General features: G+C 34.5%; 5 protein-coding genes and 1 pseudogene across 8 annotated transcripts; 3 read left to right on the top strand and 3 right to left on the bottom strand.

The window, feature by feature from the left end:
- Window positions 1–1674: 1674 nt before the first annotated feature.
- On the bottom strand, window positions 1675–5776 carry LOC25482895 (MDIS1-interacting receptor like kinase 2). The gene is made up of 2 exons (XM_013611505.3): window positions 2337–5776; window positions 1675–2164 (listed from the first exon to the last, which is right to left on the bottom strand). Exons 1-2 carry the CDS (start codon window positions 5542–5544, stop codon window positions 1848–1850), a joined length of 3525 nt encoding a protein of 1174 aa, XP_013466959.2. The 5' UTR covers window positions 5545–5776; the 3' UTR covers window positions 1675–1847.
- Window positions 5777–7309: 1533 nt separating this feature from the next.
- On the top strand, window positions 7310–9824 carry LOC25482894 (pentatricopeptide repeat-containing protein At5g16860-like; annotated as a pseudogene).
- A 668-nt stretch (window positions 9825–10492) lies between these two features.
- Window positions 10493–13735, bottom strand: LOC25482893 (MDIS1-interacting receptor like kinase 2). Of its 2 annotated transcripts, none has more exons than XM_039834447.1 (3): window positions 13302–13735; window positions 11144–12508; window positions 10493–10967 (listed from the first exon to the last, which is right to left on the bottom strand). In XM_039834447.1, the coding sequence occupies exons 1-3, from the start codon at window positions 13576–13578 to the stop codon at window positions 10651–10653; spliced, it is 1959 nt and encodes a 652-aa protein (XP_039690381.1). In that variant the 5' UTR covers window positions 13579–13735; the 3' UTR covers window positions 10493–10650. The 2 variants fall into 2 exon arrangements, with proteins under 2 accessions (XP_039690381.1, XP_039690382.1); XM_039834448.1 differs by having other exon boundaries at window positions 11144–12731; window positions 13302–13729.
- A 9339-nt stretch (window positions 13736–23074) lies between these two features.
- On the top strand, window positions 23075–26843 carry LOC25482892 (magnesium transporter MRS2-I). The gene is made up of 10 exons (XM_024775777.1): window positions 23075–23182; window positions 23649–23787; window positions 24787–24908; window positions 25206–25280; window positions 25577–25783; window positions 25884–25928; window positions 26285–26329; window positions 26406–26435; window positions 26545–26664; window positions 26757–26843. Exons 1-10 carry the CDS (start codon window positions 23075–23077, stop codon window positions 26841–26843), a joined length of 978 nt encoding a protein of 325 aa, XP_024631545.1.
- Window positions 26844–29416: 2573 nt separating this feature from the next.
- Window positions 29417–47438, top strand: LOC25482891 (magnesium transporter MRS2-I). 2 transcript variants are annotated; one of them, XM_024786546.2, is made up of 11 exons: window positions 29419–29725; window positions 29802–29831; window positions 29948–30071; window positions 31359–31480; window positions 31648–31722; window positions 36275–36475; window positions 36740–36784; window positions 46631–46675; window positions 46761–46790; window positions 46903–47022; window positions 47111–47438. In XM_024786546.2, exons 1-11 carry the CDS (start codon window positions 29501–29503, stop codon window positions 47195–47197), a joined length of 1104 nt encoding a protein of 367 aa, XP_024642314.1. In that variant the 5' UTR covers window positions 29419–29500; the 3' UTR covers window positions 47198–47438. The 2 variants fall into 2 exon arrangements, with proteins under 2 accessions (XP_024642376.1, XP_024642314.1); XM_024786608.2 differs by lacking the exon at window positions 36275–36475 and having other exon boundaries at window positions 29417–29725.
- Window positions 47439–50686: 3248 nt separating this feature from the next.
- LOC25482889 (transcription factor bHLH92) lies at window positions 50687–52171 on the bottom strand. 2 transcript variants are annotated; one of them, XM_013611499.3, is made up of 3 exons: window positions 51758–52170; window positions 51217–51498; window positions 50687–51096 (listed from the first exon to the last, which is right to left on the bottom strand). In XM_013611499.3, exons 1-3 carry the CDS (start codon window positions 52124–52126, stop codon window positions 50974–50976), a joined length of 774 nt encoding a protein of 257 aa, XP_013466953.1. In that variant the 5' UTR covers window positions 52127–52170; the 3' UTR covers window positions 50687–50973. The 2 variants fall into 2 exon arrangements, with proteins under 2 accessions (XP_013466953.1, XP_024642442.1); XM_024786674.2 differs by having other exon boundaries at window positions 50768–51089; window positions 51758–52171.
- Window positions 52172–61187: the final 9016 nt, after the last annotated feature.

Here is a 61187-nt window from a genome sequence, read left to right as displayed (position 1 = left end):
AATTGAGCTGAAAATTAGCCTCATCCAGTCCATTAAAAATTGGTATAAATTCCAATATATTTATAGGTAAAAAATTTAAATTCTTTGACTTTTGAGTTATGTGGTTCAAGTGGCTTTACTCGTTTTCATACCTAAAGTTATGTGCTTTGAACAAACGAATTGAATATAATGAGCCGAACCAAATTGTTCGTGAACTTTAAACGAGCCGAACTCGAGTTGAAAAAAAAAACTCGTGTCAAACTCGAACCGAGCCAATTCTTAATGAATCGAGTCGAGCTCAGACAAGTTTGATTCGACTCGACTCATTTCCAGCTCCATCCGTCATTATAAAAGGATCGGAACCTTGGAAATCCAACCCTTTATTTTAATTTGACATGTCTTTTATAGGCATCTTTCAGGCCGCAGAATAGTGCCACACTTTGTACCTAGAAATTGCAGCAAAATCTATACCCGCGACTATCCGTTTAAAATTGACGTTGATATAGGCATGTATCCCGATAACTATTGGTTGCTTGTTGTTGCCTAATATATACTCCCTCCGTTGTTAATTATAAACAAATTTAACTTTTTAGGTACATTCAATTAACGATGGATGTGGTCCATAATATGAACCAAATACATTATTAATTGAATGAATCTAAAAAGTCAAATTTACTTATAATTGAAAACGGAGAGAGTAATATATAATAATTGTTGAAATTTGGGGCCTAACTCATTTTTACAAAACCGGCTTGTAAGGTGAGAAGTGTCTTCTCTTTATAAACTGTTCTCAAGAGTCATATCTATCTAATATGAGACTAAATTCACCCCCTCAAAGCCAACACAATGAAGGTGTTGGAGGTTGCAATGAAGGTTAATCAAAGGTCGCAATTTAGGCGACTAGGGGCGGACCGCAACTAAGGCAGAATTTCCAACAATAATAATACTACAAAGACGTCTAAAATAATTTTTATAAACCAAAAGAGAAAAATTGATTAATTGTGTATCTTAGCTTAATCAAAATTTTCTAGTTATTTTTTCATTTATTCTATTTAAAGATACTTGCCATTTTGTTAAGTAGCCATGAGAATTGCTTATATTATAGTGTCACTTGTGAAAAAGGAGGTGGTTTGCTATTTTAGAGGCTTCTGAAGAGATGTGTCTGAATGAGTTCCCCTGCTTAAGCAACACTATTGTAATTCCTTTGATCTGGCAATAACAAAATTTGATAATATGATCAAAAGTCGTTTGTATTTTGGGTTAAATTTGTTGCCTATTCTTGCATATTGCTTGTCCAATTTAATATATCTTACTCATTGGCATTTCATTTAACATTATAAGGATTCATTAATGCACAATAGCATTCCTTGTCAATATGTTACAAGAGAAGATATAATTATACTTAATGAACTACTTCTGCTTCGGGTTTCTGTGTTGGTAACAGAAATTGTGTGATCTTTATTGACGAAGCCTTTAATTCTTTTCAGAAAATGCAGTCGGGGAATTGTGTTTTTTATTTCTATCGAGGTAGGCTTTCACCTTTGTCTGATAAACTTATATATGATAAATTGTTTATGAAGAACATTACCATGTAGTATCAATAGGTTCACTTTTATACGCATATAAATGTTTCATAAAAAGTTAAAACAAAATTTAAAATTATAGTAATATTTAAAGTGTACTTTAAACTATGAATTTATAATCACATGTTTGACTGAACGTAAAATTTGATAATACCACCCAGTTCAAATGATTTACAATACAAACAAAAAGTTTTACAAATATGAAACAATGAAGTAGTAGAGAAGCATATTTGGTGAAAACAACATTTAGGCTATATATATGAGACAATATATATTTGAAGATGATTATGACATTACAAACTGCCTGCAGACCTGCTCCATGGTAGGGCGAGAAAGCGGGCTTTCTGTTAAGCAAGCAACTGCAATCCTTATCATCGATGCCACCTCTTGAACAATGGTTTTTGTGGGATGAGGGAGACGCTGGTCCAACTTATCTATCAATGGCATCGTATCAAGTCTCAGGTCCGTAACACTTTGTGAAGGTTGTTGCCACAAATAAGTTACAATATCTCCAGGGTGCTTTCCAAAAAGTATTTCCAAGGTTAATATCCCAAAACTATATACATCGCATTTCTTATTTACTTCCATTGTGTATGCAAGTTCTGTAAACATTCAAAGAAGAGTTATCGTGTGTAAAATATAATTCCATAAACAAAACATGAAATGTAGATTAGACAATTGTGTTATAACTCTATTTTACATGTAACTACTAAAGATAAACTACAAATATTATAACCTTAATTAATATAAAAAAAAGAATGAAAAGGAATTGACCTGGAGCGGCATATCCAAAGGTGCCTGCAAAAGAAGTCATATTGGATGAATTGGGATTTAGAAACTTAGATGTTCCAAAGTCTGAGACATGAGCTACATATTCCAAATCCAAAATAACATTCTTGCTGGATATATCTCGATGAACAATAGGAGGCGAGCAGTCATGATGCAGATAGAATAAGGCATTAGCTATATCTTTAATAATATTCACCCTCTTATTCCAATCAAATTCACCAGCTTGTTCATTGTCCTTCAAAATGTTGTCCAAGCTACCCTTCTCCAAGAATTCATAAACCAAAAATGAGTGTAGTCGATGTGAACAAAAGCCGTATAACTTCACAATGTTGCGATGTCGAATTTCTGTCAAAGCATGGATCTCATTTGTGAAAGCTTTCCGATTTGGCATTTCTTCATTTTGTAATGAGTGAAGTTTCTTCACAGCTACAACTTGACCTGTAGGCAGTTCTGCTTTGTAAACATTTCCATGTCCTCCAACCCCAATGAGATGCTTGTTGTCAAAATCTTCTGTGGCTTCGATTATGTTCTCATACACCATTTTGCCATCAAAGCTCCATATTTCAAATAGATTTTCAATTTGAAATTCTTGTACAGGCTTGTATTCTTTTGTGCTTGAAGTTCGACACAAAAGGTATGAGATCCCATAAACAATTAATGCTAACAGTAGAGGGCCTAGAGTGAGGGATAGAACTAGCACCAAAATTTTGTTAGTCTTATGATAATGAAATTTGCCACCAGATGTTGAGCAAGGCTCTAGGCCAGAGACATTACCACATAAGCCTTTGTTATTTGTCAATGCTTCAATTGGAGCTCTTTTGAAAGCTGTAACATTTGGAATCGGACCCTCCAATTGGTTGTAAGATATATCAACAGTTGTCAAGCTTAACATATCAACAAAGCTTGAGGGAATGGTACCAGAGAGATTGTTATGTGAGAGATTCAATGTTTCTAAGTGATTTAACTGGCCAAGCATTGCTGGTATGGTTCCATTCATAGAATTCCCACTAAGATCAAGATTTTCAATAACATTCAATTGGCCAAACTCAACAGGAATGTTCCCCTCAAACTTATTTTGGCTCAAATTTAACTGCAATAACATAGACAACATACCAAGTTTTTTAGGGATGAAGCCACTCAAATTATTTATTGCAAGCTCCAATGCAGTTAGTTGATGCAATGATGCAATTTGTACAGGAACTTCTCCAGAAAGATGATTGTTACTTAAGGAGAGTTTGAACAACAAAGATAAGTATTCTAACTCCTTTGGAATTTTTCCCATTAGATGGTTTGAAGACAAGTTAAGCTCCTGTAAATTTGTTGCACTTCCTAGTTCTGGTGGTATTCTTCCTGTTAAATTATTACCAGAGATTTTTAGGCTTGTGAGAATCTTGCACTTTCCCCAATTTGGAGAAAGATGACCATAAAAATTATTATCACTCAATTCCATGTAGTCCAAGTTTGGATACACACCAAAACTCTCTGTTATATTTCCAGTAAGTTGGTTTTGATCAAGCCTCAGTCTCGTAAGGCTTGAGCAATTCTTCAAACTCTCTGGAACTAGGCCTGTGAACTGGTTAAGTGCAGCAGTGAATGTTTTTAACTTCCCACCAACACAAATATTGTGAGGTAAATGACCAACAAAAATATTATCAGATAAATGGAGTACTTCCAAATCGATAAGCCTATTCATTTCTGTTGGAATATTCTCAGTGAGAGAATTAAATGAAAGATGTATTTCACTGAGTTTTGTCAAATTTCCAATAGTGGAAGGAATTGGTCCAGAGAGATTATTTTGTGAAAGGGAAAAGTAATCCAAATTAGTCAAATTACCTATGGAAGGTGGAATTGGTCCAGAGAGATGATTTCTTGAAAGGGAAATATTATCCAAATTGATCAAGTTACCTACGGAAGGTGGAATTTGTCCAGTGAGAGCATTTAAATAAAGAGATAATGTACTGAGTTTTGTCAAATTTCCAATAGTGGAAGGAATTGGTCCAGAGAGATTATTTTGTGAAAGGGAAAAGTAATCCAAATTAATCAAATTACCTATGGAAGGTGGAATTGGTCCAGAGAGATGATTTCTTGAAAGGTAAATATTATCCAAATTGATCAAGTTACCTATGGAAGGTGGAATTTGTCCAGTGAGAGCATTTAAATAAAGAGATAATGTACCGAGTTTTGTCAAATTTCCAATAGTGGAAGGAATTGGTCCAGAGAGATGATTTCTTGAAAGGTAAATATTATCCAAATTGATCAAGTTACCTATGGAAGGTGGAATTTGTCCAGTGAGAGCATTTAAATAAAGAGATAATGTACTGAGTTTTGTCAAATTTGTGATAGTCGAAGGAAATGGTCCAGAGAGTTCATTATCATTAAGGTAAATAATATCCAAATTGATCAAGTTACCTATGGAAGGTGGAATTTGTCCAGTGAGAGCATTTAAATAAAGAGATAATGTACTGAGTTTTGTCAAATTTCCAATAGTGAAAGGAATTGGTCCAGAGAGATTATTTTGTGAAAGGGAAAAGTAATCCAAATTAATCAAATTACCTATGGAAGGTGGAATTGGTCCAGAGAGATGATTTCTTGAAAGGTCAATAATATCCAAATTGATCAAGTTACCTATGGAAGGTGGAATTTGTCCAGTGAGAGCATTTGAATAAAAATACAATTCACTTAGCTTCGTTAAATTTCCGATAGTGAAAGGAATTGGTCCAGAGAGAGTATTTTGTGAAAGGTCAATAGTATCTAAATTAATCAAATTACCTATGGATGGTGGGATTGACCCAAAGAGATTGTTAATCGACAAATTAAGAGTTTTGAGACTAGACATCTCTCCAATTTGGTGTGGAACAACTCCGTACAAGAAGTTGTTTGTTAAAACTAAAGTGTGGATTTTTGGAAGTGATGAGAAGTTGAGACTCTGAAGTGTACCTTTTAGTCCAATATTGGTGAGATTTACCTTGTTGATGGACTTCGATTCATAATCACACGTGATTCCTTCCCAACCACAAGGATTATTACCAATCCATGAAGAGAGAAATGCCCTGCTATGGTTGTCAAGGCTTGATTTCCACTTCAATAGAGCATCAGCCTCGCTACCTTGGATTTTTGTTGCAGCATGAGGTGATGTTGCAATTACAAACACATAGAAGAACAAAATAAGACATGGCATTGGTAAGAGCTTCATTCTTTGAAGTATTTTGGAAATTTCAACAGAATGAAATTATTGGCAAGCACTGAGATATATATAATTGAACTAGACACTTGTATTATGATGGGAGATTTAGGTGATATTTATAATGCATTGTAATTGATATTCCCACTTGTAATAGTGAAGACTTTTGTCTTTAAGGTGAAGACTTAGACTTATTGTGGTTTTGATCAGAAACATGAGGTTGGAGTAATAGCGGCCACAAAAAAAGATAAAAAAAAAACTAATTCATTGAAAGACTTATCTTATCTTTCATTACTCTATTAAAACCATTCATTATATAATCCACAACTCATAATTCAATTGGAAAAAATGTCGAAATTGCTAGGCCGAACACGGTAAGTGCAATTTAAACCTCACAGACAATTTGTACTGCATTTTTTATTTAACATTTTTCAAGGTAAACTTCACAGACAATTTGTACTGCATTTTTTATTTCTCTTAGAGTATGAATTAAATATAGATTTTTGTACTACATTTTTCTGCTGTTGTTCACGGGTTGTTGCCGACTTGTTGCATTGTGTCCAACCTTATAATGTAGATTTTCCATTTAGTTAACATTATGTTTGGTATTCGTTTCATGCATCAAGTTGTAATCTTTTACGGATTTTCTGTTACGGGTGTAAGGTCTCTTTCAATTATTATGTTGGGTATTTCCACTAACCACTGCACCAACAAAACAGTGTTCCTTAACTTAATAACCCATTTTGTGAATACTTTTGTATAGTATATGTTTAGAGACGAAGTTCTAATTACACTCATGAAAATATGTTGGAAAATGAGGTAGAATTTGGTCTGACTGATTAATATAGGCAGTACACTAGAGAGGATGCTGTCCAATGTAGAGAGTTTGGAGGAGTTGAAATTCACAAATTGCGAGAAACTGATAGATATTCTAGGTCTCGAATGCTTGAAATCCTTGAGAAAATGTACCTGAGTGGTTGCAATGCATGCTCCTCCAAAGTATGCAAAAGACTTTCAAAGGTTCTTATCTTCTTTTTGCCCATAAATCCTGATACAGTGAATAATAAAGATTAAGAAAATTAAATGTACAAGTATGATAATGAAACAAATAAAAGAAAATTAAATAGTAGGTGGATTGAACTTTATTTTCCTTGCAACTTACTTCCAGTTCCTATTCATTATAGAGACTGCAGATTGCTAACAATATATTTACGGAACGCTCGTTATTTCACATTCTATTTTGAGTAATTGCGTTTACTTTTAGTGGCAAAACATTTTAATGTAGGACATGATAATTGCATTACATACACCATATAAATATTAAAATGCTCTGCACCTAAAAGATTACACTTGCTTCTTCAAACATTGTCTAATAATATTAGTAATATCAGGGGCCATAATGTCTGGAATGTCCAGACGGCCATCCTCCTCACCAACATGATAAATAACTCGATATAGATACACTTCTTTCCAGGGTTCCTGCTTGGTAAAGAGCTCCCATAAGATGACCCCATAACTAAAAACATCACACCTACAAAATGAATCGACAATGTGTTGATCACTCATTCATTTTGAACAAGTTTGTAGCACCAAATTTAACTATTTGTCTATTTCATTAAATACGCCATGTAGTACATGCTAGCAAATAGAAACTTCAAGAATCTGCAAATGAAGGATTGCAAATTACCTTTTAAAGAAATTCGGTGATAATTGAAACATTTGGAGTTTTGGTTACAACATTAGTGCTTTTCAACTGTATACACATCAACCAATGAATTGAATGGTTGTACAGAAAGTTGAAGGAGAGAATGGGAAGCTTGCTTCACAAGTCTTCAATAGTAGCAGCTTACTTGCAAGGCTTGTACTTAGTTTTGTCCATAATGAAAAAAGTGATAAATGAATTCAAGTAACAACAGCATTGAAAAAACTTTATGATCTGCCTTTTTATGAAAAAGCTAGCATGCTCTCACGTTTCCCTCCGTTCAACTCAAAACCACCACTACTTATCAATACACATAATCTCCTCTTATATCATTCTTCTTCGTAAATTTCAAAACAGCAATGCGAATCTATAATCCAAGCAAAACTACTTCATCAACAATACATTATACACGGTCTCCTCTTATTTCGGTGTCGTGGAATTCGATTGTTTCTGTTTATTCGCATTGTTTTGTTCCGAATGATGCTGTTTTTCTTTTTAGGGAAATGACGGTTGGGTATGGGATTTTGCCGGATACTGTTGGTGTTGTTAATATACTTCCTGTTAGTGGTTTTCTTGGTTTGGGGTTATGTGGGAAACAAGTTCATGGTTTATGTGTTATAACTGGTTTGGTTGAGGATTTTTTGTTGGGAATGCTTTGGTTGATATGTATGCAAAATGTGGGAAAATGGAAGACGCTAGTAAGGTTTTTGAGAGGATGAGGTTTAAGGATGTTGTTACTTGGAATGCTATGGTTACCGGGTATTCTCAAAATGGTAGATTTGAGGATGCTCTTTCTTTGTTTGGGAAAATGAGGGAAGAGAAAATTGAGTTGGATGTTGTTACTTGGAGTTCTGTTATTTCTGGGTATGCTCAGAGAGGATTTGGTTGTGAAGCAATGGATGTGTTTCGGAAAATGTGTGGATGTCGTTGTCGTCCTAATGTGGTTAAGCTCATGTCTTTGCTTTCTGCTTGTGCGTCTGTTGGAGCTTTGCTTCATGGAAAAGAAACTCATTGTTATTCAGTTAAATTTATTCTCAAGGGGGAGCATAATGATGATAATGATGATTTGGCGGTGATTAATGCTCTAATTGATATGTATGCTAAATGCAAGAGTTTAGAAGTGGCTCGTGCTATGTTTGATGAAATATGTCCTAAAGATAGGGATGTGGTGACTTGGACTGTGATGATTGGAGGTTATGCTCAGCATGGTGATGCAAATCATGCCCTGCAACTTTTCTCTGAAATGTTTAAAATTGATAACTGCATAGTTCCTAATGATTTTACTATATCTTGTGTGCTCATGTCCTGTGCTCGTTTGTCAGCATTGAAATTTGGTAAGCAAATTCATGCTCATGTATTGCGAAGAAGTCATAGCAATTCAGATGTTTTGTTTGTGGCTAATTGTCTCATAGACATGTATTCCAAATCCGGAGATGTAGATACTGCCCAAGTAGTTTTCGACAGCATGTCAAAAAGAAATGCCGTCTCGTGGACCTCGCTACTCACCGGGTATGGCATGCATGGGCGCAGCGAAGATGCTTTTCGTGTTTTTGATGAGATGAGGAAAGAGGCTCTAGTGCTTGATGGCATAACCTTTCTTGTTGTGCTTTATGCTTGTAGTCATTCGGGAATGGTGGATCGTGGAATCGATTTGTTTTTATAGAATGAGCAAGGATTTTGGGGTTGATCCTGGAGTAGAGCATTATGCTTGTATGGTTGATCTTTTGGGTCGAGCTGGTCGTCTAGGTGAAGCTATGAGACTCATTAATGATATGCCGATAGAACCAACACCAGTAGTGTGGATTGCCTTGCTTAGTGCTTGTAGGATACACTCAAACGAGGAACTTGCAGAATTTGCGGCGAAAAAACTGTTAGAATTGAAGGCCGACAATGATGGGACATATACATTGCTTTCAAACATCTATGCTAATGCCAGACGCTGGAAAGATGTGGCGAGGATTGGATATTTGATGAAACGTACTGGAATCAAGAAAATACCTGGTTGGAGCTGGGTCAAAGGAAGGAAAGGTATGGAAACGTTTTACGTGGGAGACAGAACTCACTTACAATCTCAGAAGATATATGAAACACTGGCAGATTTGATTAAGCGCATTAAGGCAAACTTTTCTCTTCATGATGTGGATGATGAAGAAAAGGGTGACCAGCTTTCAGAACACAGTGAGAAGTTGGCTCTTGCCTATGCCATCCTAACACTACCCCCAGGTGCACCTATTCGAATCACTAAGAATTTACGCATCTGTGGAGATTTTCATAGTGCCATAACCTATATATCCATGATTGTTGAACATGAGATCATACTCAGAGATTCAAGTCGCTTTCATCAATTCAAAAATGGATCTTGCTCGTGCAAAGGGTACTGGTGAAAATGGATCAGATCATTTGATTTACTATACATCATTTTTGCTATGGGAGAGGTAATTATCTTCTTTTACTACACAGCTACGTTATGATTGGATTGAGAACATTTGGTTGAATTTTGATTATTTATTTATATTTTAAAAGAAGTTTATCACAGTGGAGTGTCATCAACGAAATAATTTGCATTCTGTTATGGTCCCTTTTTTTGAACTCACAGTGTAGTTATATATATTCACCTCTTATCTTGTTCTACAACATGTACTTGTCAATAAGGGGATCTGTCATCATTAGTTTTCTTTATATTTTGTATAATTTAGTAAGTTACTAATTGTATGTGATTAGGATTAGAATTCAAATCATAATACTTTTGTATTGGTAATAGTGATTAAGTCATTAATTGTAGCTACTGAGTTTGTACTATTCATGAAGGAATATATAATGAGAGAAGACATCAAGCCAAAATTCATCACAACCATGTTTATAAATATTTTACAGTACATTCTGGTTGTATCTAATTTGACATGAATAGCAGCATGGATCTCAATTCTTTCTGTTTGATTGTTGAACTGCAACATGAATCTCAATTTATTATTACAGATTATGATTTTTTAGGGGTTGAACACTTGAGCGCAGTGTAGCCGGTCACTGTTGTCATTTTGATTGATGACTTGAATCGTGAATTATTTTGAAGTTTGGATACGATTAATCAACTTATGTTTTTGTGGATGGTATATCACATGTTTAAGCTTAATGTCATATTTTCATTAATTGTGTAACATACAATTCATAGTTAGATTCCATTTATGATTTGGAAATAGGTTTTTTGTGCGTACTAGATTCCATTTATGTGCTTTAAACTATAAATTTATAATCCCATGCTGACTGAGCATAAAATTTGATAATGCAACCCAAGTTCAAATGATTTACAATACAAACTAAGAGTTTTACAAATAGGATACAATGAAGTAGTATCGAAGCATATTTGGTGAAAACAACATTCAGGCTATATGTATGAGACACTATATATTTGAAGATGATTATGACATTAAAAACTGCCTGCAGACCTGCTCCATAGTAGGGCGAGAATGTGGGCTTTCAGTTAAGCAAGCAACTGCAATCCTTATCATCGATGCCACCTCTTGAACAATGGTTTTTGTGGGATGAGGGAGACGCTGGTCCAACTTATCTATCAATGGCATTGTATCAAGTCTCAGGTCCGTAACACTTTGCGAAGGTTGTTGCCACAAATAAGTTACAATATCTCCAGGGTGCTTTCCAAAAAGCATTTCCAAGGTTAATATCCCAAAACTAAACACATCACATTTCTCATTTACTTCCATTGTGTATGCAAGTTCTGTAAACATTCAAAGAAGAGTTATCGTGTGTAAAATATAATTCCATAAACAAAACATGAAATGTAGAGTAGACAATTGTGTTATAACTCTATTTTACATGTAACTACTAAAGATAAACTACAAATATTATAACCTTAATTAATATAAAAAAAAAAAAGAATGAAAAGGAATTGACCTGGAGCAGCATATCCAAAGGTGCCTGCAAAAGAAGTCATATTGGACGAATTGGGATTTAGAAACTTAGATGTTCCAAAATCTGAGACATGAGCTACATATTCCAAATCCAAAATAACATTCTTGCTGGATATATCTCGATGAACAATAGGAGGGGAACAATCATGATGCAGATAGCATAAAGCATTAGCTACATCTTTAATGATATTCACCCTCTTATTCCAATCAAATTCGCCAGCTTGTTCATTGTCCTTCAAAATGTTGTCCATGCTACCCTTCGCCAAGAATTCATAAACCAAAAATGAGTGTAGTCGATGTGAACAAAAGCCGTATAACCTCACAATGTTGCGATGTCGAATTTCTGTCAAAGCATGGATCTCATTTGTGAAAGCTTTCCTATTTGGCATTTCTTCATTTTGTAATGAGTGAAGTTTCTTCACAGCTACAACTTGACCTGTAGGCAGTTCTGCTTTGTAAACATTTCCATGTCCTCCAACCCCAATGAGATGCTTGTTGTCAAAATCTTCTGTGGCTTCGATTATGTTCTCGTACACCATTTTTCCATCAAAGCTCCATATTTCAAATAGATTTTCAATTTTCAATTCTTGTGCAGGCTTGTATTCTTTTGTGCTTGAAGTTCGACAAAAAAGGTATGAGATCCCATAAACAATCAATGCTAACAATAGAGGGCCGAGAGTGAGGGATAGAACTAGCACCAAAATTTTGTTAGTATTATGACTATGAAAGGTGCCACCCGATGTTGAGCAAGGCTCTAGGCCAGAAACATTACCACACAAGCCTTTGTTATTTCTCAGTGCTTCAATTGGAGCTCTTTCGAAAGCTGTAATGTTTGGAGTCGGACCCTCCAACTGGTTGTAAGATATATCAACAGTTGTCAAGCTTAACATATCAACAAAGCTTAAGGGAATGGTACCAGAGAGATTGTTATGTGAGAGATTCAATGTTTCTAAGTGATTTAACTGGCCAAGCATTGCTGGTATGGTTCCATTCATAGAATTCCCACTAAGATCAAGGTTTTCAATAACATTCAATTGGCCAAACTCAACAGGAATGTTCCCCTCAAACTTATTTTGGCTCAAATTTAACTGCAATAACATAGACAACATACCAAGTTTTTCAGGGATGAATCCACTCAAATTATTTGTTGCAAGCTCCAATGCAGTTAGTTGATGCAATGATGCAATTTGTACTGGAACTTCTCCATAAAGATGATTGTTACTTAACGAGAGTTTGATCAACAAAGATAAGTTTTCTAACTCCTTTGGAATTTTTCGCATTAGATGGTTTGAAGACAAGTTAAGCTCCTGTAAATTTGTTGCTCTGCCTAGTTCTGGTGGTATGCTTCCTGTCAAATTATTGTTGGAGATTTTTAGGCTTGTGAGATTCTTGCACTTTCCCCAATTTGGAGAAAGATGACCATAAAAATTATTATCACTCAAATCCATGTATTCCAAATTTGGATACACACCAAAGCTGTCTGTTATATTTCCAGTCAGTTGGTTTTGTTGAAGTCTCACTCTCGTAAGGCTTGAGCAATTCTTCAAACTCTCTGGAACTAGGCCTGTGAACTGGTTAAGTGCAACAGTGAACATTTTTAACTTCCCACCGTTACAAATATTGTGAGGTAAATGACCAACAAAATTATTATCAGATAAATGGAGTACTTCCAAATCTGTAAGCCTATTCATTTCTGTTGGAATATTCTCACGGAAAGAATTTGAGAAAAGATATAATTTACGGAGTTTTGTCATATTTCCAACAGTGGAAGGAATTGGTCCAGAGAGACTTTTCATTAAGGTAAATAGTATCCAAATTGATCAAGTTACCTATGGAAGGTGGAATTTGTCCAGTGAGAGCATTTGAATAAAAATACAATTCACTTAGTTTCGTTAAATTTCCGATAGTGAAAGGAATTGGTCCAGAGAGAGTATTTTGTGAAAGGTCAATAGTATCTAAATTAATCAAATTACCTATGGATGGTGGGATTGACTCAGCGAGATTGTTAACCGACAAATCAAGAGTTTTTAGACTAGACATCTCTCCAATATGGTGTGGAACAACTCCGTGCAAGAAGTTGTTTGTTAAAACTAAGGTGTGGATTTTTGTAAGTGATGAGAAATTGAGAGTTTGAAGCGTACCTTTTAGTCCAATATTGGTGAGATTTATCATGTTGATGGATTTTGATTGATAATCACACGTGATTCCTTCCCAACTACTACAAGGATTATTGCCAATCCATGAAGAGAGCAATGCCCTGCTGTGGTTGTCAAGGCTTGCCTTCCATTTCAACAGAGCATCAACCTCACTACCTTGGTTTTTTCTTGCAGCATGAGGTGATGTGGATGTGGCAATTACAAACACATAGAAGAACAAAATAAGACACGACATTGGTAATAGCTTATTTCTTTGAAGCATTTTGGAAATTTCAACACAATGAAATTATTGGCATTTACTGAAATATATATAATTGAACTAGACACTTATATTATGATGAATGCATTATAATGGGAGATGTAGGTGATATTTATAATGCTTTGTAATTGATGTTCCCATTTGTCATAGTGAGGGCTCAGACTTATTATGGTGGTTTTGTATTCTCATTAAAGTCTTCCACTTTTGTCTTAAAGTTGAAAACTTAGACTTATTATGGTGGTTTTGTATTCTCATTGAAGTCTTCCACTTTTGTCTTCAAGTTGAAGACTTGGACTTATTATGGTGGTTTTGATCAGAAACATGAGGTTGGAGTAATAGGGGGAGGTAACGATTTTAGCTGAGCCACAAAAAAAGAATTTTTTTTAAAAATCATTTATGCTTAAAATATCTACTTTATCTTATCTTTCATTACTCTATTAAAACCATTCATTATATAATCCACAGTTCACGATTCAATTGGCAAAAATGTCAAAAGTTCTAGGCCGAACGCCTTAAGTGCAATTTGAACCTCAATTTTTTTATTTGCGTGTGAATTTCCAATAACTATTGTCATTTTCTCCGTCTACCAAACAAAAGTTATTCAATATATAAAAGGCTAAAGTTCACTTTTTCCTCCCTAACTTTTAAAAACTTGCAATTTTGATCCCCTAAGTACAAAATCTACAATCATGACCACCTAAAATTTAGTCCATTTGCAACTTTGATCCTTTTTGTCAATTTTGACCTGTCAATGCCTACGTGGCATGCCAGCCACGTGTGTAATTAATGAATTAAAAAAATTAAAAAATCATATAATTATTTTTTAAATTAAATAAATGAAAAATGAAAAATAAAAATGAAAAAAAAATCAGGAAAATGGGTTTGTCTCATTCTTTTCATTCTCAATAAGAAATGAGACTCTGCCAATACTTCCTACCTCAAAATAGCATGAATTTCGATTGGAAGTGATCTCATCAGAGCAAGAACAAGAAGAAAGCCTTTGTTCCCCACAATCTGAACACACAAGCTTGACCAAACGTTCTTTTAAGATTGTGACAGATTAATTACATTTTTTCCTACCCCTAATCATTTTTTTTTAATTTCTTCATCTCCTTGTATTTTTTATTTTTTTTTCCAGATTTTTTTTTATTTTTTAAATTTCATTTTTCATTTATTGAATTTAAAAAATGATTATATGGTTTTTTATTTTTTTTTAATTCATTAGTTACACACATGGCATGCCACGTAGGCATTGACCGGTCAAAATTGACAAAAAGGATCAAAGTTGCAGATGAGCTAAATAGAGGATCAAAATTGTAGTTTTTGTACTTAGGGGGTCAAAATTGCAAGTTTTTGAAAGTTAGGGGGGAAAAGTACACTTTAGCCTATATAAAACTCAAAATGCTTACAACTAGGTGACGTTTTAGTCCAAGATGGACCACTTTTTTTAACCATTAGATTAAATCAGCTACCAATTCTTACCATAGTCCATCTGCACCAAATAAAATATATCAACTTCATCTGTTTATCGTTGCAAGCATTCTCTTTTAGACTTTAGTTCCATTCTCTTTCAAATTGTTTGAAAGCTTAATGCTAATCATGAAATAGTTTGGAAGTAAGAACTAAATTCCAGACAACAGCCTTATTGAACCATGTTTTCTGAATCAAACTCAACTTATTGTACCCTATGAGTATGGGCTATTGCTACATACGAAAGCATTAAATCAATATGATTTTGAATATGGAATTCAGAGGCATCAAATAGGAAGTGATAATCGAAACATGGAACCACAATAAAATACACAATAAGCCTTTCATTCAAAATCTCAACTCCCAATCCCTGCCACTACTACTTCTCCATATCATAGAAACACCATTTGCAAGGCTGAAGCAAGTTTTCATGGTTTCTTTTACAATGAAAAAATTCAAAACTCAAAGAAAGCCTGCCATATTACCACGCATGTCTATCATTGCAAGAGGTTTTACTGCTTGCCTCTGTGGAAATCTGGAAGATAAGGAATAGAGAGAGTAAATGGGAGTGCTAGACTAGATGGGTTAGATTTGGTGTTTAAAGATCATGATAAGATTTGTAGGTTTATATGATCTAACGGTACAAAAAATTGGTCCATCATGGACCAATATTTTTATAGGTTCATTTTATAAGGAACCTACAAGGTCAACCGCATCACCATCCCAGAAAACTTTGTGCTTTTGTCAATCTTGCTTCTTGAAATAAATCATGATTGTGGTGGATATAAAACATGCCTAAAAATACAAATGTCAAATTAAAACTAAAGGCTATGAATCAAACCATGTACACGATCATATTTGTTTCAGCTCTAATGTTTCAAAGTACTCCTTTCTTGAACAGATGTGATAAGAGCATCCAGAGTTCAAGACCCAGCTCTTTTCAGGTTTCCAACTTGTCACAGTTAGTGCTCCAACACTCTCATAGCCTTCCTCTTCACTTGCAATCTGAACGGATGAACTTATACCACTCACATTGCCCCTTCTCTCAGGACAATTCTTCTTGAAGTGACCTGAAGTGTGACAAATAAAACATTTGTTTGTTTTATCACCACCACCCTTCGACATAGACTTTGACCTGAATTTCTTGTCTTTTCCATTTCCTCTGTTGTCAATTCTCTCCCTTGAGACATTCAAGCCTTCTCCACTATCATCAACCTTTAACTCCTTGAATTTGGTTAGCTCTTTGGTTCTCAAAGCCGCTTAGACTTCCTCCAAAGTGATAGTGCCCTCTTTTCCATAAAGCATTGTATCCTTGAAATTCTCAAAGGACCTAGGTAAAGCACACAATAGGTGTAAGGCTTTATCTTCATCTTCCAGATTTACATCTATGTTCGCCAAATCATTAGTAATCTTATTGAATTCCGTCAGTTGCTCCATTATAGGTTTTGACTCCACCATTTGGTAAAAGTAGAGTTGTTGTTTCAGACATTGTCTATGTGCCAAGGACTTGGTCATGTACAAAATCAAGTCTATTCCACATAGACACAACAGTAGTCTCCCTTGCTACCTATCTCAATACCTTATCCCCAAGACACATAATGATGGCACTAACCACGTTATCATTCATCTCAGTCTTCTCAGCAGGTGTTAGATGTGCGTGCATCTGTGCTTCTCACTTCAATGCTTCAACACACTTTTGTTAAATTAGAATTTTCCTCATCTTTACCTTCTAGAACCCAAAGTCGTTACTACGGGTAAACTTCTCAATATTCCACTTCGAACCCATGATACCTGGTTATTGATTTGACCTTTGCCCCACGGTGGGCGCCAATTCTTGTGAATTCATTGCAAAAATCACACCGATAAACTTGACGTGTGGAGCAAATAAAACCAAGCAAGCAAATCAAGCAGGTGACAATATAATTCAAGCAAAAATAAACAGCAATAGATAAAGGAAGAAAGAGAACACAAATAATTTGTTTACCTAGTTCGGTCTAATGATAACCTATTCTGGGGGAGAGAGCAGCTATTCGTTCCACTATAATGATATGAGTTTATTTGCAAAGAGATATTTAGGATTACAAGAATTAGTCTTCAAACCTAATTCTACCCAAGTCTCAATCTCTTCCAGTAACCAAGAGACTCAATCCTAACAGTGTTTTGTTCAAGGTGAATAAAAACAATCCCAACCCTAGTGTTTATTACCAAGAGAATTCTTTATAAACCCTAGTTTGTTTGTTGGCTTCTAAACCCTGTTTTCTACACACTTTTTTCACATAATACAAAGTTTATATTTATAGTGAAAGCATCCCTTAAAAATTGGAACAAAACAGGCCCAAGAAAAACTTTTTTTTTTTCTTTCTATTGCTGCGACATTTTGCGCACCGATTTTTAGACTTCGGCCACTTAAAAATGTCGAAACAAAAGTCTCCCAAAAACAGGCAAAATCGGGCCCAGAACTGCACAAATCGGGCGCCGATTTTGGACTTCCAGGATGCATCAATTTTGAGTCATTTTTCAACGTTACCTTCATTGTTTGCCTTTACGAGAACCTTCATTACTATGTTAGTGTATAGATAGTTATTTGGAGACATTGTTTGAAAATTCATGATTCCTTTGTTGAAAATAATGTTAAATGGGTGTTTGCCTTTAGGGTATCTTCAATCCAGGAAATAATGTATAGGTAGTTGTTGGAAGACAATGTGAGATGGATGTTCTTTTTCTTTAATTGGACAAAATCATGAATACATCTAACTTTTTTACAAGTATTCGACAGTTATTTTGATTATTGATTTTGTTATGTATTATAATCTGCAAAAAGGATATTGATGAATTTATGGAGATTTTTCAAGCAGATCAACGTACCAAATTCCTGGAGGGCAATGTGGAGGTAAACATGTTTTTTATTTTTATTTTTTTATTTTTTATGGAAAGATAAAATTGTATTGTATTTTTAGCATTTGATTGTATATTATGTCAGTTTACATGGGACAATAGAAGAGGTGGAACAAGGCATATTAAAAAGGAGACTTGACAGATCAATTTTTAATCAGCAAATGGTGGGTTTTTACTCTTCAATTACTTTCTCAACTTTACTCAAAAATAACTCTGACCACTATCCTCTCTTACTTGACGTTAAAACTGACAACTTTCAGTTTGTTTCAAGTTTTAAGTTTCTAAAAGCCTGGACCCTCCACAATGACTGCAAAAATATTGTTATGAATACTTGGAATGAACACGTTATTGGTTGTCCACTGTTTGCCCTCAGCTCAAAGCCCTAAAAACCAAGCTGAAGATTTGGAATAAGGAAGTATTTGGAAACATTCACACCTTTGTCAATGAGGCTGAAAAAAAAAAAAAAAAAAAAAAAACTTAGTCAGATTCAAGACCAAATCAATCTTCAGGGTCACAATGATAATCTCATGAATGAAGAGAAGCAAGCACAAATCACTTTAAATGAAGCTTTACACAGACAAGACATTTTCTGGCAAGAGAAAGCTAAGGTTAGCTGGCACTTGAATGGTGATAGGAATTCAAAATATTTTCATAGAGTTACACAAATCAAAAACAAAACCAAACTTGTTATTACTAATATTAGACACAATGATGAAATCATTTCAGATCCTTTGAGAGTCTCTGATCACATAGTTTCCTATTATAATAATTTGTTTTTTTCCACTAACTCTGTTTTGCAGGATATTTTGCTGGTGGACGAAGTAATCCCTCAAATGATTGATGAAACAACTAACAATCTTCTTATCATGATTCCAACTGAATTAGAAGTGGAGAATGTTGTTTTCAATCTTAATCAAGATGGTGCTCCAGGGCCAGATGGTTTTGGTGCAAGTTTCTTCCAAACCTATTGGGAAATCATTAAGAATGATGTTTATGCAGCTGTTGTTCAATTTTTCCAATCTGGATGGTTATCCCCCAATTACAATGCTAATACTCTTATCTCATTCCAAATGTTTCTAATGCATATAGCATAGATCAGTACAGACCAATTGCCTTAGCAAATTTCAAGTTCAAGATCATTTCTAAAGTGCTGGCAGATAGGCTTTCTCAAATTCTTCCAAACTTAATTTCCAAAGAGCAGAGAGGTTTTATCAAAGGAAGGAATATCAAAGATTGTATAGCCCTCACCTCAGAGGCTATCAATGTTCTAGATAAGAGATGCTTTGGAGGTAACTTAGCAATGAAGATTGATGTGTCTAAAGCATTTGACACAATTAACTGGGAGTTTCTGATGAAGGTTTTAAGTTCTTTTGGATTTCATCACAAATTTTGTAGCTGGATTCATTCTATTCTCAAATCATCAATTATGTCAGTGTCAATTAATGGCTCTCAACAAGGTTTCTTCAAGTGTAATAGGGGTGTTAAGTAGAGGAATTAGTAAATTGGTTAACGATGGCAAAGTTGATTTAATTAAAGCTTCTAGATCTGAATCCATTCCATCTCATTGTTTTATACTGATGACTTAATGGTTTTTTGTAAAGGAAGGAATGCAAGTATTGATGCCCTAAAAGATTAATTTACAAGATATGTTGCATGCTCTGGTCAAGTTATTAATTTAAGTAAATCATCTATTTTGGCCGGTGGTATTTCTGATTCAAGGTTAAATCATATGGTGCAGCTTCTTGGTTTCACCATTGGTTCTCTTCCTTTTACCTATCTTGGTGCTCCTATCTTCAAAGGGAAACCCAATAGATTTCACTTTCAGCCTATTGCAAATAGAATCAAGTTGAAGCTAGCTAATTGGAAAACATCCCTCCTATCTATTGCAGGAAGAATTGAACTGGTGAAATCAGTCGTTCATGGTATGCTTGTTCATACTATGAGTATTTACTCTTGGCTTGTAAGTTTAATCAGAGAGTTGGAAAGATGGATCAAGAACTTCATTTGGAGTGGGGATATAACCAAGAGAAAAATGGTGACTGTGGCTTGGAAAAAGGTATGTGCTAGCTTGGATGAGGGAGGTTTGGGCATTAGATCTTTAGTTTGTTTAAATAATGCCACTAATCTTAAATGTTGTTGGGATATGTTTCAGTCTGATGAGCAATGGGCCTCTATTCTAAGAAGTAGAATGTTGAGAGATTCTTCATGTATCCAACATCATATCTTCTCCTCTATATGGAGTGGTGCTAAATCAGAGTTCCAAACTTTGATTGATAACTCAAAATGGTTAGTTGGAGATGGTGGTGGTATTAATTTTTGGCATGACAACTGGTGTGGAACTATCTTAGCAGAATCCTCCAACATAAATCAACTGCATCTTGATCAGTATCCTAATACTTTGAATGCCTATATTATGGAATTTCCCAGATGACCTGTCTGATCTCATCCCTAATTTGAGAAATCTTGTTGCACATGTAACTCTTCCCATTGTTTGTATGAGGGATAAATTGGTCTGGAAGCACAACTCCAAAGGGGATCTGTCTGTTAAAGATGCTTATCAGTTTAAACAAACTCATTTTCCTAAAGTTAAGTGGGCTAAGTTGATATGGTCTGCTGATATTCCTCCCTCCAAATCACTGCTTGTTTGGAGGTTTATGCTGGATAAGCTCCCAACTGATGAGAACCTCACTGCCAGGGGATGTTACATTCCTTCCATGTGCTCTCTTTGTCGGGTTAGCTATGAATACTCCTCTCATTTATTTTTAGAATGTCCTTATGCCTTACATATTTGGAGGTGGTTTGACATTACTTTCAACTACTCTTTAAATTTTCAAACAAAAGATGATATTTGGAACATCTGTAATGGATCTTGGAATCATCAATGTAAGATAGTGGTTACCTCTGCCTTGATTAATATCTTTAATAGCATTTGGTTTGCAAGAAACCAAATAAGATTTCAAAGCAAGAAGATTCCATAGAGATCCTCAATTGCTTCTATCATTTCAAATGTTGCACTCTATGGAAATCTATCTAAGAAGGTTGCCTCTCCCAGCATTGCCAACTTTATCATTTTGAAGAAGTTTAATGTTTCCCTTCATCCTCCTAGAGCTCCTAAAATCATAGAGGTTATTTGGCAACCTCCTCCTAGAGCTTGGGTAAAATGTAATACTGATGGATCAACAAATGGGATCTTATCATCTTGTGGAGGAATATTCAGAAACTGCAAAGTGGAATTCATGATTTGTTTTGGAGAAAATACTGGACTTGGAGATTCCTTGCATGCTGAGCTTTCAGGAGCCATGCGTGCTATTGAGCTAGCCAACACTCACCAATGGACAAACCTCTGGCTGGAAACTGATTCAGAGTTGGTTGTTAAGGCTTTCAAAAACAATGCTATTATTCCTTGGCATTTACGTAATAGATGGTTGAACTGTATGCAAGTCATTAGTAGAATGAATTTTTTGGTATCTCATATATTTAGATAAGGTAATGAATGTGCAGACTCTTTGGCTAGTGTAGGTGCTAATGCTGCTAATCCCACTGTTTGGTATGAACCTCCTTTGTGTATAAGGTCATATCTTGATAGGAATAGATTAGGCTTGCCTAATTTTATATTTGTGTCCCATTAGAGAGGTTTGGTTTGGCCCCCCTCTCTTTTTTGTTGTTGTTACTAGTTCACACTCCTATTTATATATATTTTTGGTAGGTTGGCACTTTGCTACCTACTTTTCAAAAAAAATAAAATAATAATGTTACCTAAGTTGGTGATTTAAACTTTTTATTTATAGGATTTGGAAAGTAGTTATGGCTCTGGTTCGGAGGTCGGCAACACTTCAATTGACGAAGATGTTGGCGAATCCAACAACAAAGCATTTTCGTGCAACTTCGATGTTGCAACAGTTGTGGATAATATGGTTGATATAGAGAAAATTAACTTGAAGGAAATGAGTTGCAAAGAAATAATGAATTACATTTTAATTCACCTAAAAATAAATCAATAAATTTCTATTGTATATTAAACATTAAATTAATAAAACATTTTACAATACTTTTCCCCTCAAAAAAATTAAAAAATTCCTAAGTAAGGCATTGAATACATTCCAAAAGTATTGATTCAAAGAATCTATCGATTCAAATTTTTTGTTTAACGGATCTAAGTTCAAATTCACTTGCACGAACATAATGTTCGTAAACACACCTTCTATCGTTACAAATTTTCGTAATTTAAATTGAATATCAAAGAAAAAATAAAGGCTAAAAATGAATCAATTTTATTGTAAATACTAAATAGTCTTTTTTAGAGGTCAGATTTTAATAGTTCTTAAGACAAAACATATATTCAATTCTTAATAATTTAATGTTTTAAATTAGTACATAATTTATTTTTATTTTTAAAAAATATATTATACAATTTTATTTTTTTTTGGTTACAATATTATACAATTTGTTGTATGCATGTATTTATTTTTATAATTTAATATTATACTTAATAAGATATTTTCAAATGACCTGTAAAACAGCTTTCTTCAATTGAATAAATTATTAAAATTATATAGAATTTAAATTTAAATAATATTAAATATTTCCTCTAGCATTACCATACATCTCCCCTCTGTAACACAATATAAGAAAAATGTAACCGCTTCTAAAAAAATAGTTAATGCAACCAAAAAGTCAAATCTGTTTTATCCAAATTTAGTTTTTTTTTGCTTACGTTTAATTTAATACGGATGGAGTATATTTTTATATTTAAAATATTGATAACCCTCGATTTTTTTTTTTTGACACTCAATTTAATTTTGTCAAAAAAACACTCAATTCAATAAATTCTTTCCTTCACATTTTTTTTTTTACAATTGACTTTAATTCATTAATGAGATCTATATCTTAACAGTGGAACCCTCTTAAATTTTAACAATAGTAGAGAGTGTTGGACAAAAATACGTAGGAGAAAATTGGTAGCATAATTTCTCTTATATATTTGTGTATATAAGTGAATGTGGTGCTTTTCATTCCAATAGCACAAAAAATGAACTCAATTGTGAGGAAGACAAGCTTATCACCAAGAAATACTTGGATCAAATTGGATGCTAATGGACATAGTTCCTTCCTCGACATAGACAAGTATGAACTCATGCGTCAAGTTCGTATTGACGCTCGTGATCTTAGGATTCTTGATCCTCTTCTCTCTTATCCTTCTGCCATTTTTGGTAGAGAAGATGTTATTGTTCTTAACTTGGAGGTTGGAATTGCTTAACTTTTTTCATATTAATTTCAATTGTTACATAAATGATTTTAGGATACAAAGATTGATATTTTTGATTTTATATTAGAGAAGATGTTATTGACACCGTATAAACATACATTTTGATTTTTTTTCATTAATACTTTCTCTTTTCTTGGGTGACGGTAATGATAAAATGTACTGTTTTAGATTGTATTTTATACGGTGTCTAACATATGGTGTCAATTTACTGTGTTCAAATATTAGCTCTGCAATCTTTATTATTGTTGTTGTTATTAGTAGTATGTTCTTATCATTTTATAATATGTTTTAGTTCATCTTTTGTAATCAGCATATCAAGGCAATCATCACTGCTAAAGAGGTTAGTCAAGATTTATAAAAAAAATATTGAGTTAATATTCTAATGTTTTAGAGTTTAAAATGGATCTTAATATTCATATTTGTACCTAAATCATTTGTGTAGGTGTTTTTGCAAGACCCAACAGGGGAAGATGTGGTCCCTGTTGTTAGAGAACTTCAAAGGAGATTGTTTACCATTGACACAAATCAAGGAGATGATCAAGACCATAGTCCACTTGATGTTGAAGTAGATGAAGATGATGGTATGCTTGATCATAATTCTACCTTTTTTATTGAAGAAATTTTAATAATTATAGCCAATATACACTTTTGATTCTCTTAATTTGAGCTATGACCTATTAGAAACTCCAACTGTTTTCGTATATAAAAAAAAGGGGCCGTTGTAAGGAGTCATTCTTTTATGGTCATATATGACCAAAAGTGTAGTGTTTAGGTATACATACATAAATTTTGTCAAAAAAAAAAGGTACATACATAAATTAAAGAGATATTTTTCTAAAAAGAAAAAAGAAAGATCTTATATTTTAGAGTTATGTATCTCTTTATGTGTGTGCCTAAACACTACATTCAAGTGTTGTGACTAGGCAAGACTTGCTCCATTGTAAGAATCAAGGGGGAAGGGGCGATGTAAATGAATATTCATGGACACGGATAATATGATATTTGTGTCTGCCTCATTGAATAAATATGATATATGTACTTTCATATCCATACAGATATCCTATTAAGCAGGCAATCCACAAATTTTAAAATATCTACAAGTATATATAAGTATATACAGTTATCCTTGAGGCGGGCGTAGGGGGCTAAACTATATGGAAAAAAGAAATAATTTGTATAAACTAGTCAAATAAAATATTTCTTCTACAATATCTTTAACATTACTTCCCTTCAAAAAAATATATTTATCACTAATCCCTAAATTTATAATTAGCAAGTGAACCATAAATATTAGTTTATCCTAAAAATTTAGTTTGACTCAATCCAATGAAAAAAAATATAATTAGTGTCTATAATTTTTTATTTTTTTTTGTATAATACTAATTGATAGAGCCTCATTGGTAAGTGCTATAAGATCTCGTACATTAGAACTGAGGGTTATGGACCCAAATCCATTAGTATGGAACATTTTATTTTCCAAGTAAAAACCCGAGTGCGAGCCAGACTGAAAAATTACTTTCTTTATTGCGGAATAAGAAGCCTTCACATTAATATGTTGATGATCTAAATATGAAATGTAGAGTCGCCTTTCGAATTCCGAGCACTAGAGATATTGCTTGAATCAATTTGTAGCTTCCTTGATGCACGAGCTTCAGATCTGGAGATGGATACTTATCCTACACTTGATGAACTTACAAACAAGGTATAGATTACTTGTTTTCTTATTATTTCTTCAAACTTTAAGGGTCTGTTTGTAATGATTTTAGTGAGTTTTAGAAGGAGGATTTTTTAGGGTTTGTTATGGATTCTTAAGGGTATATTCTTTGAAAAATACAATGGTTTATGATCATATAACAATTTAGAAAAAGAAATTTTTTACCGCATGTGGTAAAAGAAATTACTGCACAACTGCACAATAGGAGTGGATTTGAATTATACTTTGTGAATACTATACTTTTATGATGATAATTTGATATTTTTTAATTACTTATATGTTTAGATTAGTAGTCGGAATTTGGAAAAAATTCGTAAGTTGAAGAGTGCGATGACAAGACTGACTGCTAGGGTTCAAAAGGTATGTCTTTGATACATTGTTCAAAGTATTTGTATGTAGAAGAAAATCACCATGTACCTAAATTTTGTGAAAGTTACATTTTACACTTAAAAAAATTACAGTGGCCCCATAATTTTGTTACACCCACCGAAAACACAAACTTAATTTATATACACCGTCGATGTAACTTTTGTTTTCATATATGTTAAATCAATCATAATTAATTATTAAAAACGTTTGATTTTAATCATAACTAGTGTTGTGATATGTTTTTACAATGTCACTGTAGCAAAATTAAACTTTTTTACGAAATGCAGGTAAGAGAAGAGATTGAACACTTGATGGATGATGATGAAGACATGGCTGACCTATATTTAACAAGAAAGTTGATAGGATTATCATCACCTATAAGTAAATCAGGTGCTGAAAATTGGTTTGCTTCATCTCCCACCACAAAGTCCAAAAGTGTGGCAACATTTCTTAGTGATGAAAATGATGTGGATGAGCTTGAAATGTTACTAGAGGTCATTAACATTATATTTATTTTTAACATCTATAAGAAATAATCTTCCATTTTAAATTATTTTGAAATGCTATTAATAAGTGATGTTAATCATTTTGCAGGCTTATTACATGCAAATTGATGGCACTTTCAATAGATTGTCTACGGTAAGTATCAAGGTTAATTATATTGATAAATATTGCACATGCATACACATTTAAAGATTACATTGCATATATCACTCTTTTTTTCGTTTTCCAATGCAAAATAAATACCATTTTTTTAAAAATTTTGGTTGAGCCTAACTCAACCTACAAAATTGGCTTGTAAGACAGGAGATGTTTACTACTTATAAATTTATTTTCAAGTCATATTGCATGCATTAAGGGTAATATTGACTTGCAACTGGTAAAGTTGTTGTCATATGACTAGAAAGTCACAAGTTCAAGTCCTGAAAACAGTATCTTATGTAAAATACAGGATAAGGCTGCGTACAAAAGTTCTAATTAATTTCTATTTACAGCTTCGAGGGTACATTGATGATACAGAAGATTACATTAATATTCAGGTAAGTAACTTAGAATTTATAACTAGTGTCAATTGTTATTTTATGTATACAAATAAAATGTATGTATATTTTGCAGATTGACAACCATCGAAACCAGTTGATCCAGGTACTATTATATGTGCTTGTTTATACATAATTCATGTCATGTAATATTACTTTTTTCTGTTTATATATTTTTCATGTAACAAAGTCCTTGAATATTTTTCTTTATGCAGTTAGAGATATTTCTTAACTCAGCTGAACTTTCTCTAGCATTTTATTCGGTGGTGACTGGAATACTTGGCATGAATATTCCATATGGTTGGGAAAACAACCATGGTTACATGTTCAAATGGGTAACCACAATTTAAACAATGTTTTTTTTTCTTTTCCATGTAAATATTCAAAATAAATAATATAATATTAATATATAATTTTTTATTGGCAGGTGGTTATTTTTACAGGAATTTTTTCCATATCTATATTTCTCACCATAGTTGCCTCTGCTCGCAAAAAAGGGCTGGTTGGATCATGAATAGCTGAATCAATCTTGAGGAAAAGGGGTGAATTGAATGACATTGAGAATTCCTATAGTCTTATGAGTTATGTTGCTGAGCTTTTGGTTATAATTTATTTTGGACTTTGATTTGTTTTACTCTTGTTAAAATTGTTGTTTAAAGATAATAGGAGATATATCTACATGGTTTTTAGAGTTGTAATGAAACACAAATATTAGCTAAAATCCTTATATTGACTTCCCCTGATGTCTTTGCAAATATCATTCATATTCTCTCTATTTGTTAATTGTGTTACATGTGATGCATATGACTCATGAGTATCTGTTAACTCAAGAATAACATGCATTCATATCAGTATTATTTTTTTTTTCTTTCTATTTTACTGGATGTTTAGTAAGTCATTGACCATAAATATATATATTCCTCAGGATCTCACTTTATGGTATTCTCGTGTGCCCCTTTCTTCCAAAATTACCCTTTATTCGGATTCTATAATTCGAACGTTTTTCGAATTATACAATCCAAACAGTGTAAAAACTGAATGCCTACATGTCTAAGACTCATCCTTGCCTAGAGTGGGTGAAAAACTTATTCGGAAAGTTATTTCCATATTTCGGATAGTATAATCCGAAAAATGACCTTTTTAAAAAGCGGGAAACCTTTCGGATTATAGAATCTGAAACTTTCTAATATATAAGGCTTGTCTAGAACCTAGCAGAAGTTCACCACCTTTATCACGAAACATTCTCTATAAATCGAAAAACACATCAAGGGGTGTTTACAACATAATTTTCGTTGGAATGCAAAGATAATGTTCTTATAAAATCTTCCTCATTTGATTTCTAATCGTTTTACTTTCGATCACGTCACCTTAGCTGTACTTGACGCTTTCAGATTATAGAATCTGAAACCTAGAAATGTGTTTCAAACTGTATAATCTGAATGACACCAGTACAGAAACTACCCAGTTTTCATGACCATGATTTTGCACTGTTTCAGTAATGGATCTTCCCATTCATGTCTCGCATGAATTGGCATCTAACATTGAGCCTCTTATTCTGTTGCCGATTGTTTCACCTGGAGTTATGAATGATTCTAACAATGCCAAAGCCGAGGATGCCCCACCAAAAGTTGATATTCCTTTCAGCAATGCAAAAGTAGAGGATGCTCCTCTGATTGTTGTACCTCTAGCTGATGATCACAACCAAGTGATCACAACCATTGATTTTTTATTTTATTTTTGACTAAGCAATGAGAGAGGACATGCATCAAGAGGAAACACCGACATCACAACCATTAATTAAGAGTATCAATAATATTTAAAGTTTAATGATAATAAGTTAATGTCCAAAAATAATTTTACACGTACAACCAATTAAAATATTTTTTTAAGAGAACCAGTTGACTAACTTACATCTAATTGTAAATACTCATCAATTTTTTCACACTTTTTTCAGCCATTTAATTTTAAAATTTAATAACAATTGAATGTATTGTACAGTAGGGCTAGACAAGATTTCTGGAAACCGCCCAAACCGCACGTTTCGAATAACCCGCAGGTAGGCGGATCGATTTAAGCGAGTCAATCGGTTTATTTGGATTGATAGAAACGGATATGTGTGGCTTATTTTAGTCGGTTTCGGTTTGGTGAAATCAAACCATAATAACCCATATCCGACCGCTGCATAGTTTCTTGAATAGATAAATCACAGTAGAGCACTAGTCTAGCAGACTAGCAAGTGTTTTTTCCCTGTATTTTTTTCTAGTATCCACAGAATATTACCGACACACTCCACCTTTGTAGTCCCATCTTTCTATACTTTTGTTCATCCACTAGTTTTTTAAATCATTTTTTTACTTGGTTGAATAAAATAATAAGTATTCTTGGATAGACCACTTCAATACTCCATCTCACCACACCTCACTGTCACCCTCACCCACTCTTCCTCTTTCTTTTCCCTCTCTTGCAGACTCACAACACCAACCTTCTTTTTTACTTCCTTCTTTTGCCACAGAAGTTTTACTCGGCATTTTCTCGGTAGTTAACTGCCGCCGATTTACTAAAACTTCGGCAGTTAACTGTCGAAGGGCATTTTCGTAAAGTACTAGTGTGACACAGCCTTATGTAATGTGTAAACAGCAATTCTCCAAAAAGTTTGGAGTAGAGAAGTGTGAATTTTGATTGAAAAAGTTCCGACTTGATTTTGTACTAAAGCAATAAGATTTAATATTTTATGTTTGAAATTTGAAATTCAAATTTAGTAGAGAGAAGAAAGTGTGGGAAAAGTTTTAGGGAAGATATAGTTTTGCTTTTTTCAAAATGACTTTTCCAATTCTGCATTCTTTTCTCACGTGACAGAAAGACTTTTTCCGTTTGGAAGCCAATTTGAAAAACTAAACTGTACACGTGTCAATTAAAGGAGCTTCTCCACTTGTGAACCTCAATTGATTAATACTCCCTCCGGTCCTATTTATAAGAGAATTTTGGGTCAACAAAAGTTGATGTATCTAGTTAAAAATTCAGTCCAAATACATTCACTTTTGTTGACCTAAATTTCTCTTATAAATAGGACCGGAGATAGTATTTGCCATATGTGTTTATATAAGTACCTTGTTCTCTTAAACTGAAAAATACAAAAGTGTATGAGTGAATGTGGTGCTTTTTCATTCCAATATGGCAGAAGGGATGAAGTCACTAGTGAGGACAACAAGTTTATCAACAAAGAATAGTTGGATTAAGTTCGATGCTAATGGACATAGTTCCTTACTCGATGTAGACAAGTTTGAAATCATGCATCAAGTTCGTATTCAGGCTCGTGATCTTAGGATTATTGATCCTCTTCTCTCTTACCCTTCAACTATTCTAAGTAGAAAAGAGTTTATTGTTCTTAACTTTGAGGTGGGACTTTTTCAATCACCATCATCATCATTATTTTTCTTGTTCTTGCATGTTTCAATTAGTCTTTTGTTTTCAGCACATCAAGGCAATCATCACTGCTAAAGAGGTTAGTAAAGTTTATAAAAGAAATGTAGCTAATCTAATATTTCTATAGTTTTAGTATGGATCTTAATTCCACAATCATGTGTACCTATTTTTTTTTGTTTTTTTTTTTTTGTTTAGGTGTTTTTGCAAGACCCAACAGATGAAAATATCATCCCTGTTGTTGAGGAACTAAAAAGGAGATTGTTTCAAGGAGATGATCAAGAGATGAATCCACTTGATGTTGAAATAGATGAAGATGATGGTATGCTTGATCATAATTCTTTGGTTTAAATAAACAATGTTGACTTAGAAAACTTAGAAATAAACCATGTTGATATATGATTAAAAATAATACTAGTATAAACCACACAATAAAATGAGCTGTTCAACAATATTTTTTAACAATACTCTCTAAATAAAAAATTCGCATGTGAACCATATCTATTAATTATTTATTAATTCTCCCTCACTTTATCTTTCTTTATTTTAAAAAGAGTTGTGTTATTTGAACAACAACTTTTGGGACAACCATAATTTCACAAAGAAAAAGAGATATTGACACAAAAACTAAAACAATAGAGAGAGAAAGTAAAAACATAATGTGAATATGAGAGAGAAAGTTGTTAAAAAGTGGTTGTACAAATATCATTTCTCTTGTAAAAATGGATCAAATTAATCCTATTACTTATAGATATTAGTTTGACTTAATACCCTTAAAAAAATAGTTTGAATTAATCAACAAGCCTATATATTAAATATTATAAAAAGGAGAAAATAAAAAGCATTTAAGGAATTGTACCTAAGTTTTCTCCTATTTAATATATAGGCTTGTTGACTATGTAAAGAACAACGACCTTTTATTTTATTTTTTTATTGTAAAAAACAACGACCTTTACTATTGAGATTATATATGGTAAAACTTGTCATCTTGAGCTTAACTCAGTTGGTAAGGAAAATGCATAAAATATACAAGGTTCAGGGTTCAAATCTCGATCACCACCAAAAGAAATATATACCCTAAAACTTAGCATTCTTCTCCGTTCTTTTACCTTTTTTTTTTTTTTTCTTCTTAGGTAGAAGGGTGATTTAGAGCCAATATTTAATCTCAAATCACCCCTTTAAATAATTTTTTCCTTCCCTTTTTATTTAAATAAATTATTTTCGCATAAATTTAGTTTTTCTTGTGTGATTTCATCGTTTTATTGTGAAGTTATTTTGTTTGTCATCTTAAGACAACATTGTTTTATTTTTCCTGTCTCGTTGCGTTGATCGTTCGGTTAAGATTGTCTCAGTTCAAAGAGAGGTCTGTATAATGGTCCTTATGGACCAACAAAGTGAGTATCCAGATTCAATCACAATTAGACCTTAGCCCGGACTCGAACAATTTTGAGATGCTTTCTTTACTTTCAACGAATTTATAGATCTAATTTTATTTAATGTACAATATAACCTGATTTCTTGGTTTCTAGAACTAATTAGTGTTATTCTCATAGAAAATGTTCTATATTTTTCATCACATTAATACATTTGATCTTAATATGAAATGTAGAGTCATCTTTTGAATTCCGAGCACTAGAGATATTTCTTGAATCAATCTGTAGCTACCTTAGTGCACGAACTATAGAATTGGAGATGGCTACTTATCCTGCACTAGATGAACTTACCACCAAGGTATTTCCTAATCTTCTCGTAGAAATTAGTTTTTTATCCTAGTTTATAACAAAGAGGGTGTGTAAAATGTGTGTTGGTAGTTTTTTATCCTAGTTTATTACCCTAGATTAACTATATTTTTGTGATGATAATTTGATTTTTTTTTTTTTAATTACTTGTATGTTTAGATCAATGCTCGAAATTTAAACAGAGTTCGTATATTGAAGAGTGCATTGTCAAAGCTTACTGTTAGGGTTCAAAAGGTATGTCTTTTGATGTATTGTTCAAAATATTTGTATATAGAAGAAAATCATGGTCGGTCCCTTGGATTTCGTAGAGACTATATTATAGATTTCAATTAAAAAATATATTTATCAAGCAAAAATTAATGAGATATGTATTAACAAGCTTATGAATAATAATTAAAAGTTTTTTTTTTTTTTTCATAAACTGTTTTACATAAGCTTCCATACAGGCCCTAAAATTATAAGTATACATATTGGAGTGCTAAGTCTAAACGGGCCTTAAAATATACTATATATAAAATTTCATTAAGAAATTAAAATGAAATTTTATAACCAAACAACTTTACTTTTTCTCCACAAGGAGTGCTAGAGAGAAGGAAAGAGAATAGTGTAGTTGCATCAGGTAATGCAAAAAAACACCAGAACCAAGGCTAAGAAAATTACATTCATAATAAAGGATCGAGCTACCACATGTGATAACTAAAAATAAAATTGACGTATTTTTCCTTTGGCTATTCATAAGAATGTGTCTTAATTTTGTACAGCAGGTGGTGGATTGTATAATCTTTATTCTTGAAGATTCTAGCATTTTTTTTTCTCTAAATAATCCAAACAATGATAACCCAAATCATAAACAATTACATTCTTGTGTGAGAAGCCTCCCAAAACACTAAATTGGGTTAAATGATATGTGGTACGGTAAGTAGCTACTATGACGAAGCCTAACGAATCATAAACAACGATCCTAACTAGATAAAAAAAGTTTCAATGAAGAAAGATATGAGCTGCGTTCTCCAGATTACCACAATATCCCACACAAGAATTACCATTATTATGGGTCTAGTTTAGTTATTGGATTAACAACAATAAAATAAAGAAATTTGACTATAGCTACGGAATTGGAGAAATTTGATTTGAATTAAACCTATGAAATTTGATTCCCTAATCTTCAATCCTTTGCTACCACACTACCACTAATCTTCAAGTCCTCTTGAAATTGGAGAGCCTCTAGGTCTTCGATTCTCAAGCTTCCATGCAATCCCTTGAGTTACTTCACCAAAAATTTGTATTTGCTATGTCTAAAGCTTTGATGTCATTGAACCTTTTAAAAGTTGATAAACAACCCTCACAATTCTCCTTGGAGGTGAAAAGAAAGCCTTATTTTCTTTTAAATCCTTGAATGAAATCAATGTATAACTTCTATAACACCCTAATGATCTATGCCTCAAAATCTACAAGTTTCTTAGAAAAAGTGTTTAATATCAAAAGGACGTAGAGATGGAGGGTTGGAGACTGTGTAGTGATGTTTGCAAATTGATTCAGTAAGTAGGAAAGTGTGTGTGTTTTGTGTGTGTGTGTGTGAAGGTTTCTATAGGTGAGTGAGATAGGAGTAAGTTTGGACCAAAATAACACTAAAGACTTGGGCTTTAATCAAATTATAAAGTCTTAAATCAATTCAATAGTTCAAAATATAGAATTTGGGTTGTCATGAAGATTGAATAGATTCAGAGAATCTTTGAATCGATTCAAAGAATTTCAGATGAAGATTTAATCAATTCAAAGTTCTTTGAATCAAATCAAGATATTTTGAATCGGTTCAAATGAAAAGATTATAAAAACTCTGAATCAAATTAAAACTTTCCAGGACAAATTTGAAAATATTCAAATGCATTTTTCATGAGTTAAACACTAGAGAACTTCGATGAATCGATTCAACATATACATGAATAGATTGAAAACATTAAAAATTAGTTTTGAGCAATTTTTTTTTTAGCCAATCACCCAAGAGTTTGAATGCAATATATGAATCGAATTAAATCACTTGACTCCAAACATCTCAACCTTTCTAACAACACACTTGTGCGGAGTATGTGATCTAAATTGAGAGGATGCTTTACAATAACTAATGACATTACTCAAAACAAAAAATACTACGTAATCAAAAGTAATCAAAGGCTTAAGTGAAGGATAGAAATATCTTTCACCAATTACTTTCCTCAATTTGTTAGATAAGACCTTAGATAGAACTTGTACATGCTCCCTACCATAGAGATCAGTCTAAAATCAGCAAGCCTTTGTGAACTTTTAACCTTAGGAATAAGGGCTATAAAAGTGTTATTGATACCTCTTGACAATTTTTCATTATGATGGAATTCCATCATAAAATGCATGAAATTATTTTTTAAATCAACCAAAAAATCTGTGATAAAACCAAAATTAATTATGTTTGGCTCTGGACTCATAAAATTATCATAGTCCCAAACCATATGTTTAACCTTCTAAAGGCTGAAAGGTTTAATTAACTCCCCACTTTGCAAAAAATACAGGATTTAAAAGTGAGAAGCAAAATGGTTGAAAACAACTTCACGAATACCCATAACACCCTCCACTTGCGCTTCGTTAACTAATAAAGAAACAATAGCGTTCACATGTCAATGAGAGGACATGATGCCATGGATTTTTTTTTTTGGGACTCAGTGTCCCTCTTTTAACCATAAAATTCGAGATTGCTACCAAAGTTTACTGCTATTAAGTTTACACAAAGTGAACAAATTGGAAGTTAAGGAATACAAATCCTTTAACTCTTTAGCCATAAGATCGAAATCCTCTCCCCGAGTGTCAAGAGTAGAGATGCGATCTTTTACCTCACTTATATTACCATCAAAGTTCTGAAAGTGTTGTTGGTGCCAAAGCTTTAGACAACCTTTAATGTTTTTAAGTTTTTCCTTTAACATGAATCCTCCCCAACAACCTACTTCAAACGAGTTCCAATTGCCTTGAACAAACTGTCTATAATTTGGGAGATCCACCCAACATTTGAGCTTGTGTTAAGGGCGTGAACCCCACAAAGATACACAAACATAATCATTTAAAGACTCTAATTTAATTTTCTTGAAGCAAATCACCAACACACGATGTTGTTTCACCAACTTCAAAATATCATGTCTCTTATCTCAATTCTCAACCCCCCAAACCCCAAACATTATAAGAAATAATTTTCATAATAACACCTTACACCCCACACCCAAAAAAAACTGAAAATTCAATCGTTAAAAGCCCTAAAATCCTATGATGCCTTCCTCCCCTAAAAGAGTGACCCCCTCCTTACTTTTTTTCTCTTTCACCATTCCGAACACGAAAATTTTTAATTTTTTCCCTCCCCAAAAAAGAACAACATAATCTTTACTTTTTTCCCTTCACCCTTTAGAGTCCCGTTACCCTTATTTTTTTTTCTCTCCATCATCAATCTTGCTTTTAACTTCCTCCCCATGTTGAACACCACTATATAGTATAGAATAGATTTTTTTTTTTTGAGAGGATATAGTATAGAATAGATGAATAGATATTTGAGACTTTCAAATATTAATAAACTCTATCAATTTTGTTTATCTTTTTCAATGATACTGATAATATGACAAATATCATATGGCTTAATAGAAGTTTTCGCCCCCTAACTTTCATGAAGTTGCAATTTTGGCCTCCTAAGAAAAATACTACAAAACCGCCCCCTAAATTTTGCAACTGTAGTAGTTTTGGACCCCAAGGCCAATTTTAAATAAAAAATAAAAAAATAACATGTGGCACCTCACTTAGGGTGCCACATCAGCGTAGACCAATTCAAAATTGGCCTTTGGGGCCAAAACTACCACAGGTGCAAAACTTAGGGGGCAGTTTTGTAGTTTTTTTTTGAAGGACCCAAAATCGCAACTTTGGAAAAGTTAGGGGGCTAAAACTGCTATTAAGCCATATAATATAAATTCTTATATCTTTTTTAAGGGTTAATAGGCCTTTACCCCCTGTTATATAGGACACTTTTGGTTTTGCCCCTTGTAATTTTTTTTTTGAATTCGGTCCTTGTAATTTATATTTTTGTTTTATAATATCCCCTAGATCAGCTGACAGTGCATTTTTGCTGATGTAGCACATTGCATCACTTTTTTCGGATGATTGCGTGCTGACTGTATAATTAATTTTTTATTATTTTTTATGGGGTACGCGTGGTTGCGTCACATTTTTAACAACTTATCATAAAAAATAAAAATAATTATACAGTGCGTCATGTCCTCCGAAAAAGGTGACGTAACATGCCACATCAGCAAAAATGCATAGTCAGCTGTCCCAGGCGTATTCTAAAACAAAATTTTTTACAAAGACTGAATCTAATATTATTTTTTTTTATAGGGGAAAAACCAAAAGTGCCCTATATTATAGAGGTAAAGACCTATTAACCCTTTTTTTAATAATATCAATAATACAACATTATTGTAGGAAAAATTTATTTAAAAATATAATTAGAATAATAAAAAACCAAAACAAAATACCATATTTCCTTTATATATAGTATAGATAATTTAATTATGAATCATTTATCGTTAAAAAGATTTGATTTAGTCTTACTTATATCATAGTTGTGACATGTATTTACAATGTCATAATCAAAGTTTTTACATTTTTACCAAATGAATTTGGATCTAAAACATCTTATATTTCGATTCTAATTTTGATCGATATACAAATTATATATATATATTATCAGTGCTTTGCCAAAAGTTATACTTATCTAATATAGGTAAGAGATGAGATTGAACACTTAATGGATGACAATGAAGACATGGCTGGCTTATACTTATCAAGAAAGTTGGTAGCTGCATCATCACCTATAAGTGAATCAGGTGCAGCAAATACTTCATCTCCCATCACAAAGGTCAAACGTGTGGCAACATTTACTAGTGATGAAAATGATTTGGAGGAGCTTGAAATGTTACTAGAGGTTATACCATTATTATATTTATTTTTAACATTTAATTAAGAAATCCTTAAAAAAAACATTTAATTAAGAAATAATCTTCTTCTTTCTTAAAAAAAAAATAATTAAGAAAGAATCTTCCATTTTTAATTTATTATGAAAAGTTGTTAATAAGTTACATTATACATTTTGTAGGCTTATTTCAATCAAATTGATCAAGTTGTAATAAGTTAACATTTTTAATTTATTATGAAAAGTTTTTAATAAGTTACATTATACATTTTGCAGGTTTATTTCAATCAAATCGATGGTACTTCGAATAAATTGATAACGGTAAGCGTTAATGATATATTGTCTTTCTTTAACTATAGAAGTTAATTACCAACAAAAATACATGTTTTTTTTTTGCACAAACCAAAATGATATATATAAAAACAACCACACCGCCAATCCCCGCACAAGGTGTGCTAGAGAGAGACCACGATCAAAAGTTTACAAATGACGATGCCTAGAAAGAAGAGGCATCACCAGGAAAGAAAATTACATGCGAACACCCAAACATGGAAGTGGGTGTTGCCATCAATCATGATAACCAAAATTTAGGGATGGGCACTTAGCCTTGAGCCACAAGAAGGAATTCAACTTAACCTTCTCAAATAAAACTGAATGATTTGAACCTGTATTGTTAAAGACACGGTTGTTGCGATCCTTCCAAATCACCCATACATAAGCAAACCAAATTACTTTGAAAACAGAATGAGAGCTTCTAGGCATACCAGCCATTAAAGTAAATTGTGTAAAATGTTCACGCATTTGGCTAGGAAATACGGTAGATATGCCTATCCAATTTTGAACCTGTAACCAGACCATAGTAGGAATTCTGCAGTCTAAAAAGAGGTGAGTAGCAGATTCCAACTTACCACACCCATAAACACAGTCGACGGCATTTGCAAGGATAATCCGTCGCCGCAACAGATTATCTTTAGTTGGTAAACGGTTTCGAAGAAGACGCCACACAAACAGGGACACTTTTTGTGGAATGTATCTATGCCAAACATCATCAACAACAGATTGATCCACGTACGCTCCGGAGGTTGTTATATGTCGATAAGATTCCCGAACAGAATAACCATTAACCGGATCCAGGAGCCAACTCCATTTGTCAGGGACATTCACCTACAAAACAACGTTATGTAATAACAATGTGCACTCCCTAACACTGTCCTCCTCCCACGCTAACAGCCCCCGTCTCCACACCCAAGCCCTTCCACCTTCCGCCCACCCTAATGTCGCCATCTCCCCCACCGAACACTCCTTATTCACTGCCAGATCAAAAAGCCGAGGAAATTTGGTACACAAAGGCATTTCCCCAACCCAACTATCATACCAGAAGAAAGTATTATTACCATCACCGACAACTCGACGAATGTTCTTGTCAAACCAATTCCCCACTCCCTCACCCACCCCATCACGAATATGACACAACATCTTCCACCACAAAGACCCCTGTCTCCCACCCTCTTGTAACCTCCCCCCAATCTCACCATAACGGGCTTTTAAAACTCTATACCATAATCCCTCCTTATCCACCAACATCCTCCAACACCACTTTCCTAATAATGATAAATTAAAAGCTCCCATCCTCCTCACCCCCAACCCTCCTCCAACCTCCTTTGGACTACAAATAGAGTCCCAATTTATCCAATTTATTTTCCTATTTTCCTCACCACCCCCCCAGAAAAAGTTTTTAAAAATAGATTATATAGAAGAGATTATACCTGCGGGGGCCTTGAAGAAGGAAAGAAAGGAAACCGGGAGCGAAGACAGGACAGATTTCAACAATATCAGGCGACCACCAAAAGACAAAAACTTATTATTCCATAAGGACAGGCGAGCTTTAATACAGTCAACAACCGGTTTCCAAAAGCTCAACTTTCTAGAATCCCCACCAATAGGTAAACCCAAGTAAACGAAAGGAAGAGTCCCCTTTCTGCAATTCAAGACCAAAGCCGCTTCCACCAACCAAGTAGCTGGTATATTAACACCATTCAGCATACTCTTATTGAAATTCACCTTTAATCCCGAAATCTCTTCAAACAAAAGCAACACCGCCCGCATAGATCGGACATTCAACCAACTCTTCTCACCAATTATGAGAGTATCATCAGCAAACTGGAGGTGAGTCAACCGTACCTCACCATCACGGCCAACCCCATACCCCTTGAACATGTCCGCCCCCACCATAGAATTCATCAACACGTTGAACCCTTCGGCCGCGAGCAGAAATAAGAAAGGTGATAGAGGATCCCCTTAACGAAGGCCTCTCTCTATATGAAACTCCTTAGTTGGACTACCATTAACAAGGACTGAAGCCTTCGCCGTTCCCACTCTGAAATCCACTTCCTCCAAAGGGTTGGAAAGTTCATTTGAGTCATCACGGAATCAAGATAATTTAAGTCGACCGAATCATAAGCCTTTTCGAAATCAACCTTAAACAACAAAAGCTCCTTTTTCATACGCCTTGCCTCATCCACTACTTCATTAGCAATCAAAATACCATCTAAAATTTGCTTCCCTTTAACAAACGCTGATTGAGCATTGGAAACCACACTTCCCATAATTGCACGAAGTCTATTAGCTAATACCTTCGCTAGAACCTTGTACATACTCCCCACCAGAGAAATGGGACGGAAATCATTAAGCCTTTGCGGGCTTACCACCTTAGGAATCAAAGCTATAAAAGTGGAGTTGACGCCTTTTGACAATTTCCCATTACGATGAAATTCCACCATAAACCTCATGAAGTCATCCTTAATCAGGTCCCAGAAGTCTTTGATGAATCCAAAATGAATGCCATCCGGTCCCGGACATTTGTAACTATCACAGTCCCACACCGCTTGTTTTACTTCATCTATCGAAAAAGGTTTAGTTAGCTGACCTCCTTCGCGAAAAGATAATTTTTGAAAATGAAGTCCCTCCACACTAGGCCGATCAATTCTCAAGGATTTAAAGTGACTAGAAAAATGAGCAAAGACAGCCGCTCTGATCTGTGGCACGCCTTCAACACTAACCCCATCAACATTCACCATATTGATAGCATTACGTCGGCGACGATAAGACATAACACCATGAAAGAATTTAGAATTCGCGTCGCCTTCTTGTAACCATTGCATCCGAGCCTTCTGCCAATTAATGCTATTATTTATGCGAGCCATTGAGTGTAAATTGGCCGATAAGTCATGAAGCTCCTTCATCTCATCCTCAAGGAGCGCGGAGGTCTCACCCTTCGAATCCAGATAAGAAATTCGTTTTTTTACCTCCGTTATCTTACCTTCCATGTTCTGAGAATGTTGTTGGTGCCACTCCTTTAGACTATTCTTTAACAATTTTAACATCTGACGCAACACAAAGCCGCCCCAGCCTTGCAAGTCAAAAGATCTCCATTTTTCACGGACAAAGTTCGAATAACCCGGATAATCCGACAACATTTAAGCATCCTCAAAGGCCGAGGTCCCCAATTAGCATCATCCGCATGTAAAATCAAAGGAACGTGATCGGAGAGACCACGTTGATAAGCTACCTGAATACAATTTGGCCACACGTCACACCACTTATCAGACAACAAAAAACGATCCAATCTACTCATCGAAACTCCGTCACCGCGGTACCAAGTAAATAACCGACCACAAATTGGCAAATCAACTAGCATGCTGTCCGCAATGAATTTATTAAACACATCCGCTTCAACCTGGTTGAAAATTGTGCCACGACCTTTTCTTTCATCAGCACTTCTAATGGAATTAAAGTCCCCACACACACAAACACAAGAATCAAATTTACTAATAATAATAGGTACCAACCGCTCCCATAAATCTTTTCTGACAACATTATCGCAAGGTGCATACACATTAATAACAACAATATCCTCCCCTGTGAGAATGACTTTGCCAATAATAACAAGGACGTGAGCAAAACTCATAGAGGACCGAACATCAGTAAGAGATTTATCCCACATAGTAATCAAGCCACCAGACGCTCCAACGGAAGATTGATAAGAATAACCACCAGAATCATCACCCCAAATTGATTTGATCAAAAAATCATCTACCATTCTCAACTTAGTTTCCTGAATACACACCACAAAAGGATTCTTTTCTTGGACTAAACGACGAATCTTCACCCTCTTCTCACCACCTCCTAACCCCCTCGCATTAAAAGAAATAATCTTCATTAAAACCACCATCCTCCCCCACCTCTCGCCACACCTACGCCCTCAACACCCCTCCCCATCACCCGAAGAACATCCAACTTCCTCACTATCTACAGCACCCACCCCTGCTGCCCTCAATTCTTTTCTTCCCGCTCTCGACAACAGATTAAAACTATTATTAGAATCACCTCTGAATTTCACCCCAATCACTTTACCGATCTCCTTAACATCTTTAGCAACCTCTGCTTCCTTACCGTGAGCCAACACCCAGTTCTTCCAATCGTTAGAAACTGTAGGTGATGAATTCTTAGAAGAATTCGAAGTAGAAATTGCATCTGCTTTAGAATTATTGGGAGATTTTCTTGTGTTTCGTTTCCGCTCTTGATGCTTAATTATCTTTAAAATTTCTTTTCTGTCGGTTGATGGCATACGAGCAATACGTTTCAAGAACCCCACAGAATGCTTACTGGATGATTTATTAGTAGTATTATTAATCGCTTGCTCATGCACTACCTTCACCAAAGAATTCTGTTCGGCTGCTGCTGATGGTGCTGCTGTAAAAAGTGTGTCGCCTTCTTTAATGGGAACATTTGACAACCAATCAAGACTCCAAGGTCCCTTGTGTTATCATGGTTTTTGGGTGCCAAGCCATTAATTGGACTTGAACCTTTTGACCGTTGATATCTCTTTTTTTCTTGGGAAGGGTAAAAGGAGAAAAACCCTTAAAAAGTTCTAGATTCGGGGGTCGTTTTCACTACGGGAAGGTGTTAAGCACCCGGAGCGATTATGGTATTCCATAAGAACCGTTCTCCTAAGTTCATTTCTACGCTTTATTTTTATTGCCTACTTGTGAAAAATGAAGGTGTGATTAGTGAAGAATGGGGGTGAGAAGAAGTAGAATTTGATTTTATTTCGGCTTGGAGGGGTTAAAGTCCCTTGCCTACGTACCGTTTTACGGGATCAAAACCGGCGTAGTTCTTGCTAAAAAGACTTGTTGTTTTTTGTTTTAATTGCTTGATTTTAAATTTTGAAAATGATTTTGAAGAAAGGGATTGAGAGGCTTCATGAGCATTAGAGTATGAAAAAGTGAGGGTTTGTTTAGTGATTTTGCAAAAAAGTCTTAATAATTAGATTTATTTGAGAATTTGATTAAGAAAATAAAAGGGAAAAATTGTTGGAGTTTTGACTCCATTTTTTATGAAAAATATTTGAAGCGAATTTGTTTGCATATTTTTTGGAAAAAACTGGATTTTCTCTAAGTGTTTAAACCTAAGCATTCATCTAACCATGCAATCCTAGCCATACATCTACACATGCAATCCTAGGCATACATCTAGGGTGAGTGTGTGCGTGCCGGTGCGTCATAGTGTCCGTAGTCCATATTACAAAAATTGCCTAAATACATTCTATGGCCTCTTTGCCAAGCTACAAACCAATGATAACAAATTACATCACCGAATGAATTAAAATTTGCAAAAATAAATGCTAAGCTAAAGAAAGTGGAGGAGATAGTGAAATGCTATGAGTGAAGTCACATAAGGAACAAAATGTTAGTGAAACAAGGAAAAATATAATGGAAATGATGAAAAATGCACCAAATGAATATGCAATAAAAAGGGGTAAAAACATGAGAATTTATCAATCACAATATGTAAAAATGCATCAAGAACATATATGGAATTTTAATGAGCAAAAATTAAAGAACGAAGTAAAGGAAATAAATGCAAAAATAAGCAAATAAATTCTAATACTTAGAGGAAAAATTAAAATGATAGGGAAATATTTTTAGAAAATTTTTTAGAAGCATAAAACACCAAGAAAGTGTAAAAAAGGTATTTAAAACGCAATTAAAAAGCAGTTAAAAAAAAACTCAGCAGGATTTAATCTGGACCGTTGGATGAATCCAGAGGTCCAGATCTAGCCCTCAAGATCACATCACAGCCACTTGATCAAAGATCAAAGGGTCCAGAAAAAGGCACAAAAGATAGTGTAAAATGCAGGAAGCACAGTGACCGTTAGATCAAAGATCTAACGGTTCAAACAGAAGATATACCATATTTCACACAAAAAGTCATGCACAGGATTCAAAATCAAACACACAGCAGCCATCAGATCTTGGAACAATCCAGATCTGATGGTTCACAGAGCGAGGGAACACAACAAGAGCACGCACGCGCGCGCGTGGGATCGGAGGGAGTATAAAAAGGATTTCTCTCACAAAAATCTCACAATTTCTTTCCTCTTCTCTCTCTAAGTTAAACTTAGAGAGAGAAGCTCTCACTTCTCTCTAAAAACAGCCGGTCGGAGCTGATGTGGAGGTGGCGGCCGGAGCTTTTCCGGCGCGGTGGCCGGCCGGTTTCCGGCGGCGGCGCCACCGCGTCGGAATTTTTTTTCTTTTTTTTTTTTTTAAAATTTTTATACCAAAAGCTTCGTCTCCTCCTCCTCTACTCAAATCCGGTGCTAGTTTTAAAAAGGGGTGAGAGATTCGTCGTAGATCTACGTTTGAACTTTCGGAATTTTTTCACTCTTTTTGTAAAAAAAGCTTACGGATCTAGATATCCTTTTCGCTCTAGAGTCCGAATCCGGCCTCAAAATTTCAAAAATCCGAACGTACAAGCCTAGATCTACAAATCTTGATTCGTAACAAACTTTTCACATGTGTATATGCGCGAAAACGAGGGAAAAAAGTGTTACTGTCGTCGTGAAACGGAGAAAAAAAAATCCGAGCCTCCTCTTCTCTCCGCCGCGCGCGCGCGGATTTGCTCCGGTGGTGCCGCTTTTGCTCGAAAATCCGGTACGGATTTGGTGTTGGTGTGATGATTCGCGGTGGTTTTGAATGATTCCGGTTCGGATTTGTTGATTTTGTGATGATTTGAGTTGGTTTTGAGTGAATCCGGTTCGGATTTGTTGATTTTGTGAAGATTTGTTCTTGGTGTTCTTGGAGAATTTTTTGGTGATTTTCTGTTTTGGATCTAACTGATTTTGGAGAGAGAAAGAAATTTCTGTTTTTGTGATGTGACTGATTCTTTTCTTTTTATTTGGATCTGACACATCTATTTATAGCCTGCCATGTGTATTTGTGGGCCAATGAGAAAATGCCATCTGGACTGAGACTGAAGTGTGTGAAAATTCTGGACAAAAATGCCCCTGGGACCTTTTCTGCAAAAAAAATAATAAAAAAGGACTGGAAAATGAAAGTAAGGACTGAAATGAAATTAAAAACTGTTTGGACAAAAAATGCAATTTTGGGACCTCAATTGAGGGACCAAAATGCAATTAAAAATAAAATTGAATAAAAAACGTAATTTGACCAAACGTAAAGCGAAACAAAAAATAAAATTGACAAAACGGATTAAAACGAATCAATGGCTTAAATGAGGTACTTCAAAGTAACCTCTCTATGCCGAAATTTTGTGTGAAATGACCAAAATGCCCCTAGGGCTAAAAATGACCTAAACAGATTCAAATTGACTTGACACTGACTCAGATGCAAGTTTGAAATGAATTTAACAAGGTTTACTGATGAAATGTTAAAAATCAATCTGAAAAGACTCAGAGACAGTCACAAGGATGAAAATGGGTCCCACTGCAGGAAATGACCAAAATACCCTTCTGTACGACTTTTTGCAAATTTTGAAATAAACTGTAGAAAAAGCAATGTAATGATTCAGAGACACTTTGGAATGACTTACAAGACAAGTAAAGACATTTCGAAAGGTTTTATGCAAGAAAAACATAGGTAAAATTGTGATTGAAAATACTCCGAGGCAGAGACAATTTGAACTGTGCAGTTGAAATTTGATAATTGACAAAGTTTGAAATGAAATTGGGCCCAGTATTTTTAGGTCCAAAAATAGGGTATAACACCTTGGTATTAGGCCGTAAAGACCCTGCTGAAGGCTGCACCTCGCTGCAAAGCTTCGTGTGGTCATCTTGAGGAGCAGCAGGACTGAGAAGCGGTTCTAAAACTGGTGTAGGAGTTACATGCTGCTGTTCAAAAGTTGCTGCCTTCTGTGTACAAGTTGCTGCCTTCGATACATCTTCCACAATCAGTTGTTTACCTTCCTTGTTATCAATATGTTGAGACCACTCTTTGTGCAGATCATTCACTAGATCATCTAACTCCCACTCCCCTTGAACCTCGTCTATACCATTAACATAGTTGAATTGCGGTGACGTTTCCGGCACATTTTCAGATTCATCCTCCTTCAAAAAGGCATCCTCCCCCAAATTACACCCCCACTCCTCCACCAACTTGATAACAAACATACAACCATCGATAGAGAATTCAGAAGTCTTGTTCACAATGTCTATATATTAGGCGTAGAAATAAGAATACGTGCGAAATCCATCCGTGCCTTATCCACCGTACAATCATCCGTACGAATAAATCTGCCCGAATCCATAACACAAAGTCGAAAAAAATCCTCATTCCAAGCATGGGCGGGAACACCATAAACACGTAACCAAGCCCCACGTTCATACTTGATGTCTGTCACTGACCATCTATGGATGTTATTAAATATCATACCAAAAAAATGAACTGCACCATTGAACACTTGCCAAATATCCTCGCCGTTGGTAGTGTGCAAAAAGACTCTATCACCTCCCATTGGCGTAACATTTATTGACACAAATCCTGCATCCTCAATTCTTTGTTGTAGTGACAAGGTGGATTCACCTTCGAACACGGTTGCTACCATACCGGAATTAGCCCAATTGCGGTCCTCAAGTTTAGATTTATAAATTGGTACAAAGCAAGATTTTTTAACATGAAGTGATGTAGGAGCTGCTGTAACAGCTGAAGCAGGCAGCCGCACATGTTATATTTTAATCATTTGACAACTCAATTTTTTTTACTAATATGCAAGTTTTGTAATAGAAAATCGTTTTCAGAATAATGAGAAAATAAATATCAAAAGTTTAAAGTTGTATCAAACAAATTAAATTATCTATTCTATAATGAAACATAACTTATAACAGAAAAAAAAAACTATCTTTCCTTAAAAAAAAAATACTATTTTTAAATATTCTAATTATTTGACAACTTACCAATATTCTACCATTTTGTGTATTTTTCCTTGCAACTTCTTCTCATTATTTCTATGTTAAAAAAATTGTAAAAAGATGCAAATTAAAACAAACTTATCAATATCCAGAAGTCCTAGGCTCAACTGGCAAAATGCCAAAATTATTAGGCCGGATGTCATGACCAAACCAAATTTTCCCAAAAAAGTTGCAAGAGAGAAATAAATGGTCGACATCCTCAATTACCACAACCACCCATACACAACTGAGCATTCGGATGAAGAACATGCCTCTCGATTAAATTATCTATTGTTGGTAGTCGGTTACGAAGTAAACGCCAGACAAAATTACTATTGGAAGTTGTCTTAACCTATGTAATATTGTATAGGATAGACAAACCCATGCGTGATGTTTCCCATTTATAAATCCATTTTCAATCCATATCTCATCTAATGTGAGATCTCTAACACTCATTTTACGCCACGAAATATGATGCACGACGCAAGCCAAAACTGCATCTAATCTATACCATATTAAAATATGGTTGATCTTCCTCAACCCTACAAAATCGATTTTTATAGCGTAAAATGTTTTCTACTTATAAACACCCCATTACTAGACATTTGAAGTGAGGTCAAATGTCTCCAAATATGTAGATAGTTGATAGCCCAACATATCTTGACCATATTAAATTCCAGTTGAGCCTCACTCAACCATATAAAATCAGCTTTCAAGGCAAAAATGTCTCTCACTTATAAACTAAGTTTAAGAGCATGCCTCAACAGTAGACCATAAACAATTTTATGTCAAAACTATTATGAAAAGAACTTGTACAGAAGTTTACAATACACACAGATATCTTTGTCATTGATATGAAGGAATATATCAAGGTTAATCATGCAATTTAGCACATAGTTCTAATTAGACGTTTCCATTTACAGCTAAGAGAGTATATTGATGATACAGAAGATTATATTAATATTCAGGTAAGTAATTTATGACTAGTACCTATATATTGATTGATATTTGGTGAATGGCTTGTAATACAAATGAAATGTTTATATTTTGCAGATGGACAACTATCGAAATCAGCTGATTCAGGTGCTATTATATACCATTCTTTCTACGTAATGCATGTTATATAATTTTCATTATTTTTTAATTTATATTTTGTTTTTACTAAGTCTTTGAATATTTGTCTTTAATTATGCAGCTAGAGATATTTCTTATCGCAGGAGAACTTTCTCTATCATTTTATGCATTGGTGATTGGAATATTTAGCATGAATATTCCATTTACTTGGACAAAAGACCATGGTTACATGTTCAAATGGGTAACTACAATTGAACAATGTTTTCTTTATGCAATTTTCAAATGAGATTTTCGATATAAAGAATATGGTATATCTTTTCTATTGGCAGGTGGTTATTTTTCCAGGATTTTTTTCCATTTCTATATTTCTAATCATAGTTGCCTATGCTCGCAAAAAGGGGTTGATTGGATCATGAATAGTACAATCAATCTGATGGAAAGGGGGCTATTGAATTAATGACTTAAGGATTCCTATAATCTTATAAGTTATGCTGCATGAGTTTTTGGTTATAATTTATTGGGAAATTCAAGTAAGGATCTCAAGCATTTTTGAGGACTTTAACATTAACTTTTTATGAAATTTTATGTATCCAATGTATTATAAATTGAAATATTCGAAGAATAGTTTCATAATTTGAAATCGTTAAAAATGTAAAATAGGGGTACTCGTTAGTAAGACATGATTTATTTTGGATTTCATGTGTTTTACTCTTACTAATAAAGTTGATTAACGTGTTTTACTCTTCATGATCTTATATTTACTCTTCGTATTTACTCTTCCACGTGATTTTTATAGTTGGAATGAAAGTCAAATATTAGCTAAATTTTATATTGGTGGTGGTCGGGGTTTGAATCTCATTCCTTGCATATTTTATGCATTGCCTATATCAACTGAGTTAAGTTCACAAAAACCGTTTAATATTATTGAACACACATTAAAGAATATAATAATTAGAAAGCATAATAAAAAAAAATTGATTCTACGTTGAAAAGTGAAAAATGACATTTATTTTAAAATAAATATTTTTTGCTAAAACGACACACATTATAAAACAAAGTGAGTATATTCCTTTGCTCTCTAGATTTGAGTAGTAAAACTTTACTGAAAGAACATTTATTTTAGGGCTACTATAAGAACTTAACACACAATCTACTAAATTTTAGGAAGATTATATTGACTTCCCCTAAGGTCTTTGTAAACATCATATATTGCCTTTATTGTTAAAAATGAAAATATTTTGTGTATAAACCTATAAACCAAGAAAAACATAAGGATATGATAGATGTGGAGAGGGAGGGAGGGAGAGAATAGGTGTAGGAAAAAATGAAGTGTTTATAATTAAAGTGAGAAAAACAAAAGAGGGGGAAGTGGGGGTGGGGTGTCTAATTGCGTTAGCTTTTTCAAAACCCTCTCTAAGTATAAAATCAAGCACAAAGAGAGAAAGAGATGACATAAAAACAATTATACTGGTTCGTCCCACAAACTGAGACTAGTCCAGTTCCCTTGGACTTCCAAGAGATTTCATTATAATCTCAACAATTACAAATTACTTAACCACACGAGCAAGAAACTTCCTTTTACTCACTCGCACAAGAAAGATACTACTACAATCTAACTTAATCAAATAAAAGATTGTTTGGTTTCACACTTGATATACAATCAAAGGTGTAATACAATGAAGTTCATAATGGACTTTGAGACTTAAGAATTTCTAAGATATGAAAGTTTATAAGAAATTATCTAAGTGTTTGTGCACTATTGATTTTGACAGAGTAAGGGTACTTGTAAAAATTTAAAGAGTTGTTGTATTTTTTCAAATCTTCAGGTCCTTATGCATGGGAAATTATGAGAGACGTTGAAGAGTGTCAGCGCAACAAAAATGAGTCCTTGAGAAACTTGATCAAAGATGTTGGAATATTGCTTGATTTAGTAGTTAATGTTGTTGAGTAGTAATTCAAAATTATTTTGCTTCTTTTAGAATGATCCATTTCATTCCCTTTGTCCATGATTTTTGTTTGTTTTTATCTACACGTGGTTAGAAGGTGACAAACTTTACTATCCAGAGTTTGATAGTGACCTTCCTTCAGAAGACGACTAAACCAGTCATAATCTTCTGATGCTGACGTGTCCTTCAGATGTTTGCCATCTTCAGAGTCTTCAATCCTTCCGACCTTTAAATGCTTCTAAATAGAGTTCCTCTTCTGATCCAAATTTTGACTTTTGGTTGACTCAATTAACTATTAAAATGACTGAAAAACATGCTGAAAATAACGTAAGATGGCTTGTTATCATAACCCCAAAATAAATCAAATGCTTGTTGACAACCGTGCTTTAAAGAGGAAGATTTCTTGTTTTGTTGAGGGGACGATGAAGTGTGACTACTACCTCAGTCATCAGAGTCACGAGGAGGAGGAGGAGGAAGGAGGTTTTCACGGAGGAGCTCGTGCCTATGCTGATATGGCGTTAACGGTGCTCATAGTGGACTCTCGCGTTGTTCCGCGTGTTGCCAGATTTTGATCTGTGTTACGACTTTGGTCAAAATCTTATCTTGATTCTCTTCAACGCAGTTGATCCTGACACTTTGCTGCTGCAAAAGGTTGAATATGTTTGTAAGGAGCTCCTTCTTCTTTCGAAGCTCGAAAGATGCATGGGAATGTTGGAAGAATTGAGAGGTAACGTTCGGTTGCACCGACGGTGGAAGAACCATTATTGAGCAAATGATCAATGAAATCTGAGGGATTATAGATAGAACTAGAAGAGGACAATTCAAATTATGTTGCATTAGAACTTCTGGGAGTGAGAATTTGTCAAAATTATCTTGAAGGTTTTGAAGTATGGAACGAAGCGTCATCGAAGTACTGAAGGTGTTGGTATTGATCTTTCTTGCATGAATTGGCCAGGAACCAACCATCGAAACTTCGAACCTAAAACATTTAACGTGGTAGCAAACGATTACACCGATGGACTTGAGAAAATTTGTTCGGAATCGTGAACGATTACACAGACAACACCAATGATTTGTTCGAGAATAGAGCCAAGGATAGTGTGGCTTTAGTAATCTGGTATGATGAAGGAGACACTCTAATGTGACCTTTAAAATAAATGCCTTCTTCAACGTTGAAGTCAGTATATGGATTTAAATGTGTGATTTTAGGATCGTACCTAGTGGTTGCAGAGATGTCACACTTATATAGACGAGTTGGTTGCAACCTTTCCTGTGTAAAGCGACGTGGGTTGAGAATGACGTTCAGATGTCGAGCGAATGACCAAGATCATCTCAGAACGGTGGGTGACATTCTTTAAGCGTCTTAGAGGCGATGCATTTATTAGTTGGCCTTCATAGATACACCATCCAATCACTATTATAAGCAAAAATCAACATTTTAGATTCATTCATTAAATGATGTATGTGATCTTTATTATAGGCCACATACATCATTTAATGAATAAATGTAAAATGTTGATTTTTGCTTATGATAGTGACCAGAGGGTGTAAGCTGTTGTTGGGCTGATGTGTGGTCTCGAACAATGTGTATACTTCAAATAATTAAATGATTTGTATTTTCATATGTGCGTCGAAGGGTGCGTTTGATCAACTAAAAGATAAGAGTTTGGATAGGAAAACTTCAGTTGTAATGTGTTTGATTGTAAAATTGTTTGAGAGACCGGAGAAATTAGGGGCATAGAGACATGACAAAATTGAAAATATTGTCCCTTACAGAATACATCATGACTTTTTGTCCCAAATAGAACTCGTATAAAATACAAAAATATTTTTTTGTCCACCGAACATTGCATAAGACAAAGAATCAATACCACAAAATTTCATCATGTGTTATGATATTTTGTTTTATATTGTTCTATCTCATACTTACCTTTTAAGAGATCAAACACACCTGAAATCTTATGTCCAAAAACTTGTGTCTATTAAGTATTTTCCCAAAATAAGATTAAAAGCCAAAATAAAATTTACATTAGAGACTAATTTAGTACTTATTCATCCAATGAATAATTAATTTATTTGATCCAAAATCTCCTAGTCCTAGCAGGGTAGTTTCTTTTTTTTTTTTACACAAGCTATAGTAGGCTAATACAATAATAATTCAAACGACTTATGTACATACAACAGTAGCATAACATAGAAAAGTCAATCGAAAAGCCATATTTTTCTATTTATAAATAAACAAAAATTTATCCAAACTCTTCATATTCTATTATTTGCTTATTTGAACCTTCCGGGACATGAGAATGAAGCTTCCACTCAAGTTCATCAAGTAATCTCTTAATAGCCTTTTCCACATCAGTTCCTGCAATCTTTCACCAAACCAACAGATATTTAGCATAAACAAATCTTAATTTTTTTTCAAATCAACTTACACTAGAAATCTTAATTAATTCTATCTTGTATAGTTTTATAAAATTACACAAACATACCTCAGATTCTATCTCTAAGACTAAAAACAACTCCTGCTGAGAAAAATTTGACTTGATGCTTCTTGTATCAACACCATGGTTTTTCAACAATTTCAGTGTCTCAACTATAGAATCAATTCCAGATGTAGGACATGGCACTCTCAAATATTGAATTTGTTTTCTTCTGTCAATTACTTCAACATTTTCTTCAAGAACAAAGTTTTTCCTTTCCAATTCCTCTTTGCATCCTTGTAGCCTTTGAATTTCCTTAGCTGCTGTTTGAACTACAGAATTATTATCTGTCTGCCATAAAAATAAAATAAAAATTTCAACATTAAAAATAGCTTGAAATGAAAACTAAAAAATGGCTTATTTTAAAAGGCTCATCTAATCATAGTAATATATGTTAATCATGGTTTTAAAGTGCAGTCTGCAACCATAATTATGGTCATAATATAAAGGATTTTGATGTCTCTACAACGATATAACAGCCACAATATAAAATTTTGTAGGATACCGAAAATGCAATGTAAAACTATGATGTGAATGTTTTTATATATACTTTGGTTCCATGAGGCAACACTGCATGTAAATTGAAGCAACATTGTCTTTGTCTTTGTCTCCTCATTCTTTCACTAATCATGTGCTTGAAACCACGTTCTCTTTCACATTCTGCTACTTTATTTCTCTCTAAAGGCAAACTTTTTCTCAAAAATGCAATCATCCTCTTGTTCATGTTATTTGAATTGGACCCTTTTAGAAAACTTTGTTCCCCAAAACTAATATTGGGTTGGTCTCTATATTGAACAAAAGCACTTAGATTTGGTGTAGGACAAGGTTGTGTTAGAACAAAACTACTTTGGTTTGTAGGTAAAAGAGGTTCATCCCAAAATACATCACCTAGAAGATTTTCAGGAAAAAACTGTTCCATCGTGTGATATGATTATTAATTTAGTTGAAGAGTAAGAGACAAGTATGTTCTTGGTGTTTGGTTTATATGTTGAGGAAATGGTGTGCCATACTTTGAAAACGTGGTCAATTACACTGTTGTGGCCATTCGTGGGTCAAAATTTGTGCATGCAATTAAAGTCTTACTTTAAACTAAAGTTGCTTGTTTTATGCTTGCCCCCAATCAAGAATTCACGCATGGTAGGCCCACCATCCATATTTGAGAAAACTATAGTCATAGTCAATTCTCCCTCCAAATTGAGTGTTTGTACAATAAAAACTTTTGTTTGGATTAACTTTGTTTTGGTAAACCACAAAAGAAATTCCCAATTATGTCTACAAGTTTAGATATACTTTGGGTGAAAGACTAATCCATCAAGAGTTGTTTAGAGAAGGAATCTTATCCATTGGTTTTCAAAACTTCTCAACAATAATATCTCTACTAGGATTTTGATCTTTTCATATCAATTGTAAATATAAATGTTCTATGAAAAATACAAAAAAAAATATATATACAATATGACTACGTAAATAATAGCAAGAGTAAACCTTCATTTCCTCTATAAAGTATCATTCTTTAGAGAGTTGGCTCAATATGCATCTTTAGATGTCTAAAACAAACTTTACACTAAAGTCTCTTAGACTTCAAAATTAAAATTAAGGTAGGATTTATTAAAATAAAATAAATGAAACTTTGTTGAGTTTAAAATTTAAACTTTGGTCAAGTTTTGGATTGGGCTAAGGCCCATTCCACTCAGACTCGGGTCTGGTCAAGGACTCAAGAGCAGACGATACTATACGTTGTACACGCCCTAAATTCCTTTGGAAAATAGCCCGGACCAACAAATCATGACCTTCCAATCTGGATCGGATGCAAGAGGACCGCCCAGATGATCACACTTGTTCCCCAATGACAATTATCTAGGTGAAGGCTTGACAACCAAAATCCTACTTATCCAATATATACACATGCTTAGCATTGGGTCAGGTAACACACTTCTTACCCTAATATTAATCACACTCTCTCTTGAACTCCTCATTGATTTCGGCGTCAGAGCACATGTAGGTACACCACCATCTTCGATGGAGACAAAGGTAAGGTGACCTATTGTGGACAACAAAAGCTTAATCCCTTTACACAACGGATCCTAATCTGACATACCATCTTCTTAAGTCCAACCGAAGAAACCTACAAGTGAGACACCAAAACATAGGGATCTAAAGGAACCCACTAACAGGTGTGTACACCGATGGAACTCCAGGAAACCCACGCAATGCTAGAACAGTGCAAATAGTTAACCTTCTCCGAGATCTAATAGTAGTGATTCAATGTCAATATCAGATGATGGAAACACTAGGTGAACGTTTGGCTCATGTTGAGGTTGGTCAACGCCAACCACACATTGAAGCCTCAAACCCTAGCCAAGACGTCATCATTCCAAAACAAGTATTTCGGGGAACAATGACTCCTCAATGTCAAAATGAAGCACAACCTCGACCGTCCTAGGTTGTAACTAGGAATGACGAAGGAGAGGGTCCGAAAAGGGGACGAAAATAAGTATGCAACCAACATTTTCCAGCTAAAGGTCGTCGTGGCAAAATGAGCTGCAAAGTTTTGCTCACGAGAGGCTTCTGTCGAGAGAAATCCAGTGAGGTAAGCTCGCATGATGTTAAGCCTGTAGAAAAAAAAACGCTTTTACAAGTAAGATCAACGATTACCCAATGCCATGGCGTGGTTCTGAAACCTCAAGCCTCACTCCATAGGATCTCGAGGAGAACTGTGCAAGCATAAGGCTCACTTCATATCTTTTAGGAAACAACCAAATTTTGTCGACAGTTTGGCGGCTATATACCATAACCTAGGAGAACGGGTAAAGGAATACCTTGAAAGGTTCAACAAACAGGCCATCCAAGTCCATAGTGCTGACAAAGAAATGAAGATGTACCGGCTACGAAAAAGGATGACGTCGAATACAAAATTCATAGAGAACATCAAACTAGACAACCCGAAAAACTTTAACCATTTGGTGGAAAAAGAGGAAAAGTATAGACAATACAAAAAAAATTGTTGAAGGTCGACAAAACAAGAACGACCTGAAACGAGAATATGAACGAGAACCCTATAATAAAAATCTAGGAAGAGGAGGCGAAAGGTCCTATAGAGCCCCCTAGAGATTACCTCCAAAAGTATCGCGAGTACACACCTCTCAACGCCTCACACGAACAACCCAGGAAGTTACAAGATCAAGTTGGAAGTGACAAAAGCAAATATTAATGGTTCCACAAAGTCCAAGGCCACGCCACTGAAGATTGCTTGCAGCTGAAAGATGCCATCGAAGATTTAATCCATAAGGGAAGCTGCGAAAGCACACAAATCATCGGGATAATGAACCAAAGCAACGTGAGAAATCCATACCTCCAAAGAATAAATCCACTAACAACATGAGATCTTCCAAGAAGAGGATAGTAGAGAAGCCAAGGAACTTTCCTATGACACTTAGTGTGTCTGACAAATATTTTATGAACAAGATGACTTACATGTGGAGTAAGAAGAAAGCCCTGGCGATGAGAAGGTAAGAAACCCCTAGAATCTCCCCATGATTTTCACTATGTTTGGAGGAATTTAGCATAAAGAAACCAAGATAATAAAAGGGGCACTCCCCCTGGCCGAGAGACATCCTAGGCCCTCCCAAGAAGATGAGATCTTGGCCCATCAGAACTCTCCAGCAGTGCTACTCATAGGGGAAGAATCACCCCACGAACAAAGAGGCGAGGTTGAAGTTATGGAAAAACTATGAGACCAGACTGGTCAGACACATGCCACTCACTATGAGACTCGAGGATAGTGAGTAGGTTGAATCTATATCATGTTGATGCACCGATTACACCTGATCCAGGGATTTATCCCCAATTGTCGGAGGACATCGAGCCAAGTCTAGTATGTCACGACACCCTCCCTCATGGTGCAAAGGAACCAACGGTATGAAACTCCATTATAGGAAGTTTACAGATAAGCAAAGTGGAAACAAAAAAATTTGTCAAGAGGAAGCTAAACAAAACTATGGCACCAGGGGAGTGCAACTTTGTGGCGAATGCCACAGTAAAATAAAGGCCACCTATTTAATTCTACGACAAGAATATGCTAGCAGGGCGGCCAAACTACCATATACTACTGATGGTACGAGTCGTAATGGCTAACGACAAAGTTTTAGTAGGTGTACTCAAATTATCGAAGTAATAAAATATAAAGATCATATCAGCATGGATTTCTTAAGTTCTACTTAGAAAAAATGTTATCATTAAGGATGTATTAAAATTTGGGGGGTTGAACATGGCAAAGAGTTGGTTTAAAAATCATAAATTAAATAGCAAAATGTCTATGAGTTTGTAAAGATTTTTAAGAAAAATGATCTGGTCTTTCAAATCCTCTATTCACTGTTTGATAAGCTACACCTAGACCCTATAAATGTTGTTCTAATTTCATGATGATTAACAAAATAGTTATGATTAATCTCTTGAATCATAACCCACTTTTAAGATTACAACCCCCCTAATCTCTTACGGTGAGTCTTTAATCTTCGAAGGTTCCATGGAAAGTTAATCTAATATCACAACCTAACAATTATCTATCTTTAGATTGGCTCGTTTAATTTTACAATATAATTAGATCTAAGTCAATAGGCAGTGCTAATAGTCAATTGATCTATAAGTTCATTTCATATGTAATCAAAATATAAAAAACATTAAATACAAATTATGCTAAATAAAAGTAGAATTGTATTTATATTGAATAGAGTTTCACAACGTACATGTCTCAAACAACTAGAATATAATCATCTCATACCTAATCATAAGGAGTTTAGCTAGTCATGGCTAATGCACAAATAACTAATGTAAAAGAAAACAACATTACATGAAATTAAGACTGAATTTGAGTTGGATGGGAAGCCACCACAAAATCTGCAATCCTAAGCTTCAAATGTGTCTTCAATCTACCAAATATCCAAACCCTTTCCCTAAAATGAAGTTGGCCTTTTATTGATCCAAATTTGTAACGTGTAAAATGTGTCTTGATTTTCTAAATTGTGTCACAATTCCACACTAGCATTCAAATCTAAGAATTGGCGCTCTCGAGATCGTGTCACGATTTGTTCCGATCATGCCACAATTTTGAAGAATTGAAATGCTTCATAACAAGTTCAAATTGTGTCTGATTACTTCATTTCGTGACATGATTTACAATTTCCTTGTTTCTTAATTTTCTATCTTTTCTAGCTTCAAAACAACCTAAAATCACTTGAACTCTACCAAATATGCATAAAAAAGGCTAACTATATGACACATTTGCATCACAACCCCAAACTTGTATCGTTACTTGCCCTCAAGGAACAAACATATTAATGAAAATTAACAGTAAAATATCATTTACCCCACCAATAGTAGTATCAAAATTTAATCTCCTAAACCGACATTTTGACGAGCTGGTTTGCTTGTCCAAACAACCATTTCTACAACTTCTTGCAGGTGATTAAAAAGGGTACTAACATTCAACTTACAATATTGTCATATTTCCATACGCTTCAAAAGTTCTTACACTGTCAATCAAATTCAATATTAGAGTACACATTTGAAATACTTTAAGAGTTATAACGAGACTTAGGTGAATGTCAGATGTTTTTGGGAAAGTAGGTTTAATCAAGCTAACTGTAGTTAAGCATGTCCAACAAATTTGATAAGTGAAATTTTTAATTATAACCAAAATATCCCAAATGAACAAAACCAGAGTACCAAAGAACCACTTATGATGATAAGACATTTTTAATCACAACACAGTTGTCTCAATTTTTTTTCATTTTTTGTGTGTAAACTGGTCTTAGATAGTTCAGTTCACTTTTCATCATCATTTCCTTTTTAAAAAGACATTTTGTGGTCTCTTAGGTTATCTAGTACCCCTACCCCAAACTTAATAGGTTGCTAATTCCAAAACTAACTCCAAACTTAAAATTCAGCATAGACAGAAAACAAACATTGTCTAACTCCAACATAAAACTAGGTCAAAATCTCTCAAGGTCTCAAGGCTTGTAATATAGTTTGTCAGCAAAAATGGATCTAACCTAAAGGCTCAATTTGGCTTAAGGAAGGATAAATATATAATTATTAAAATTCAAGTTTACTCAAAAAGGCTCTAGTATCAAGCACTTTGCCTTTTTAATACAAAATAAGACCAATCAACAAATAAAGGAAACTTACTAGTTCTAGAAATAACAATTGCATGGACAGACACTCATAAGAATAAAGAGTATAAAGTGGAAATATTTAGTTTAAACCTTACAAGATGAGATTTTTGGAAGTTGTGAATACCTAAATAAATCCAAGAACATCAATTCAAGTTCTACCTCCTTATGACTTTTGAAGTACCATTGGTGAAATAATGGTTACTAAACTAGTAAATTTCAAAAACAAGAAAAATCATTAATAATAAACAAGAACGGTGAAGTACAAAAGATAGGGGAATACAACATAAATTCAAACAGATACTTTCGACGCATAGTTTTGACTCAAAAGCAAAAGGAATAACTGAAAATAAGAAAGAAAATGCAACACATAAATTGACCTAAACAAGGTGTTCAGTTCACATGAAATTCTCAGCTATCCATTATGGCCCCTGTATAAGTTAGCTTGTAAATGTCGTTCTTGTTCGGCTTCTCTTCCCATCTGCCCCTGCGTATAGGCCCTCATGTTCTCTGCAATTGTTCTGTTGCTATCTTCATTCACCATATTATTTAAACTCTCCCACCCCCTCAACCGGACAATGGTTTCAAAAATCGCGTTCTTTGGATTTGAAGCTTTGGTAGGGTGGTGGTTGTGGTGCATTGTTGGATGCATTGGTGTCTTTGGATTGTCTTGTTATCTTGGTTGGAGACATTTGTGAGGTTTTTGATGTTTTAGTGAAATGCGTAGATTTTTGATAAGGAGATTGAGATTGAGTTTAATGTTTGATGTATAAGGATTGTTTGGTTTAGGTAGGTTTGGTGTTTGTGATGGAATGAGTAATATGAAATGGATATAAGTTTGAGCTGAAATATGGCGAATTTGTGAATATTCGGGTCTCTTGACAAATCTTGTCACGATTTTGTATAATTGTGCCACCATATTTGTGTAACTGTCAAATGATTTTTGAACTACTGGAAATCATGGCTAGATTTGAGGAAGTTCTCTGATGAAAAAAGATGAGGCCAAATTTGGATTTATGTTCCAAATCGTGTCACGATAGGGACGGATGCAAGCAGAGTCTATAGGCTTGTGCCAGCACAAAATTTTTAGAATTTTTTGTTTTGTTGGTAGTAATATAGTAATATATAGTTATAGTTGAAATGTGGACTAAATGGCCCACACAAAATACACAACACTTTTCTATTACCCACACATAAACACACACTTTGACATAACATCATAGACACAACCTTGTCAAGAATCAGATGTGAAATCCCATCGGAGATGAATGGTTATACAATTGTTTAGTTACTTACACCCTACAGTCACAAATATAAGAAAAAATTCATTTTTTAGATTTATTCAATAAATGATGCGTGTGATCTTTATTGTAGACAACATACATCATTTATTGAATGAATCTAAAATTTGAAGTTTTGCTTATATTTGTGACCGGAGTATATATATATATATATATATATATATATATATGGAGAGAGAGAGACTTTTTGTTGGTATTGAAAATGAGAAAATCATTCAATGTTTCAAAAATATGAAGAATCGTATAGGTCAATTATGATATATATATATATATTTAATGTTTCAAATTTATATATTTGTGGTACCTCCACTTTTCAAAATTTATGGATTCGTCATTGGTCACGATATGTATATTTCTTTGCCACGATGACGAATGAAAAGGTGAAATAAAGCCAATAGATCGCGCCAAGATCTAGGAAATTAGGGGACTTTTTCTCAATGTTTGCATTTTTCAATTTTTATGGACTTAGGCATTTTTTTTGTCCATCTTTTTCAGTTATTTTTTTTATTACCGAGAGTAAAACCTGCACAATGAATAAACATTAAAAAAATAATTGGTTGGTTGTCTCCCACCCAACTTTTCTATACCGTCAAAAAATTTGATGATACGATTCAAAGTATGATGAATGATTCAAACTGTGAAAAGATGAGATATGATTAATTTTCAAATAAACTAGCAATGCACATGACACAAGTGAATCCTAGAACTATGAGATATAGATGTTGGGTGCTTTAACATGCTATATGCTAGAAAAAGGAAGAACAAGACGATCATAAAAAAATACTTAAAGAACATCATCAAAAACATATAAAGTAAGACTATGTAGGCTTCACCTTATGTTAACGGGGTCGTAGCTTCGTGTCACCCAGTACTATGTTTCTCGGGCTTGATCCACATCTTGAGTTGTCTCTTTGGGTGAATTGTGTTTTCCGAGTGTCCCGATGATGACTAGGGGCGGCACGGACTTGTGTCTTCCCGACTTTTGTACTTGTCAAGTTTCTTCACCTCTCCTTTGAGGGAGTCATGTGTTCTCATGGTGCTCGTCCCCTATGATCGGGGCGTAATGGTAACACTTTGAGTTCTTTGAGTCACTCGTGAGTGGCCTGTTCCTCGGTAGCGGGTCGAATGGTGCCTGAAGCTCGTCTCAAAGTGGCTGAGGATTTCCTGTCGGGACATAGTTGGTAAACCTTCCTATACCTTGTTCCTTAATGGATCCGTCTAGTTGGTCCGTGACTCATTCATACATTCTGATGTCACAACTGTCTTCTGCGAATGCGACGTTTCCCTGACCTAATGTTATCAGTGTAATGATGACCTCTGTTGAACATGTCTATCAGTCTTCACTATTGATGAATCATGTATGTTGGTTTCCTCTCCAACTCAACCATTGGATCCTCTCGGGATTCAAGGGGCCTTTTATTGTCTATTTAAGGGTGAGATATATTTTCCTTATTGATTCCCATCTATTCTTCCTTTCCACAAATTTTCTCCTCTCCTTTCTTCCAACTTCGGCGACCTTTCATGCCTGTTGTTCCACATTTTCCTGGTGAGTATTCTTGCTCCTACCATTAGCATTTTTGTTTGCGTCGTTGGTGGCGGTGCTACTGTGTCGTATGAGAGTTGGGATTTGCCTTGTTCGATTCTATCTTCTCTCTGATTTCCTAGGTAATCTATCAAGGGGAAAAAGAGCAACTATCCCCCTGAAGGGCTTATGATTCCTGCTTGTTATATGGAGTCTTTTCCGTTTGTGAATGAAGAGTGTATGGGTGCTCCCTCGATTTATAGCGACCCGAATGAGGGGAAATCTTTTACACATTCTTTTCTGTAGATTCTTCAGGTGACTAGGTGGTTGAGCCCCATGCCTTCAAAGATTGTATTTGTAGCCGTCAAGTGTACTCATTTCTGATGTCTGAGTTTGTGTTACGTGTCATCAGGGTCCGTCTTCCACTCTCAGTCTTTCATGTGGGACTATTGAACTAGGTGAAGGTCATCCCTTCTCAGCTTCACCTATAATGATAGGGATACATGAAGGCATTTACTCAGGTGTAGGAATGCTACATGGTGGAGGTTGATCTACACATTTTCTTCCATATGTACAGGTGTTATCGCGATTTTCGGGTGTCAAGTCATTAATTAGGCTTGAACCTTTCAATCTTTGATATTCTCTATTTTTTCTTGGGAAGGGCAAAATTGAGAAAAAACCCTTAGATTCTAAGTTCGGGGGTCGTTTTCACTACGGGAAGGTGTTAGGCACCCGCGGTGACTATAGTACTCTATAGGAGCCGTTTTCTTAGTTTATGTCTACGCTTTATTTTTAATACTATTTATGAAAGAGGAAATTTATTTATGTTAAGAATGGGGGGAGAAAGTGTTTGAGGTTTTATTTTAGTGGACTTGGAGAGGTTTTGACCTCATGCCTACATACCCATTTAAGGGATCAAACTCCATGTAGTTCTCTCTCAAAAAATGTTTTTTGTGTGTTTGGTTGATTTTAGTTTTTGTTGGAAAA

Source organism: Medicago truncatula, chromosome 1, assembly GCF_003473485.1.
Source record: "Medicago truncatula cultivar Jemalong A17 chromosome 1, MtrunA17r5.0-ANR, whole genome shotgun sequence".
In the NCBI taxonomy this organism is placed as follows: Eukaryota; Viridiplantae; Streptophyta; class Magnoliopsida; order Fabales; family Fabaceae; genus Medicago; species Medicago truncatula.
The sequence above is the reverse complement of the archived record's forward strand: the minus strand, read 5'-3'. Positions and strand labels throughout refer to the sequence as shown.

What these genes read in the sequence shown, in the direction of transcription:
- LOC25482889 (XM_013611499.3), bottom strand. Translation starts at nt 52,126, where the DNA reads ATGGAACAGTTTTTTCCTGAAAATCTTCTAGGTGATGTATTTTGGGAT. An exon ending in TGTTGCCTCATGGAACCAAA is followed by an intron (nt 51,499 to 51,757) that starts GTATATATAAAA and finishes TTTTTATGGCAG; the next exon opens with ACAGATAATAATTCTGTAGT. An exon ending in TCTTAGAGATAGAATCTGAG is followed by an intron (nt 51,097 to 51,216) that starts GTATGTTTGTGT and finishes GTTTGGTGAAAG; the next exon opens with ATTGCAGGAACTGATGTGGA.
- LOC25482893 (XM_039834447.1), bottom strand. Translation starts at nt 13,578, where the DNA reads ATGCTTCAAAGAAATAAGCTATTACCAATGTCGTGTCTTATTTTGTTC. An exon ending in CACCAATATTGGACTAAAAG is followed by an intron (nt 12,509 to 13,301) that starts GTACGCTTCAAA and finishes ATAATTTGACAG; the next exon opens with GAAGCATACCACCAGAACTA. An exon ending in CTTTGGATATGCTGCTCCAG is followed by an intron (nt 10,968 to 11,143) that starts GTCAATTCCTTT and finishes GAATGTTTACAG; the next exon opens with AACTTGCATACACAATGGAA.
- LOC25482891 (XM_024786546.2), top strand. Translation starts at nt 29,501, where the DNA reads ATGGCAGAAGGGATGAAGTCACTAGTGAGGACAACAAGTTTATCAACA. An exon ending in TAGATGAACTTACCACCAAG is followed by an intron (nt 31,481 to 31,647) that starts GTATTTCCTAAT and finishes TTGTATGTTTAG; the next exon opens with ATCAATGCTCGAAATTTAAA. An exon ending in ATCGAAATCAGCTGATTCAG is followed by an intron (nt 46,791 to 46,902) that starts GTGCTATTATAT and finishes TTAATTATGCAG; the next exon opens with CTAGAGATATTTCTTATCGC.
- LOC25482892 (XM_024775777.1), top strand. Translation starts at nt 23,075, where the DNA reads ATGCGTCAAGTTCGTATTGACGCTCGTGATCTTAGGATTCTTGATCCT. An exon ending in TTGATGAACTTACAAACAAG is followed by an intron (nt 24,909 to 25,205) that starts GTATAGATTACT and finishes TTATATGTTTAG; the next exon opens with ATTAGTAGTCGGAATTTGGA. An exon ending in CTTTCAATAGATTGTCTACG is followed by an intron (nt 25,929 to 26,284) that starts GTAAGTATCAAG and finishes TTCTATTTACAG; the next exon opens with CTTCGAGGGTACATTGATGA.
- LOC25482895 (XM_013611505.3), bottom strand. Translation starts at nt 5,544, where the DNA reads ATGAAGCTCTTACCAATGCCATGTCTTATTTTGTTCTTCTATGTGTTT. An exon ending in CTTTGGATATGCCGCTCCAG is followed by an intron (nt 2,165 to 2,336) that starts GTCAATTCCTTT and finishes GAATGTTTACAG; the next exon opens with AACTTGCATACACAATGGAA.